This window comes from Tachyglossus aculeatus, chromosome 22, assembly GCF_015852505.1.
Source record: "Tachyglossus aculeatus isolate mTacAcu1 chromosome 22, mTacAcu1.pri, whole genome shotgun sequence".
Taxonomy (NCBI): Eukaryota; Metazoa; Chordata; class Mammalia; order Monotremata; family Tachyglossidae; genus Tachyglossus; species Tachyglossus aculeatus.
In genome coordinates this window covers 41,675,553-41,734,152 of record NC_052087.1, presented here as the reverse complement: position 1 = coordinate 41,734,152, position 58,600 = coordinate 41,675,553, and the positions used below count along the sequence as shown (strand labels likewise).

At 46.3% G+C, this 58,600-nt stretch overlaps 1 protein-coding gene across 1 annotated transcript; it reads right to left on the bottom strand.

The window, feature by feature from the left end:
- Window positions 1–24,846: 24,846 nt before the first annotated feature.
- Window positions 24,847–58,058, bottom strand: NRIP3 (nuclear receptor interacting protein 3). Its single transcript, XM_038764823.1, has 7 exons — window positions 57,783–58,058; window positions 34,292–34,468; window positions 33,809–33,891; window positions 28,014–28,153; window positions 26,375–26,427; window positions 26,164–26,261; window positions 24,847–24,886 (listed from the first exon to the last, which is right to left on the bottom strand). Exons 1-7 carry the CDS (start codon window positions 58,056–58,058, stop codon window positions 24,871–24,873), a joined length of 843 nt encoding a protein of 280 aa, XP_038620751.1. The 3' UTR covers window positions 24,847–24,870.
- Window positions 58,059–58,600: the final 542 nt, after the last annotated feature.

The following is a 58,600-nucleotide window of genomic DNA, read 5'->3' as shown; positions in this document are numbered from 1 at the left end:
TATTGAGCACTTACTGTGTGCAGAGCACTGTACTAAGCGCTTGGGAAGTTCAAGTTGGCAACATATAGAGACGGTCCCTACCCAACAGCGGGCTCACAGTCTAGAAGCTTGGTTGATTGATTGGTCAATAAACTTCATCCATAACCACTCCAATCACCTTCCCTAAAGCTGGACTACTGCATCAGCCTTCTCTCTGATCTCCCATCCTCGTGTCTCTCTCCACTACAATCCATACTTCATGCTGCTGCCCGGATTATCTTTGTCCAGAAATGCTCTGGGCATATTACTCCCCTCCTCAAAAACCTCCAATGGCTACCAATCAATCTGCGCATCAGGCAGAAACTCCTCACCCTGGGCTTCAAGGCTGTCCATCCCCTCGCCCCCTCCTACCTCACCTCCCTTCTCTCCTTCTACTGCCCAGCCCGCACCCTCCGCTCCTCCACCGCTAATCTCCTCACCGTACCTTGTTCTCGCCTGTCCCGCCATCGACCCCCGGCCCACATCATCCCTCGGGACTGGAATGCCCTCCCTCTACCCATCCGCCAAGCTAGCTCTCTTCCTCCCTTCAAGGTCCTACTGAGAGCTCACCTCCTCCAGGAGGCCTTCCCAGACTGAGCCCCTTCCTTCCTCTCCTCCTCGTTCCGCTCTCCATCCCCCCATCTTACCTCCTTCCCTTCCCCACAGCACCTGTATATATATATATATATATATATATATATATATATATATATATATATATATATATATATATATATGGTTGTACATATTTATTACTCTATTTATTTATTTATTTATTTATTTTGCTTGTACATTTCTATCCTATTTATTTCATTTTGTTGGTATGTTTGGTTTTGTTCTCTGTCTCCCCCTTTTAGACTGTGAGCCCACTGTTGGGTAGGGACTGTCTCTATGTGTTGCCAATTTGTACTTCCCAAGCGCTTAGTACAGTGCTCTGCACATAGTAAGCGCTCAATAAATACGATTGATTGATTGATTGATTGATTGACATATCCCCCCGCTCAGGGTCGCACCTGGAGAGTTTCTGGTACTCTACCAGTCTCGACCACAGGAGAGTCAAGCAGAGGCCTACCCATTCCATCCCTAGCTTGGTCACTGGCTAGGCAGTGGCAGGCAATCTGCAACAAGTCAAAACTCCCCTGTGCTGGGCAGCAGCAGCATGGGAGAGAGTCGAGGACAGAGGCTTGTTTTACGGCGTGGAAGGAGACAATGGTAAACCACTTCCAGATTTTTACCAAGAAAACTCTCTGGAACCACTACCAGAACGATTGCAGATGGAAGAGATGGAAGATGCTCTGGGAGAGATGTGTCTATGGCGTCACTCTGGATTGGACATGACTAGACAGCATGACAACAACAACAAAGGACACTTAGCTAATTGTGTCTTCGGGTCATTATCCTTGCCTTGGTGTATTTCATTCATTCATTCAATCGTATTTATTGAGCGCTTACTGTGTGTAGAGGACTGTACTAAGCACTTGGGAAGTACAAGTTGGCAACATATAGAGACGGTCCCTATACGTGACTATTAACCCCCAAATCAGAGTCACTTGGAGTTGCAGGGGGGCGGGGGCCCCCTTTGTGTCGCCCCAGCAGGAGCAGAACGAGAGAAGACTGAATATTTCTCAATGAAATAGTTTTCAAGGAGACTGAAGTCCAGGAACACAGTCACAAGACAAGTAGTGTGCCTTAGTGGATTCATTCATTCATTCAATTGTATTTATTGAGCGCTAACTGTGTGCAGAGCACTGTACTAAGCGCTTCGGAAGTACAAGTTGGCAACATATAGAGACAGTCCCTACCCAAAAGTGGGCTCACAGTCTAGAAGGGGGAGACAGAGAGCAAAACAAAACATATTAACAAAATAAAATAAATTGAATAAATATGTACAAATAAATAAATAAATAGAGTAATAAATACATACAAACATATATACATATATACAGGTGCTGTGGGGAGGGGAAGGAGGTAAGGTGGGGTGGGAGGGAAGAGGGAGAGAGGAAGGAGGGGGCCAGTCTAGAAGGGCCGGGCTGGGCGAGGCGCGGGGGTCGCCGCCCGGTTTCAGAGAAGTTAAGTGACTTGCCCAGAGTCACACAGCTGATAATTGGCAGAGCTGGGATAGAGCATGGGCCTGAGAATAATAATAATGATGGCGTTTATTAGGCACTTACTATGTGCAAAGCACTGCTCTAAGCGCGGGGGAGGTTACAAGGTGATCAGGTTGTCCCATGGGGGGCTCACAGTCTTAATCCCCATTTTACAGATGAGGTACCTGAGGCCCAGAGAAGTAAAGTGACTTGCCCAAAGTCACACAGCTGACAATTGGCAGAGCTGGGATTTGAACCCATGACCTCTGACTCCAAAGCCCAGGCTCTTTCCACTGAGCCATGCTGCTTGGACCTGGGTTTTAATCCCTACTCCCCCTCTTGTCTTCTGTGGGACCTTGAACAAGTCACTTCACTTGTCTTACCTTACAAGTCACTTACCTCATCAGTAAAATGGGGATTCCTCAGTGAAGTTGCTGACCCTTCTGTGTCCACAGCCACCCATTCTTACTGCCCCACTGAGAATGTCTCTCACTTTGGACTTGACCAATGTCCCTCTGGACACAAGACAAAAACCCCTGAGTTTGCAAAGTCCATTCACTTACCACTTGGGCATCAACTCACGAAAGAACAGCGTGATTTAGTGGACAAAGCACGGGCTTGGAAGTCAGGGGATCTGGGTTCTAATCCTGGCTCTGTCAAATGCTTGCTGTGTGACCTTGGGAAAGTCTTGTAACTTCTCCATGTCTCATTTTTTCTGTTCTCCCTCCTACTTGGACTGTGAGCCCCATGTGGGACAGGGACTCTGTCCAAGCTAATTCACTTGTACCTATCCCAGACCTTAGAACAGTGCTTGATGCATAGTAAGTTCTGAATAAATACCATTTTTTAAAAAAATCTACCTTCAAGCTGTGTTATTCTTTAGTAAAGAACTCTTAGATTTCCACCAGGTATTGGAGTCCTCACCTGACAGTGAAGAACTTGATTCTTTTTCAATCAACCAGGCTGCTGTGTGACCTTGGGCAAGTCACTCAACTTCTCTGTGCCTCACTTACCTAGCAAGCACTCACTAAATAAGTAAGCGCTCAATAAACACGATTGAATGAATAAATGAATAAATACCACTGATTGATTGATTGATCTGTAAAATGGGGATTAAGACTGTGAGCCCTATATGAGGCACAGATTATGTTCAATCTGATTAACTTGTATTAGTACAGTGCCTGGCACATAGTAAGCGCTTAACAAATACCATTGGAAAAAAACAACAACCAATAAATCAGTGGCGTGTATTGAGTGCTTATTGTGTGCAGAGCACTGTTTTTTAAGCGCTTGGGAAAGTACAAATTAACAAAAGTGGATGCATTCCCTGCTCACAGAAAGCTTGCAGCCGGGGATTGCAGGTTCTTCAGCAAGAGAGAGAAGAGCAGGGATAAATTTGCGTGTGTAAGTGATGTTTGTTGAGCTGAACTGTCTTGGCTGTTCTCTCCGTCACTCAGTAACTCCTTTCATGAACAAGGCTGCCCAGTAGAAGCCCCAGTGTTGAACTGCACACTTGGCCAATGTCCTTTGGTGGAAAGGGGTTCTTATTATTGTTACTATTATTATTATTATTATTATATTTGTTAAGCACTTACTAAGTACCAAGCACTGTTCTAAGCGCTGGGGTAGATACAAGTTAATCCAGTTAGAAATAGTTCTGTCCCACATAATAATAAACTAAATATGATATTTGTTAAGCACTTACTATGTGCCAGGCACTGTACTAAGTGCCGGGGTGGATACAAGCAAATCAGGTTAGAAGCAGTCCCTGTCCCACAAGAGGCTCATTGTCTGCATCTCCATTGTACAGATGTGGGAACTGAGGCACAGAGAAATTTAATGGCACAGCAGACAAGTGGCAATGCCGGCATTAGAACCCATGATCTTCTGATTCCCAGGCCCGTGCTCTATCCATTACGCCATGCTGCTGGGACTAACAGTCTAAGAAGGAGGGAGAATAGTACATAAATACTGCCGGGTGAGGGTGGGCTGAGTGTCAAGTGCTTAAAGGTTACAAATCCAAGTGCAAAGGCAACATGAAGTTGCAGCTTTTAGGGAGACCTTGCTTGCATCTGGAAGGCAAATGAATTTTAGTCCATGAACCCTCACAGAACTCTTTCTTTTCGGCATGGTACTTGCTAAGTTAAACTTACTACGTGCCAGGCATTTTACTAAGTTCTGAGGTAGATTCAAGCTAATCAGGTTGGACACAGTCCATATCCCACATGGGCTCACAGTCTTAATCCCCATTTTCCAGATGAGGTAACTGAGGCCCAGCGAAGTGAAGTGACTTGACCAAAGCCCCACAGCAGACAAGTGGCAGAGCCAGGATTAGAACACAGGTCATTCATTCATTCATCATTATCAATCGTATTTACTGAGCGCTTACTGTGTGCAGAGCACTGTACTAAGCGCTTGGGAAGTACAAGTTGGCAACATATAGAGACAGTCCCTACCCAACAGTGGGCTGCTATTCATTCTATATGAATGAATAAATGAATAAATGAATGAATAAATGCTATTCATTCAATAGCATTTATTGAGGACTTACTAAAAGCTTGGGAGAGTACAATATAACAATCAATAGACATATTCCCTGTCCACAACAAGCTTACGATCTACAGGGGGGAAACAGATATTAATATAAATAAGTGATTTGTATACAATATGTACAAATGTACATATATGTACAAATGACCATGATATATACATGATACAGATATGTACATACGTGCTGTGGGATAAGAGAAGGGGGGAAGAGCAAAGGGAGAAAGTCAGAGTGATGCAGAAGGGAGTGGGAGAAGAGGAAAGGGGGACTTAGTCAGGAAAGACCTCCTGGAGGAGATGGGCCATCATTAAGGCTTTGAAGCAGGGGGTGAGTAATTGTCTGTTGGACTTGAGGAGGGAAGGCATTCTAGGCCAGAGGCCGGAGGGGGGAGAGGGGTCAGCAGTGACAGAGACGAGATTGAGCACAGTGAGAAGGTTATCGGTAATAATAGTGATGGAGAAGAGCCAAGTGTGTGGGCTGGGTTGTAGTAGAAGAGTAGCAAGGTGAGGTAGGAGGGGGCAAGGTGATAGACTGCTTTAAAGCCAAAGGTGAGGAGTTTTTGTTGGATGTGGAGGTGGATGAGCAACAACTGGAGTTTTCTGAGGAGCAAGGAGACGCATTCATTTTTGTAGAAAAACTGGACTGGAGTGAGGAGAGACAGGAGGCTGGGAGGTCAGCAAGGAGGCTGATGCAGTAATCCAGGCGGGATAAGATGAGGGATTGATTAACATGGGAGCAGTTTGGATGGAGAGGACAGGGCAGATTTTAGCGATGTTGTGAAGGTAGGACTGTCGGCATTTAGTGATGGATTGACTATGTGGCTCTATCCACTAAGCCACACTGTTTCTCTCCATTGATCTTCTTCAGTATCCTGAGCTGCCAAGTCATAGGGCCTTGATTTGATGCCATGGAAATTCTGTAAATTGAGGTGAAGAGAAAAAAAAAAACTGTCTGAGGTGGGCCCATGGTATTTCAATCTCTTGATCTTTGACTGGATTTAAGGATCTATTTCTTAGTGACTTCACAGAGTTCCTTCAGATTCACCCCTCAGCCCTGTCTCTTTGACTCCACTTCCAGGCCTGTAGAACAATAGAACAATAGGCCTGGAAGGGCGTTAAACCGAAGGGGAGAAGAGGAAAGTGTGGTTTTGAGGGTAACTAATGTATTCAAGGGTGGAAACGTTCTTAAACAAAGTCAGAAAGTTCAAAAGTCATTAGCACCTTACCAGTCTCCCTTTCGTGTGTTCGAAAGCTAATTTTCACCCGAAAATGGGCAGCTGCTTAGTGTTAAGATTTACTCCCCAACTCTTGTTCTCTGGCAACCAAAATGAGAGCTTATTAGGAACAAATTAAATATGTGTGAGTGGCTCTTGTTAAAAAGATGGATTTTCAGTAGGGTTCTGAGGACGGAGCTGGCTCACCTCAAAAAGAAAGGGCAGTTGTGGATAAGGGCTTGCCATGTCCTGCCCTTCAATGGCTAATGGGAAGCAGAATGGTCTAGTGGAAATCGATCAGTCAATCGTACTTATTGAGCACTTACTATGTGCAAATCACTGTACTAAGCACTTGGGAAAATACAACAGAATTAGCAGACATATTCCCTGCTCATAATGAGCTTACGGTCTAGAGGAAAGGGCGTGGGGCTGAAAGTCAAAGGACCTTGATTCTAATTCTGGTTCTGCCACTTAGCTGCTATGTGCCCTGAGGCAAGTCACTTCACTTCTCCAGGCCTTGGTTTCCTTATCTGTAAAATGGGGAGTCAAAACCTGTTCTCCCTCCTTAGACTGTAAGTCACTTCACTTCTCCAGGCCTTGGTTTTCTTATCTGTAAAATGGGGATTCAAAACCTGTTCTCCCTCCTTAGACTTTGAGCCCCATGTGGGACAAAGACCTCTTTATCTACACCAGTGCTTGACACATAGTAAGTGTTTGACAAATAACAACATTACTGTTATTAGCCACACCCCCAGACAAGTTTCGGTCAGTCCTAGTATTGACTGAACACAAAATAGTGCATTCCAGGCCGACTGAGCATTTCACGGAAAAGAGAGGGTGCAACTCTTGTTCTCCAGGAGTTTATTTCCTAGACGTTTTGTGTGATATTTCAAAATTCTGTTTTTGTTATTTTTTTAAAAAATGAATACCACAGACAATGTGTGGAACAGTGTGTCATTGCTTGGGGTCAATACTTACTGACCAAAGCATTCAAAGGGTTATGGTTTCCTCAGCCTGGTTCCAGCTCTGTCAAAGGGCTCAGCAATCTCATCTTTCACAGCATTTGATCAGATATTACAGATTGGTTTATATTCTGAATTAGTTTGCCACTAAATGTTCAACCTCCAACCATGATGACTCTGTTGTTTGTGAGGGACCCTATGGAAATAAGCTGTGGCTATCAGGATCAATCAATCAAATTTATTGAGTGCTTACTGTGTGCAAGGCACTGTACAAAGTGGATGCAAATCACATGAATTGACCTATTTGAGCTGTTATTTACTCCATCAGCTAATATTAATAAAGGATTTTTAAAGTAATACAGAGTGCTTATATGGATAAGGACTGCCTTGACATGAGGCCTGATAAAACATTCAGGAGGATACCTTTAGTCCTGAGGACTTTTTGGGGTACAGGAGTTGAATGCTCCCAGATAATAGAGAAGCAGCTTGGCTTAGTGGAAAGAGCCCGACTTGGGAGTCATAAGATGTGGGTTCTAATCCTGGCTCTGCCACCTGTCTGCTGTATGACCTTGGCCAAGTCACTTTACTTTCCTGTGCCTCAGTTGCCTCATCTGGAAAATGGGGATTAAAAGTGTGAGCCCCACGAGGGACAACCTGATTACCCAGTATCTATCCCAGTGCTTAGAACGGTGTTCGGCACATAGTAAGCACTTAACAAATACCATAATTATTATTATGAAGAGGATGATGGTATTTTTAAGCGCTTACTATGTTATATATGTTTTATATATTATGTTAATATAATAATTTATTATTACAACTCCTTTACTTTACCAGTAACCTTAGCAACTCTATGGCAGAGATTGTTTATGTAATGATGAACCAATCAATCCATCCAATCAATCCATCGTATTTATTGAGTGCTTACTGTGTGCACAGCACTGCACTAAACACTTGGGAGAGTACAATATAGCAGAGTTGGCAGATATGTTCCCTGCCCACAGTGAACTCATAGTCTAGAGGGGGAGACAGACATTAAACTGTAAGCTTGTTGTGGGCAGAGAACATGTCTACCAACTCTGTCATATCATTATATTGTACTCTCTCAAGAGTTTAGTACAGGGCTTTGCACACAGTATGTTGCTCCGTAAATATGATTGATCGATAAATAAATGAAGGCTACATACATAAGTCCTGTGGGCCTGAAAGAGGGATGAATGAAGGGTGAAAATCCAAGTGCAAGGGTGATATAGAAGGGAGTGGGAGAAGAGGAAATAAGGACCTAGTGGGGGAAGACCTTTTGGAAAAGATGTAGCTTCATTATCATCATCATCAATCGTATTTATTGAGCGCTTACTATGTGCAGAGCACTGTACTAAGCGCTTGGGAAGTACAAATTGGCAACATATAGAGACAGTCCCTACCCAACAGTGGGCTCACAGTCTAAAGTCTGTCAGATATGAAGAGGGAGGGCATTTCAGGCCAGAGGCAGGACACGGGCAAGAGGTCGGTGGCGAGATAGATGAGATCAAAGTAAGGTGACCAACACAGGAATGCTTGGGGTGACCTAGATGTGCCCAGCAAGGATGGAGCAAAGGTACAGAACATTTGGAAAAGTAAGGCACTATTCAACGGCTGTTCTTTTATTAACAAACCAGAGTTTAAAGGTACATTTTGACATGAAACCCAGCAAATGAATGGGCTATCCAGGCATGGATTAAGAGGAAGTACACATCACTGATTTCCAGCTGGCTCCAGAGTTGGCTTATAGTAAATAGCATATTCAAGGTTTGATCAGATAGCATAGATTGGTTCCGAGTCCTTATTAGTTGGCTGCTAACTGTTCAAGAGATTCTGAGTTTGCACCTCCATTTCATATACATTCAGTTATGTAGTAGTGTGGGTTTTTTTGCCTGCTGTGAGACCTTGGGCAAGTCACTTAACTTCTCAGGGCCTCGGTTCCTACATTTGTAAAATAGGGATGAAAAACTAGCTCTCCCTCCTACTTAGACTATGAGCCACATGTTGCCAACTTGTACTTCCCAAGCGCTTAGTACAGTGCTCTGCACACAGTAAGCGCTCAATAAATACGAGTGATTGATTGATTGATTGATTGACAGGGACTGTGTCCAACCTAACTCACATCTACCCCAGTATTTAGAACAGTGCTTGACACATAGGAAGTACTTAATAAATGCCATAATGATATTAATAAGGGACAATTTGTGGTTAGATTTTATTAGTAAGAAATAAAATTGTGTTGGCCTGAGGACCCATCTGGATTAGTGGATGAGTAGGTTGTAAAACAGAAAAAACAATGGTTCCCACATTTAAGGGTCAGGACCCCAGCCCCAACACCCTCAAGGCCAGATGCTCCTCAAAATATTGTCCACCAGCAAGGCCATCTAGTCCTGCTTTCAACTCTCATCCCTTCCATTATTCCCTGCTCAGAGGTGTCCCCCTGGTGTGCCTGGGCAGTGGTCCATGGTGGATGCATATTTGCCAGCGAAGGGAGAAACCAACCTGCCAGTCTCATCTGGCCTTTCCCAGATTGAGGGGTGGCAGAGTTGTAAGGGGGCCACTGGGGCCAGACAAACCCCGCTCTTCCCAGCGAGGCCCTTAGAGTTCCAAGATTCATTCATTCATTCAATCATATTTACTGAGCACTTACTGCGTGCAAAGCTCTGTACTAAGCACTTGAGAAGTACAATTCGGCAACAGATAGAGACGGCCGAGCCTCTTCCGCCCAAGCCACCTCCTGAGATACAACGCATGCATGGACAACGCGTGGGCTGTGGATAAATTCAGATATTCAGTAGGATACTAAAGAATTCAATTCATTTCCCTTCAATGACAGGCAAAGTTTTGTTTACGGGTAACATTCCATAAATCGATATCAATGAATCATGTTTATCCTGCAGAAAGCCTGAATTTCAAACTCAGGTGCAGTATCCGAGATTAGAGCTATACAATCACACATCAAATAGATTCTTCTTCTTCTCAGTAGTAGTAGTAAAAAGTGCTTAGTACAGTGCTCTGCACACAGTAGGCTCTCAATAAATACGATTGAATGAATGAATGAATGAATAAGAAGAAAAATAGTATTTTTTAAGAGCTTACTATATGCCAAGCATTGTACTGGGCACTAGGGTAAATTCAAGATAATCATTTTCATTCATTCATTCAGTCAGTCATATTTTTTGAGTGCTTACTATATGCAGAGCACTGTACTAAGCGCTTGGGTAGTACAAATTGGCAACATATAGAGACAGTCCCTACCCAACAGTGGGCTCACAGTCTAGAAAAGGGAGAATCAGATCCCCCATGGGGCTAACAGAGTAAGTGGGAGGAAGAACAGGTATTGAACTCCCACTTTGCAGATGAGGAATCTGAGACATAGAAAAATTAAGTGACTTGCCCAAGATTACACTGCAGATAAGTGGCAGAGTCAGGATTAGAACTCAGGGCCTCTGACTCCCAAACCCAATCTCTCTCCACTACTCCAGAGATCAGTGAACACAGAAAGCAGGGAAACCAATACAACAGAATAAGAGAAGCAGCATAACCGAGAGGAGCGAGCACAGGCCCGGGAGTCAGAAGGACCTAGATTCTAAACCCACTCGCCCCTTGTCTGCTGCATGACCTTGGGCAAGTCATTTCACTTCTCTGGACCTCAGTCACCTCATCTATAAAATGGGGGTTAAGACTGTGAGCCCCGTAACAAAAAAAAAGTGCGCATTGGGAATGTCCTTTGGTTTCCCACCAAAACTGAGAAGTGATATTCCTGGAAGGGTCTTTTTTCCTTTTTTAATGGTATTTGTTAAGAGTTGACTTTGTGCTAGGCATTGTACTAAGCGCTGGAGACGTCGTTCCTCAGGTCATTCAGCAACATCAGCTCTGCCCACCTGGGGCCTGAGCGGTGACCCCGAGCCCTTCCTTCTGAAAGGACTCTGGCCTGCGCCGGATCTGAGGCAATGAGCATTTTGCTAGAATTCACAAAAGAGAAAATCAAAAGCTCAGCACTAGGTTAGCCTGTGATAACACCCTACCAAACCACAGCTTTTACGGTCACCTCCCGGGTTCCTCTGAACAGGCCGCCGCTTCCAAACCGTGGGATTCAGAGACCAGAGCTGAGAAGGAAGGAATCTGGGGGCTGAAAATATGTATCAGAGGTATCGGCGTCCAGTGATGAATTCATACTAGACCGGCGGGCCACCCGACTGCCCGAAATAAAACCGGATGATTGCTGCCTTCTCAGAGTCGTGACGACGAGTTATTTTCTTGAAGGAAAATTAGGAATTCGAAACCCTTCCCTGTAAAAAGTGAGGACCCTGTCAGAAATCCCCTCACAGTAAAGACTAGTCAGGGTTTGTTACCCAACCCTCCCGCCTCGATTGGATAAATAGCTTCCCCTACCCTGCTCCCGCCTCAGAGACGCTGCCTTTTCCCTACAGTTTCCTGGGTAGAAACTTCCTCCTCCTCAACAGCTGAAATGCCAGGGACCCCTTCGACCTCCTCTCCCTCCCTCTGGGGGGGCTCTGGTCTGTGCCTCTTGGCATCTGGGAGCCCCGTATGCCTCTCTTAGACGGGGAGGAAAGACTTTCATCATCTCTTCCCAGATAAATGCCACGATGGACTTTGAGGTCATTACAGACATTAATTGCAAGGTACCAAATTAGCCAGTCGAAGATGAGTCATGCCTGCGTTATCCCCGAGCAGCTCACAGTGGGCATTAGAGACAGAGCTCAGTGACTTCCTCGGGCCTGAAAACCCATCCCGGTGTGAGCCAAGGCACCCATGAAAGTGATTAGGCAAAGGCTAAATTAATTAGCCAGGAATTAGACAGGAAAACCTGTCGTTTGACCTATCCATTGATCAGGCCCGAGGGTGGAGAAAGGGACTTGCCTAAAGCTAACTGGAGGCCCAGGATCCTCTGGAAAAATGGGGACATCCCAAGCCTGAAGAGCCTGGATACTCAGACTCCTCTGTGACAGAAGTGTCAAACATCACGTGGTAAATGAATTGGTAACTGAGGTGACTGGCTCCTATTGCTATCCTTTTGGGGGATTTTTTTGCTTGTTCGTTTGAAATGGTATTTATTAAGTGCCTACTAGGTCTGGCCCAGTCTTGGGTTACGGCCAGGGGTTCCAGGCCCACCTGAAGAGAAACAGAAACTGGATCTGTTTTAGAAGTGACCTGGATTTCCAGGACATGGCAGGGACTGTCTTAAGGAAGGACCTAGAGCCAGTCTGAGTCCAATCTTTCCCCCTTATCCTGGAACAGAGCTGGACGTCAGGTCTGAGGAGGATGGATGAGAGAAGGGGTACAAAATGAGAGGATAAGGAGTCAAGTAATAATAATTGTGGCTCTTGTTAGGAGCTTACTCTATGCCAAGCACAAGGTGGGAACCCTAGTGGAAACAGCATAGGCCCTGTAGTCAGAGAACCTAAGTTCAAATTCTACTCTGCCACTTACCTGCTGTGTGACCTTGGGAAAGTCAATTTACTTTTCTGGACCCCAGTTCCCTCATCAGCAAAATGGGAATTCAATACCTGTTCTCCCTCCTACTTACTCTGTGAGCCCTGTAGGTGTCCTGATTATCCTGTATCTGCCCCAGCGCTAAGAACAGTGCTTAATAATAATAATGGTATTTGTTAAGTGCTGACAGGGCTGAGAGGGCCAAGGAAGCATCACAGTTTTAGCAGGTAAAATGCACCTGCGGTGGAGGTCAGAGGTAAGATAACCCATAAGACAAGACTTGGAGAACAAGAACAAAAGAGGCCAGAGACAAAGTGGAAGGAGAAATGAAACCTCCGTACTCTCAAGGTCACATCAACATTCTGCTCGCATCACTATTTGGTTAAGAAGTTAGAGGCTGTCCCCCTGAACTTTCCTACATCTTAGGCCTTATCTGCTATTTACTCCCCTATTTCTATTTAAATACCCGTCTCCCTCTTTAGACTGTCAGCTCCTCGTGGGCAGGAATCTAGTCTACCAAGTCTGAAGTATTGTACTCTCCCAAGCACTCAGAGTAAGAACTCAATCAATACCATGGATTGAGAGGGGTAAGTCTTACAAAAATGTATATTTCAGTTGGCTTGGAGACTGCCATTCTGCCCCATTGCCCAGGTAAGAGGAAAACTGCTTTCATGAGAGTCAAATGCACGATCCCAACATGAGAAGCCGCATATCCTGATGGATAGAGCACAGTCTTGGGAGTCAGAAGGACCTGGGTTCTAATCCCAGCTCTGACCCTTATCTGCTCTGTGACCTTGGGCAAATCACTTCGCTTCTCTGTGCCTCAGTTACTGCATCTGTAAAATGAGATAGAACATAGACTGTGTCTAACCTTATTCATTCATTCATTCAATCATATTTATTGAGTGCTTACTGTGTGCAGAGCACTGTACTAAGCACTTGGGAAGTACAAGTCGGCAACATATAGAGACAGTCCCTACCCAACAACGGGCTCACAGTCTAGAAGGGGGAGACAGACAACAAAACAAAACATGTAGACAGGTGTCAAAATCGTTAGAATAAATAGAATTATAGCTATATGCACATCATTAGTAAAACAAAAAGAGTAGTAAATATGTACAAGTAAAATAAATAGTGTAATAAATCTGTACAAATATATACAAGTGCTGTGGGGAGGGGAAGGAGGTAGGGTGGGGGTGCGATGGGGAGGAGGAGAGGAAAAAGGGGGCTCAGTCTGGGAAGACCTCCTGGAGGAGGTGAGCTCTCAGGAGGGCTTTGAAGGGAGGAAGAGAACTAGCTTGGCAGATGTGAGGAGGGAGGGCATTCCAGGCCAGGGGAAGGACGTGGGCCGGGGGTCGAAGGCAGGACAGGTGAAAATGAGGTACAGTGAGGAGGTTAGCAGCAGAGGAGTGGAGGGTGCGGGCCGGGCTGGAGAAGGAGAGAAGGGAGGTGAGGTAGGAGGGGGCGAGGGGATGGACAGCCTTGAAGCCGAGAGTGAGGAGATTTTACTTGATTCTTAGGCTGACAGGCAGCCACTGGAGATTTTAGATTTTAGGTATCCAGTCTCTTCATTGCTTAGCTTGTTAGACTTTCATCATCCCCACAGCACCTGCATATATGTATATATGTTTGTACATATTTATTACTCTATTTATTTATTTTTTTACTTGTACATATCTATTCTGTTTATTTTATTTTGTTAATATGTTTGGTTTTGTTCTCTGTCTCCCCCTTCTAGACTGTGAGCCCACTGTTGGGTAGGGACTGTCTCTATATGTTGCCAACTTGTACTTCCCAAGCACTTAGTACAGTGCTCTGCACACAGTAAGTACTCAATAAATACGATTGATTGATTGATTGATTGATTGATTGATCTCTTAGCTTGTGTCTACCTCAGTGCTTAGTAAAGTGCTTGGCACATAGTAAGCACTTAACAATACCCTTAAAAAAATAACAAAAACTTTAGCCCAAAGGGGCTAAGTTGAAAAACAAGATCTGGGGGAGGAGGGCAGAGAGGAAGGAGGCCAACTCGAAGCCGGCTGGTTCAAGAGCATGAGATTGGAGGTGACAATTTATGCATCTAGGGTAGCACAGCCAACTTCTCCTGCTCCCACTCAGCACCCCCTTCCGCCCAGACCTTGGGGGATCCTCACCTGAAAAAAAACACTGCTGCCTTGTAACATCGTTTGGAACAAGTTAGAGCCAGGAAGGAGGGGTGTTTAAGGACCCTTCAATCACCTTGAAAAAATGGCTCAGGGCAGAAGGTCTAAGTAGCTGCAGTAGAAATTCTCACATCCAGACCATTCATATCTGGAAACTCAGTTAATAATAATAATGATTCTATTTGTTAAGCTCTTACTTTGTGCCAAGCGATGTACTAAGTACTGGGGTAGATACAAGATAAGCAAGTTGGGCATTCTCCCTGTCCCACATGGGGCTCACAGTATAAGTGGGAGGGAAACAGGTTTTGAATCCCCATTTTACAGTATGAGGAAACTGAGGCAAAGAGGAATTACGTGATCTGCCCAAGGTCACACAGCAGGTGAGTAGCAGAGCTGGGATTAGAACCCAAGTCCTCTAACTTCCAGGCCTGTGCTGTTTCTGCTAGGCCACATTGCTTCCCAGTCAGTTGGATTCACTCAGCCCAGATTAGTGAAGCAACAAGCCCACACCCTACATAGAGTGGTCATTTCTCCTGTAAGGGGTCTGCAAGGGTCTGGAGAAATGCTGAAAAAAATGCTTAGGGTCAGCAGTGTGGCCTATTGGAAAATGCACAGTCCTGGGAGTTAGAGGTCCTGGGTTCTAATTCCGTCTCTGCTACTGGTCTGGCAGAGGACCAGAGGCAAGTTACTTAACTTCAAGGCCCTACTGAGAGCTCATCTCCTCCAGGAGGCCTTCCCAGACTGAGCCCCTTCCTTCCTCTCCCCCTCGTCCCCCTCTCCATCCCCCCATCTTACCTCCTTCCCTTCCCCACAGCACCTGTATATATGTATATATGTTTGTACATATTTATTACTCTATGTATTTATTTATTTATTTTACTTGTACCTATCTATTCTATTTATTTTATTTTGTTAGCATGTTTGGTTTTGTTCTCTGCCTCCCCCTTCTAGACTGTGAGCCCACTGTTGGGTAGGGACTGTCTCTATATGTTGCCAGCTTGTACTTCCCAAGCATTTAGTACAGTGCTCTGCACACAGTAAGTGCTCAATAAATACGATTGATTGATTGATTGATTCTCTATGCCTCACTTTCCTCATTCGTAAAATGGGTATTAAACCCAACTTCCTCGTTTGTAGACTGAGGACAGGGACTGTGTTCAGCCCGATTATCTTGACTCTACCTCAGTGCTCAGAACAGTATTTGACACATAGTAAGAACCTGTTAATATGTATATATGTTTGTACATATTTATTACTCTATTTATTTATTTTACTTGTACAAATCTATTCTATTTATTTTATTTTGTTAATATGTTTGGTTTTGTTCTCTGTCTCCCCCTTCTAGACTGTGAGCCCACTGTTGGGTAGGGACCGTCTCTGTGTGTCGCCAACTTGTGCTTTCCAAGCGCTTAGTACAGTGCTCTGCACACAGTAAGCGCTCAATAAATGCGATTGATTGATTGATTGACTTAACAAGAACCATAATAATGAGATCCATCAATCAATCAATTAACCAATAGTATTTATTGAATACTTTACCAAGTGCTTGGGGCAGTACAATATAACAGAGTTGGTAGACATGTTACTTGCCCACAGTGTGTTTACAGTCTAGAGGGAGAGACAGACAATTCATTCATTGATCATATTTACTGAGCGCTTACTGTATGCAGAGCACTGTACTAAGAGCTTGGAAAGTACAATACAGAAATATAGAGAGACAGTTGATATGAATAAATAAATTACAGACATGTATGTAAGTGCTACAGGATGAGGGGAAGATAACGGGGTGTAATTCCAAGTGCAAATGTGCACAGATGGGAATGGGAGAAGAGGAAATGAGGAATGAGTCAGGGAAGACCTCTTGGTGGAGACATGCCTTCAGTAAGTCCTTGAAAGTCTTGATTGTCTGATATGAAGAGGGCCAGAGAAGGCCAGAGGCGGGACGTGGGTGAGAGGTCAGTGGAGAGATAGATGAGACAGAGGTATAGCGAGCAGGTGACATTAGTCGAGTAGTACGGTGCTCTGCACACAGTAAGCGCTCAATAGATACGATTGAATGAATGAATGAGTGACTTCACCTCTTGGAAAATGTTCTAGGAGACCCATGACTTCTCTCAAGAGTTCAGTCTCTGATCCACGTTACCCCCAGGTCAATACAGAATTGATATTGGAGACTTTCAGTCTGTTTCCCATAATGCAACTCAATTATCTGCACAAGCCAAGTAACCGAATTAGTATCAGTCCCAGGCATTTAGGGCAAAAGAAGTTTTAGTAGAATACTCTGCTCCCAGTATATGCTCAGTAAGTATCACTGATGAATTACTGGACTGTTACAATGGCATAGTGGATAGAGGACAAGCCTGGAAATAAGAAGGTCATGGGTTCTAATCCTTGCTCTTCCACTTGTCTGTCGTGTGGCCTTGGACAAGTTGCTTCACTTCTCTGGGCCTCAGTTACCTTTTTTGTAAAATGGGGATTGAGACTGTGGGACAGGGACTGTGTCCAACCCGATCTGCTTGTATCCACCCCAGCGCTTAATACAGTGCCTGGCACATAGTTAAGCGTTTAACAAATATCAAAATTATTATGAGATGCAGTGTGGCTTAGTGGAAAGAGCATGGACTTGGGAGTCAGGGGTCCTGGGTTCTAATCCCTGCTCCACCACTTGTCAGCTGTGTGACTTTGGATAAGTCACTTAACTTCTCTCTGCCTCAGTTACCTCGTCTGTAAAATGGGGATTAAGACTCTGAGCCCCACGTGGGACAACCTGATGACCTTGTATCTACCCCAGCACCTAAAACAGTGCATGGCACATAGGAAACGCTTAACAGATACCATTATTATCATTATGTGAAGCTATCTTTTCATATTACCCAATTTTTGCAGTAATAATGAGTGTTCAGAATGGTAGCATGGCTTAATGGATGAAGAATGGGCTTGAGAGTCAGAAGGTCATGTGTTCTAATCCCAGCTCCGCCACTTGTCTGCTGGGTGGCCTGGGGCAAAGTGCTTCACTTCTCTGTGCCTCCGTTACCTCGTCTGTGACATGGGGATTAAGACTGTGAGCCCCATGTGGGACAGGGACTGTGTCCAACCCTATTTCCTTTTATCCCCCCCTGCATTAGTACAGTGCCTGGTACATGATAAGCGCCTAACAAATACCACAATTATTATTATTACCTTCTTGAGGGTGGGGCCGTGCCTTGCACAATGATGGCAACCCTTCGTTTAATTCAGCATTCAACATTCTCTGGGAGAGAAATGCAAGTGAAAATAGCCCCAAAGTGAACCCAACCCTGACGTAAAATTGTGTGGTACCTATGCCTGAACATCCACAATGAAACAGTGGAAGAGGAGAAGCAGCATGATTTACAGCTGCGTAGTGGGGCTGGGAGTCAAAAGGTCATGGGTTCTAATCTCAGCTCTGCCTCTTGTCTGTTGAGTGGCCTGGGGCAAGTCACTTCACTTTTCTGTGCTTCAGTTACCTCATCTATAAAATGGGGATTAAGACTGTGAGCCTCACGTGGGACAGGGGCTGTGTCCAACCCGATTTCCTTGTATCCACCCCAGCGCATAGTACAGTGCCTGGCATGGAGTAAGCCCTGAATAAATACCATAATGAGTACTGATAATAATAAGAGTGGCAGCCCAGAACCCATCATAAAGGAGCATAAGGCTGGAGGATTTGAGGAGAAAGTTCCAGCCTCTCTTCCCTTTGAAAGTGAATCACTGCCCGGAGAGGAGAACATTGTGTGCGGCCTTCTGACACTGCCTGATTTAGTGCATGGTAACCATGCGGCCACGGCGGGATAGCTAATATTAAGGTGACTCACCCACTACATTCTGTTTTCTTCGATCTTGCGGGGCTGAACTTCAGAGAGCAAAGTGAGCTCAAAGAGTAAGCCCTCCCCCAAACCCCCACCCCCAGAATAAGTTGCTCACCCAAGGGAGCAGAATTAAATCTTTTTTAGTGCTCTTAGCAACAACTCCAGCCCTGGAAGCAATTACCTATTAAGTGGTGCTCTGAAAGGACTGAGTAGTCCCCCATTGGGGTTGGTGGAGGAGGTGGTGGCCTAGCAGAATAAGCAGGGGCATGGGAGTCAAGAGGACCTGGGTTCTAATGCTAGCTCTTCCATTTTCCTGCTGTGTGATCTTAGGCAAGTCATTTCACTTCTCTGGACCTCAGTTTCCTCATCTCCCTCTAGACTGGAAATGCATGGGCAGGGAATGTGTCTACCAACTCTCTGTCTGTTGAGTGGCCTGGGGCAAGTCACTTCACTTTTCTGTGCTTCAGTTACCTCTTCTATAAAATGGGGATTAAGACTGTGAGACTCTTGTGGGACAGGGAATGCATCCAATGCGATTTCCTTGTAACCACCCCCACGCTAAGTACAGTGTCCGGCACAGAGTAAGCCCTGAATAAATACCATAATAAGTAATGATAATAATATGAGTGATAGCCCAGAACCCATCATAAAGGAGCATAAAGCAGGAGGATTTGGGGAGAGAGTTCCAGCCTCTCTTCCCTTTGGAAGTGAATCACTGCCCAGAGAGGAGAACATTAAGAATAATAATAATAATAATAATAATGGCATTTATTAAGCGCTTACTATGTACAAAGCACTGTTCTAAGCACTGGGGAGGTTACAAGATTATCAGGTTGTCCCTCATGGGGCTCACAGTCTAAATCCCCATTTTACAGATGAGGTAACTGAGGCACAGAGAAGTGAAGTGACTTGCCCAAAGTCACACAGCTGATTTGAACCCATGACCTCTCACTCCAAAGCCTGTGCTCTTTCCTACTTTCCACGCTGCTTCTCTATTTGTTAACATTGTTAACATTTGTTAACATTGCGTGCAGGGCACTTATTACGGTGCCCCGAATGCAGTAAGCACTCAATAAATACAACTGATTAATTGTAAAATGGGGATTCGTTGACTGTTGTCCCTCCTCCTTAGGTGGTGAGCCTAGAATGGGAAAAAGACTGTGTCTGACCTGATTGTCTTTTCTTTATCCCAGAGCATGGCACAGAGTAAGCACTCAACAAATGCCACCATTATCATTATTATGTACTCCCAACATGGGATAGTGGTTAGAGCATGGGTCTGGCAGTAAGAAGGTCATGGGTTCTAATCCGACTCGGCCACTTGTCCACTGTGCGACCTTGGAAAAATCATGTCACTCCTCTGGGCCTCAGTCACCTCATTTGTAAAATGGGGATTGAGACTGTGAGCCTTGTCTGGGGCAGCGACTTGTGTCCAACCCAATTTGCTTGTATCCATCCCAGTGCTTAGTAAAGTGCCTGGCACATAGTAAGTACTTAACAAATACTGCAATGATTAACATTATTATTATTCTCCCTTATGCTCCTTCCAGGAGATTGTGATGGGAATTAGGTCAGAAGCCCAAACTTAGAATGTGAGCCTCATGTGAGACAGGGATTGTGTCCAACCTCATTAACTTGTATCTACCCTAGCGCCTAGGTCAATGCTAGGCACATAGTAAGTGCTCAATAAATACTATTATTTTTATAAGTCCAGGTGTCTAAAGAACAGGCTACATGGTATCATATTGCCAAGTTGTTGAGTTCTTGAGTGTAAAGGTCCCTCCAGGCACAAGACATTAGATATATACTTCACTTCTGCACTCACAGTAACCCACTGTCATAGTAATAATAATAATAATAATAATGACATTTATTAAGTGCTTCCTTTGTGCAAAGCACTGTTCTAAGCCCTGGGGAGGTTACAAGGTGATCAGATTGTCCCACATGGGGCTCACAGTCTTAATCCCCATTTTACAGATGAGGTAACTGAAGCACAGAGAAGTTGTGACTTGCCCAAAGTCACACAGCTGACAACTGGTGGAGGTGGGATTTGAACCCCTGACCTCTGACTCCAAAGCCCGTGCTCTTTCCACTGAGCCACACAGTATTTATTAAGCACTTACTGTGTGCAGAGCACTGCACTAAGCACCAGAAGAGAACACAAAGATGGGAATTGAATGCAGTCCCTGTCCCTTGGGAAGCTCGCTACCTAAGAGCACTTCTGAACACACTGACTTATGTATGCTACTATTTATTATTAGTAGTAGTAATAATAATAATGTTATTTGTTGTGCTCACTATGTGCCAGACACTGTCCTGCATGCTGTCGTGGATACAAGCAAATTGGGATGGACACAGTCCTTGTTCCCCATAGGGCTCAAGTCTCAATTCCCATTTTACAGATGAGGTAACTGAAGCACAGAGGAGGTGAAGTGGCTTGCCCAAGGTCACACAGCAGGCAAGTGGCGGAACTGGGATTAGAACCCATGAACTTCGGACTCTCAGGCCCATTCTCTATCCACTCTGCCATGCACCTCATCTTTCCATTCTCTTCTGGGCACGGAATAAGTACTGTTAATTGATTGATTGTTAGACCAAAACCTGGAATCTTCTTCCACACAAGCAAGTCTTCTGTGACAGAGGGTTAACTTTATTTGAGCATTAGCCCGACAGATCCAACGCAGTCATACACACGGCAAGAAAAAAGTGCTGAAACACCGTTCCAAAGGCGGATAAATTTAACCCCACTGCCACCCAAGGAAACGGAACCACGTTACTAGGCTGACACTGAGACGCTGAGCGATCCAGGCTGAAGAGGCCGAGGAAGCCGAAGGCTACAGAAAAGGAAATCTAGACAGGGTAGGACAGGACCAGAGCGTGAGAATACAAAATATCAGAAAACATTTATTCCTTAAATTGGTCAGTCATAGAAATGCCAAGCACTAAAAACCAATACTGTTCCAATTCACTGACAGAGACCAGATTCCACGTAGTTAAAAGGCAGGCACCAGTTTTATAAGGCCAAGCTCGCTTTGAGCCCAGAGCATCGGCTGTCAGTAGGGCTGGATAAAATCCGAGTGGATTTTTGCAACATGTGAAAGAGGGAAGGTTTCCTGGGATGAGCTGTATGGACTTTCAAACTCCCTTCCCCCGAGACACACACTCTTCCCCTCCCAGATCACCAAAAATGAAATTGTCAGGTTAACTTTCCAGCGACCATCTTCCTGATCGTCTAGAAAATCAAGTCCCTTTCTTGTTTCTAACCCTTTCCATGGAGTCTACCCACAACTTCAGGCCTAAGAGTGACAGCTCTCCTACTAATAATAGGGGCAATTATGGTATTTGTTAAGCGCTTACTATGTGCCATGCCAGGCACTGTTCTAAGTGCTGGTGTGATTACAAGCAACTCGAGTTGGACAGAGTCCCTGTCCCACAGGGGGCCTACAGTCTTAATTCCCATTTTAAAGATGAGGTAACTGAGACACAGAAAAGTGAAGTGACTTGCTCAAGGTGACACAGTAGAAAAGTGGAGGAGTTGGGATTGGAATCCAGGTCCTTCTGACTCCCAGGGCTGTGCTTTATCCACTTGGCCACGCTGCTTCTCTTTACTATAATGACTTTGATAGGGAATCCAACTCTGTCATATTCATCATCATCAATCGTATTTATTGAGCGCAATATTGTACCCTCCCAAGTGCTTAGTACAGTGCTCTGCATAATAACAATAATAATAATGGCATTTATTAAGCACTTACTATGTGCAAAGCACTGTTCTAAGTGCTGGGGAGGTTACAAGGTGATCAGGTTGTCCCACGGGGGGCTCACAGTCTTAATCCCCATTTTACAGATGAGGTAACTGAAGCACAGAGAAGTTAAGTGACTTTCCCAAAGTCACACAGCTGACAATTGGCAGAGCCAGGGTTTGAACTCATGACCTCTGACTCCAAAGCCCGTGCTCTTTCCACTGAGCCACGCTGCTTCTCTGTAGCCATGCTGCTTCTCTGTAGACATACAGTGGACATTAAATAAATACAATTGATTGATTGATTGAATTCCATTTAGGCTTGACATTTAGCCCCCGAATGTGAAGCCGTGAGTTTGTGGCTAAAGCCAACCAATCATTTCCATTTCGAAACAGGAGATGCCTGAAGAGGTCATTTAGTCCATCCCCCTGTAGCTCAGCAGGCTTTAATTAGACAGTTGGGTTTCCATCGTGTTTTCCAAGATTTCCAAGGAAGGAGTTTTTTTGCTTTCTGATCTCTCCCACAGACCCAAGGTGGCAATCATTATGACTCTAGAGTGGTTTAATTCTAGAGGATGACTAGATATTGGAAAGTGCCATACATCAATGCCCTGAAGGCTACCTGAAGATATAGGCCCTGAAGAATATCTGAAGAGATATTAACATTTGCAAGCTTCTTGAGGACAGGGATCAGGCCTTAGGCTGTAAGCTCACTGTGGGCAGAGAATGTGCCTACCAACTATGTTAAGCAGCATGGTATAGTCAGAAGGTCATGGGTTCTGATCCCGGCTCTGCCACTTGTCTGCTGTGTGACCTTGGGCAAGTCACTTTACTTCTCTGGGCCTCAGTTACCTGATATGTAAAATGAGGATTGGGACCGTAAGCCCTACGTAAGACGGGGACTGTGTCTAACTCGATTTACTGGTATCCACCCCAGCGCTTGGTACCATGCCAGCCATATAGTAAGTGCTTAACAAATACCATAATTATTATTCCAAGCACTTAGTACAGTGCTCTGCACACAGTAAGGGCTCAATAAATATGATTGATTGACTTTACTTCTATCGTCGTCTAGCACTCATCCGATACAGTGCTTGGCACAGAGTAAGTCCTCAAGCTACTAATGTTTGATTGCTTAGTTGATCGATTGACAGAGGCATAAAGTAGCTGAGAAAGAGCAGCTCAGGTGAAGGAAATGGTAGCTATTTCAGAACTTGTACTTCCCAAGCGCTTAGTACAGTGCTCTGCACACAGCACTCAATAAATGATTGATTGATTGATTGATTGATTGATTGATTGATATGAGGGGAGGGGACACTGTGAAGAAGCATTCAGCTTAAGTCTGGGCTGAGCAAGTTGTGGGATTTCTAGGCTGGGTAGATAACAATAGTAAGAATGATAACAATAGTGCTATTTGTTAAGTCCTTCAGCCAAGCACTAAACGCTGGAGTAAATAGAAGATAATATAAGATAAGATAAATAAGATATATATAAACAAATTTATTTAATAATAAATTTATATTTATATAAATATAAGATAATATAAGATAAATATAAGATAAGATTGATTGATTGATTGATAATCAAGTTGGACACAGTCCCTGTCCCTCATGGGGCTCACAGTCTAAGTGAGCTGATTGGATCTGATAAGCATTAAGTTGAGAAGCGCGTGGCCTAGTGGATAGAGCAGGGGCCTGGAGTCAGAAGGACCTGGGTTCTAATCCCTCCTTGGCCATTTGTTGTGTGACCTTGGGGAAGTCACTTCACTTCTCTGTGCCTCAGTTGCCTCGTCTGTAAAATGGGGACTGAGACTGTGAACACCATGTGGGATAGGGACTGTCAGACCTGATTTTCTTGTATCTACCCCAGTGCTTCAAAAAGTGTTTGACACCCAGAAAGTGCTTAACAGCTATCATAATTATCATTCTTATTATTATAACTGGGTGCTAGAGAGAGAGCAGTTAGGCATGTCAATGAGAGAGACACCAAGAGCTCTGGTGCTCCTTGTGAGCAGGGAACGTTTCTGCCAACTCTCTTATATTATTCTCCCCCAAGCACTTAGTACAGTGCTCTGCACCCAGTAAGCATTCAGTAAATATGATTGATTTATTGGTGCTCCCACTTTTTTATAGTATTTGCTAAGCACTTAGTACAGCCCATTATACTCAGTGGGTGCCCAATATATGACCGTTACTACTACTAACCTCATAGTCCTCCGAAAACAGCAAGCCTGTTCTCCCTCTTTCCTTTGTTGTCTCACCAACGCTTCTTCTCCCCATGCGTGACCCTTTCCAGAAGGAGGTGAAGGTGTTAGTCTATTTTGGGTTCTTTCTATGGAATGAGATCAATCGACTGCTTTTTAATACTTAAGCCACCGGAAAATTAAGCACACCACACCTAGTGTAAAAAGTCTAATCCTGGAAGCTTCCACTCACGGCTAAATAAAACTCGGCCTAGAGAAAATAGCTATTCAAGGGCATCGCCCTGACTCTTTCCACAGGAGAAAAGAGTCAGAACAGGGCAGTGTGAACAATTCGGAAATCAAGCACGCGATTAAATATCAAAACTGGAGGTGAGACGATACGAGATCTCTAATGCAGTGGCTCCGGCTCCCCGAAGCTAGTTACTGACTGCGGGCTCACACGGAAAGACGTCATCGATACGGCACGCGGCTGCCGCTCTCTGCCGCATCTGGACTGAGCTCGGTGGTTTTCTGAGCTGCCAGGCTGGTGTGGGTGTTGAGAGAGACAGAGAGAAAGAGAGAGAGTGTATGTGTGTGTAGAGATGTGTGGTGTGCTTGTGTGTGTGTGTGTGTGTGTGTCGCACATTGTCATTACGCCTCAGAAGTGCTGAAATGAGAAGAAAATAGGGGTAATTAATGTTAAGCTTGAATCCCCTTTCAAAAGCAGAACCATCCTCTCCTGTTTTGGGTCCCATGGCAACGGTTCACCCTCCTATCTCGGGCAATGCGGGGCACAGAGGAAGCCACCCTGGGCCCAACCCCCTTTGAGAGCCACCATAAGCTGAATGATTTCCTACTGCAATTTAGGCCACACACCTCACTTCTCTAATGCCGAGCTACTATGAGCTAGACTAGATCTCGATTAGCTCACCGCTGTCTTCTCGCCCACGTCCTGCCTCTGGCATGGAAAGCCCTCCCTCTTCATTCATTCATTCATTCAATCGTATTTATTGAGCGCTTATTGTATGCAGAGCACTGTACTAAGTGCTTGGGAAGTACAAGTCGGCGACATATAGAGACGGTCCCTACCCAACAACAGGCTCACAGTCTAGAAGGGGGAGACAGACAACAAAACAAAACATGTGGACAGGTGTCAAGTCGGCCAATGACTCTCTCCATCTTCAAAACCTTACTGAAGGCACAACCCCTCCTAAAGACCTTGACCGACTCATTTCCTCATTTCCTTTTCTCCCACTCCCTTCTGCATCATCCTTGCAAATGGATTTGCACCCTTTATCTAACCTCACAGCACTTATGCGCATACCCATAATTTATTTATTTTAATGTCTGCCTCCCCTCTATCAATCAATCAATCGTATTTATTGAGCACTTACTGTGTGCAGAGCACTGTACTAAGCGCTTGGGAAGTACAAGTTGGCAACACATAAAGACAGTCCCTACCTAACAGTGGGCTCACAGTCTAAAAGACCCTCTAGACTGTAAAGTCATTGTGGGCAGGGAATATGTCTACCAATGGGCTAGACTGTAAGCCCATTGTTGGGTAGGGACTGTCTCTATATGTTGCCAACTTGTACTTACCAAGCGCTAAGTACAGTGCTCTGCACACAGTTAGCGCTCAATAAATATGATTGAATGAATGAATGTTGTATTGTCCTCTCCCAAGCACTCAGTACACTGCTCTGCACACAGTAAGTGCTCAATAAGTACAATTGATTGATTGATTGATTGATTGATTGAATCGTCACCAAGGGTGCTGGAGAGGATTGTCAGGCTGAGAGGATGCCTTCACCAGATTGGCCCACCACCCTGGGCCCTCCCGGGAGCAGAAAGTCTGGCGGGTGCCTTACCCTGAGCTTGACGCTGTGGTGGGATGGCTGCAGGGGCTGCTCTGACCACAGTGGGCAAGGTCACTGGGGTACTTACTTGTCTTCATTCGAGGAGACCTTGCTCTCCACGAATGGGATTTCCTCCCTGTCTGTCTTCCCCACCACGAGGCGCCGCTTCTCCATATTTATGATGCACTGAGAAAACAAGCAGGACCACACAACCGTCCAGTCCAGGGGTCGCCCCGGGACAGGACGCATGACCCTCCCCGGGAAGCACTGGTGATGGAGGAGGGCAGAGCGGCTCCTACCTTCAGGGATCGGAGCGTCTGTAATCCCAGAGACAGGGTTTTCTCATTATCGTCTGGAGAGAAAAGGGATAGAAGACCATTACAATGTATATTTGAACGCTTCCCCAAGGGCTGATCGGCACATATGATCCCTTGAGGATTCCTCATATCTTCTGAGGGAGGGGGCCCCTCTGGCCTTTTCAGGTCTTCCACTTGCCTGCTGGGTGACCTTGGGCAAATCGCTCAGCTTCTCTGTGCCTCAGTTTTATCTTGCCTATGAAATGGAGATTAAACACCTGTTCTCCTTCCCCCTTAGACTGTCAGCCCCGGATGGAACCACCTGATTATCTTCTATCTACCCCAGCACTTAGTACATAAGTGCTTGGCACATAGAAAGCGCACCTCCACTTACCGACAGGGGAACGGCTGCCCTGACACAGGAATTGATTAGTCCCCTTGGTCCCAAGCTGGCCCGCGATCAGCTGGGCAACAGAAACTCTCACCATTGGCTTCAAAGCCCTCAGTCATCTTGCCCCCTCCCACCTCACCACACTATTCTTCTACTACAACCCAGCCCGGACACTTCACTCTTCCAATGCTAACCTTCTCACTGTACCTCAATTTCGTCTATCTCACAGCGGACTCCTTGCCCACATTCATTCATTCAATAGTATTTATTGAGCACTTACTGTATGCAGAGCACTGTACTAAGGGCTTGGGAAGTACAAGTTTGCAACATATCCTGCCCACATCCTGCCTCAGGTCTGGAACGCCCTCCCTGCTCAAATAATAATAATAATAATAATAATAATAATAATAATAATAATAATAATAATAATCATGGTATTTGTTAAGCGCTTACTATGTGCAAAGCAGTGTTCTAAGCGCTGGGGAGGTTACAAGGTGATCAGGTTGTCCCACAGGGGACTCACAGTTTTAATCCCCATTTTACAGGTGAGGTAACTGAGGCACAGAGAAGTGAAGTGACTTGCCCAAAGTCACACAGCTGACAGCTGGCGGAGCCGGGATTTGAACCCATGACCTCTGACTCCAAAGCCCAGGCTCTTTCCACTGAGCCACGCAATGACTCTCCCCCTCTTCAAAGCCTTAGTGAAGGCATAACTCCTCCGAGAGGGCTTCCCTAAGCCCCTCTTTCCTCTTTTCTCACTCCCTTAAGCATCACCCTGACTTGCTCCCTTTATTCACCCCCCCCCTCCAAGCCCCACAGCATTTATGTACATATCTTACATGTTTTGTTTTGTTGTCTGTCTCCCCCTTCTAGACTGCGAGCCCGTTGTTGGGTAGAGACCGTCTCTATATGTTACCGACTTGTACCTCCCAAGCGCTTAGTACAGTGCTCTGCACACAGTAAGTGCTCAATAAATACGATTGAATGAATGAATATCTGTACTTAATTTATTTATAATAAAGTCTATCTCCCCCCTAAACCATAGGCTTGTTGTGGGCAGGGAATCTGTCTGTTTTTTGTTATTTTGTAGTCTCCCAAGCACTTTGTACAGTGTCCTGTGCACAGTAAGCACTCATTAAATTGGATTGAATGAATGATTGACTGAAAGAGGTCTTGGGGGCCTGGCTGGTCAGGGAGTGAGTGAGCGTGAGCAGGGCCGGACCTAGCTGGACTCGGGGCTCTGTCACTCACCGATGACAGCGGCTGAGCAGTCGAGGCGGAGCGAGCCCAGGGTGAGGGCCAGATGCTCGATTTGGCCAGTAACTCTGAGATGCCGGGGCAGGGAGGCCTTCTCCCCCTCGGGTTTGTAGGACTTGACGTGCTCCTTCAACCTGCAGCAGAGAAGGAAACCCAAAACCCGGAGAGCCTGCCTGACCTGATGACCTCATTAGCTGTTTTCCTAATCAGATATTCAGTCGATCGTATTTACTGAATGCTTACTATACCTCGATCTCGACTATCTCCCTGCCAACTTCTCGCCCACATCCTGCCTCTAGCCCGGAATGCCTTCCCTCCTCATATCCAACAGACAATTACACTCCCCACCTTCAAAGCCTTATTGAAGACATATATCCTCCAAGAATAATAATAATAATAATGGCATTTATGAAGCGCTTACTATATGCAAAGCACTGTTCTAAGCACTGCGGAGGTTACAAGGTGATCAGGTTGTCCCACAGGGGGCTCACAGTCTTCATTCCCATTTTACAGAGAAGGTAACTGAGGCCCAGAGAAGTGAAGCGACTTGCCCAAAGTCACACTACTGACAAGTGGTGGAGCCGGGATTTGAACCCATGAACTCTGACTCCAAAGCCCAGGCTCTTTCCACTGAGCCACGCTGCTTCAAGAAGCCTTCCCCAACTAAGCCCTCCTTTCCTCTTCTCCCAATCCCTTCTGGGGTGGATACAAGCTAATCAGGTTGTCCCATGTGGGGCTCACAGTCTTAATCCCCATTTTACAGATGAGGTAACTGAGGCACAGAGCAGTTAAATGGCTTGCCCAAGGTCACACAGCAGACAAGTGGCGAAACCGGGATCAGAACCCACGTCCTCTGACTTCCAAGCCCAAGTTCTTTCCACTAAGCCATTCTGCAGCCTAGTACAATCTAGTACAGTGCTCTGCACATAGTAAGAGCTCTGCAGTGGTACTTGCCCTCAGGAAAAACTTTGTTGACAGATTGATTTATGCCAAGTGAACTTCCATGCCAGGTCCCGGGAAGCTGCCCATGGCCACAGCTCTTTCCGTAGCCCCCTTACCCACTGCCAGTTCAAATTAAACACTTGACAAAGGCAAGATGCTCAGCTTTCCCCATTGGGCCCCTCCCAATGGCTAATTTTTTTTTAATGATGTTTGTTAAGCCCTTACTATGTGCCATGCACTATACTAAACACTGGGATAGATACAAGCTAATCCTGCTGGACACAGTCCATGTCCCTCATGGGGCTCACAGTCTTAATCCCCATTATACAGATGAGGTAACTGAGGCAGAGAAGTTAAGTAATAATAATAATGGCATTTGTTAAGTGCTTACTATGTGCTAAGCACTGGGGCAGATACAAGGTAATCAGGTTGTCCCAAGTGGGGCTCACAGTTTTAATCCCCATTTTCCAGATGAGGTAACTGAGGCACAGAGAAGTTAAATGATTTTCCCAAAGTCACACAGCTGACAAGTGGCAGAGGCGGGATTAGAACCCACGACCTCTGACTCCCAAGCCTGTGTTCTTTCCACTAAGCCACGCTGCTTCTCCAGTGACACAGCAGACTAGTGGAGGAGCCGGGATTAGAACCCAGGTCCTTCTGACCTCCGTGCCGGCGCCGTAGCCATTAGGCCATGCTGTTTCTCCATCAGGGGTTGCTCTCTCACTCTGCTTCCATGGGCTCTCACCACCTCACTGAATATCATCATCATCATCATCATCAATCGTATTTATTGAGCGCTTACTATATGCAGAGCACTGTACTAAGCGCTTGGGAAGTACCAGTTGGCAACATATAGAGACAGTCCCTACCCAACAGTGGGCTCACAGTCTAAAAGGGGGAGACAGAGAACAAAACCAAACATACTAACAAAATAAAATAAATAGAATAGATATGTACAAGTAAAATAAATAGAGTAACAAATATGTACAAACATATATACATATATGCAGGTGCTGTGGGGAAGGGAAGGAGGTAAGATGGGAGGATGGAGAGGGGCATGAGGGGGAGAGGAAGGAAGGGGCCCAGTCTGGGAAGGCCTCCTGGAGGAGGTGAGCTCTCAGTAGGGCCTTGAAGGGAGGAAGAGAGCTAGCTTGGTGGATGGGGCCTGGGCAAAGACTTGAAGCTCCTTTAGGTGAGGAAATGGGTGTTTTGATTCTTTTCTGTGGTATTTGTCAAGTACTTACTATGTGCCAGACACTGTATCAACTACAGGGGTACAAGCTAATCAGGTTGGACCCATTCCACATCCCACATGGGGCTCACAGTCTTCACCCCCAGTTTATAGATGCAAAGAGAAATGAAGTGATTTGCCCAAGGTCACACAGCAGACAAGTGGCAGAGCCAGAATTAGAACTCAGGTCCTTCCATTTCCCAGGCCCGTGCACTATCCACTAGCCCACGCTGCTTCTCTATTATTAGGAAATGCGGACCGGGCCTGTCTGGCTGTCTAGAGATGGGATCAGTACGATAAGTAGAGAGTGAAACAGATTTCTGAGTAATTGCAGGAGGCAGGGGGAGGCCAGAGGGAGGAGGGGAGAGGAGACTTGAAAACAATGAATACAAAATCTCGTCAGTTATGTAAGCTGATGGAAATAGATACCATTGCAGCTATTATGAGCTGATGTGTAAATACATAATTATAGACATTTTAGTGCCAACACTTCTGATTTACCCAGCAGTTTCTAGTGAGCACTGCACTTTCTCTGCCATTAGAGCCCATCTAACAGAAAAGTAATTACGGAGTTTCAGAAGCGGTTATTAATTACTCTGGGGCGGAGTGGTTCCTTGGAGACATTGCAATCTATGGCCTAATTATGTTCATAATTTGGGGGTTTTTTTGCTTCATAATATGTCATGTGTCTCAGAAAACCTCAGCCCCCATGACATGGGCTACAGCTTCTGTTTCTGGGGCCCAAAAGAGAAAAAACAATCCAAAGGGAAGGAGCACTGTCTAGTGGCTAGAGCGTGGGCCTGGGAGCCCAAGGGACCTGGGTTCTAATCCCGGCTCTGCCACTTGCACACTGTGTGTTCTTGGACAAGTCCCTTCGCTTCTCTGTGCCTCAGTTACCTCATCTGTAAAATGGGGATTAAGACTGTGATGCGACCCTCCGAGCGCAAAAATTCCTCACTCTCGGCTTCAAGGCTCTCCATCACCTCGCCCCCTCCTACCTCACCTTCCTTCTCTCCTTCTACAGCCCAGCCCGCACCCTCCGCTCCTCTACCGCTAACCTCCTCACTGGTTCTCGCCTGTCCCGCCGTCGACCCCCAGCCCACATCCTCCCTCTGGCCTGGAATGCCCTCCCTCCACACATCCGCCAAGCTCACTCTCTTCCTCCCTTCAAAGCCCTACTGAGAGCTCACCTCCTCCAGGAGGCCTTCCCACACTGAGCCCCCTTTTTCCTCTCCTCCTCTCCATCCCCCCAACCCTACCTCCTTCCCCTCCCCACAGCACCTATATATATATATATATATATATATATGTTTGTACAGATTTATTACTCTATTTATTTTACTTGTACGCATTTACTATTCTATTGATTTTGTTAATGATGTGCATTTAGCTTTAATTCTATTTGTTCTGACAACTTGACACCTGTCCACATGTTTTGTTTTGTTGTCTGTCTCCCCCCTACTAAACTGTGAGCCCATTATTGGGTAGGGACCGTCTCTATATTTGCCGACTTGTACTTCCCAAGCGCTTAGTACAGTGCTCTGCACACAGTAAGCACTCAATTAATATGATTGAATGAATGAATATGGAACACGGACTGGGTCCAACCTGATTAGTTTCTGTCTACCCCTGTGCTTAGTACAGTGCCTGGCACATAGTAAGTGCTTAACAAATATCATTTAAAAAAAAACAAGCCAGAGAGGGGCCTATCTTTACCAGATCCCCTTGAATTGGGACCTAGAGAAGAAGGGCAGCCTGGGAGCGGCCTAAGGGAAGAATCCTAATAACATTCCTTGGAGCTCCAGATAGCACAGGCTATGCCCCATGTTGGGAGGGGAAATATTCATTCATTCATTCTATCGTATTTATTGAGCGCTTATTGTGTGCAAAGCTCTGTACTAAGTGCTTAGGAAGTACAAGTCAGCAACATGTAGAGACAATCCTTACCCAACAACGGGCTCACAGTCTAGAAGGGGGAGACAGACAACAAAACAAAACACGTGGACAGGTGTCAAAGTCGTCAGAACAAATAGAATTAAAGCTAGATGCACATCCTTAACAAAATAAATAGAATAGTAAATATGCACAAGTAAAATAGAGTAATAAATCTGTACAAACATATATACAGGTGCTGTGTGGAGGGGAAGGAGGTAAGACGGGGGGGGATGGAGAGGGGGAGAGGAAGGAAGGGGCTCATTCTGATGCTTAAATAGTTAAACATTCTGCTGACTGGTAAATTATTTATCTGCCAGGCTGCATTAATCCACCCAAATTCAACCAATTTAGCAGTTATGAGGTAGCTCCTTAAGTCTTTGCTGTTGGTCTCTCCCAAGTTACCCACACCTATTAGGGCCCCAGATTCCACACTCATTCAGTCAGTCAATCATATTTACTGAGTACTTACTGTGAGCAGAGCACTATATTCATTCATTCAATCAATCATATTGAGCACTTACTACTACTACTACTACTACTACTACTACTACTACTACTACTACGAATAATAATAATAATAATGGTATTTGTTAAGCACTTACTATGTGCCAAACACTGTTCTAAGTGCTTGGGTAGATACAAGGTAATCAGGTTGTCCCACGTGGCGCTCACAGTCTAAATCCCCATTTTATAGATGAGGTAACTGAGGCACAGAGAAGTTAAGTGACTTGCCCAAAGTCACACAGCTGATAAGAGGCAGAGCCGGGATTAGAACCCATGACCTCTGGCTCCCAAGCCCATACTCTTTCCACTAAACATGCTGCTTCTCACTCACTGTGTGCAGAGCACTGTAATAATAGTAACAATAATCATAATCATGATTATTACTGACTGAGCCCCCTTTTTCCCAGACTGAGTCCTCTTTTTCCTCCCCTCCTCCCCATACCCCCCGCCCTACCTCCTTCCCCTCCCCACAACACCTGTATATGTGTTTGTACAGATTTATTGCTCAATTGATTTTACTTGTACATATTTACTATTCTATTGATTTTGTTAATGATGTGCATTTAGCTTTAATTCTATTTGTTCTGACGACTGGACACCTGTCCACATGTTTTGTTTTGGTGTTTGTCTCCCCCTTCTAGACTGTGAGCCCATTGTTGGGTAGGGACCGTCTCTATATGTTGCCAACTTGTACTTCCCAAGTGCTTAATTCAGTGCTCTGCACACAGTAAGTGCTCAATAAATACGACTGAATGAATAAATAATAATTATGGTGTTTGTTAAGCGCTTACTCCGTGCCAAGCACTGTTCTAAGCACTGGGTTAGATACAACGTAATCAGTTTGTCCCACGTGGGGTTCACTGTACTAAGCATTTGGGAGGGTACACTATAACAATAAACAGACACATTCCCTGTCCACAACGAGCTTACGGTCTAGAGGCCCCCTCAGGAGTATGAACCCCGTTGGCAGGAATTCAGAAGTTGCCCAGACAGGGCACTGACTGGAATTCTCCACTCCTCCCACACTGGCAAAGCCTTAAGTTTTGACTCCCCTCTCCTACACCCCAACAAGCCCCACTGTCCCCCAGGATAGGGTTTCCATAGAGAGATAGAGCCCAGAAGTGAGTTGGAGTCCCTACTTAATACGACACATTAATCCGTGACTTGGGTTACTTACCCTAGTCTGTCTAAACAGGCAGAGGAGATGAGGTTATACTGACAGCCAGTGTCCACCACGGCTTTCAAATCCTTCCCAAAGCACTATGGGGAAAAAACAGGCTATTATTTGACAGAAAGAGCAGCAAGCAAAGCCGAGAGAGGAAGAGAGAGGGAAGGTAGCGGCACGGCAATCATCTGTATCATTTGATCATCCTGTTTCTACCCCACTGCTTAAAGCTTGGGACATAGTAAGCACTTAAATACCACAGTTATTATTATTAGCGAGGGAGAGAGCACGCTCTCTGGACCCTGACTTCTAAAGCGACATGACTCTGACACACCCTGGACCTTTTCCCTATTGCTGAGGGAACCAGAGGGAGAATACTTAGGCGAGAATCAGGTCCTCCTTGCTTGAGGATCCCTCAACCTGCAGAGAGGGTCTGCACAGAATCCACTGCCTTTGTCCCCAAGACACCAACCGGGAAAGCCGCTGGGACATTACCTGGCAGGACACCAGAATCATGTCCTCTTCCTCCACCTTCTTCAGCCCCTCAGGCTTGCCCTGGTGGCCCCTGGATGCCTTGTTGGCCGCTTCGCCCTTCGGGGCCCAAGGGGCCCGGTTCCGGAGCTTCGACAGGTTGGTCTCCATGAGGCGCCGCTGCAGAATGTTGTGCGGTTGCTTGAAGGGTAGGAAAAGCAGAGGAGCTTGATAAACCACCTTCCCCTTTGCACAGCCCCACCTTCCTTCAATCAGAAATCAAGCCCTGGCTCACCCACCCAGGGCCTAAAAGAAAGCAGGACCAAACTCAAGAAAGACGGGCAACGAACCGAGGAGAACTTGAATGTCGATAGCCTCCCCTTTCTATCCTCCAGGTGTTTGGCTTCCGGGGGAATCTCTCTCCAGGGTGTTTTCTGTGGAGAAGCTGCCTGCCTGTGGCTACTACTACCACCCCTCTTCCCTGCTGTCAGAGGACCTGATCTAAGCCCCCCTGGCCTCAGCAGGGATAGGCCAGTCACTGCAACATATCTATTGTACATATCTATTCTATTTATTTTATTTTGTTAGTATGTTTGGTTTTGTTCTCTGTCTCCCCCTTTCAGACTGTGAGCCCACTGTTGGGTAGGGACTGTCTCTATATGTTGCCAATTTGTACTTCCCAAGCGCTTAGTACAGTGCTCTGCACATAGTAAGCGCTCAATAAATACGATTGAGGATGATGATGATGCAACTGCAGTGAGAGATGTGTGTTGGGGGAGCTTGGGGATTGTCTCTGTTGTTGAACTGTACTCTCCAAGAGCTTAGTATAGTGCTCTGCACACAGTAAGCACTCAATAATGAATGAATGATTGAATGATTGAATGTGAAGGGGAGGGACCTTGAGATATGGGGGCCGATACAGACTACAGCAGTAGAAACCAAATCCTCCTTCCTGTGCTGTGTGACCTTGGGCAAGACACGTCACTTCTCTGGGCCTCGGTTGCCTTATCTGTAAAATGGGGATTAAGACTGTGAGCCCCATGTGGGACAACCTCATTACCTTGTATCTATGCCAGTGCTCAGAACAGTGCCTGGCACGTAATAAGTGCCTAACAAATAACAAATGATAAAAGAAATAGCCTTGGGCAATGAGGGCAGCCCAGGCATGGCTTTGAACATTTACCTAAGTCAATCAGTCGATCAGTGGTACGTATTGAGTACTTACTGTGTGCAGAGTACTGTTCTAAAAATTGGGAGAGTACAATACAGTGGAGTTGGTAGACACGTTCCCTGCCCACATTGAGCTTACAGTCTAGACAACCCAGGAAAGTCCAGGCAAATCCAGGAGCTGCCCTTTAAAGACATTGCTAGAATAAAAGGGATCAGCTACCCCAGAAGGGAACAGCTGGCCAGTTACCCTCTTCCTGCTCCCAGGATCCCCAAGGAAAGACCAGCCTAGCACAATTTGTTATTAAAATTAATGTCTGTCTCCCCTTTTAGACAGTAAGCTCGTTTTGGGCAGGGAATGTGTCTGTTACAATATTTTATTGTACTCTCCGGAAGCACTTAGTACCATGCTCTGAACACAGTAAGTGCTCAATAAATACAATTAACTGACTGACAATCACGTGATGGAACCTGATGGAACAGAGGTTGACGAGGAGGAAATCTTCCTGCCCCTCCACAGAAGCATGGGGCTGCACAGGTGAATCAGTCAATTACTCAATCAGTCAATCAATCAATCCATGGTATTTATTGAACGGTTACTGTGGACAGAGCACACTAGTGAGTATTTGGGAGGCTACAATACAAAGAGTTCTTAGACATATAGCATGTATGTTCATATTTCTAATTTATTTTTATTAATGTCTGTCTCCCCCTCTAGACTGTGAGCTTCCTGTGTGCAGGGAATGTAACTGTTTATTGTTGCAGTCTACTCTCCCAAGTGCTTAGTACAATGCTCTGCACACAGTAAGCATCCAATAAACACGATTAGATGATTGAACAAACACGTTCCCTGTCCATAGTGAGCTTCCAGTCTAGAGTAATCATTGTTTTCTATTTTTATTTATATTCTAACATGTTCATTTCATTATTTTTTTTAGGACCCCTGCTAATTTCTTTCAAGCCCCGGCCAGGAAGCCCATGTTGATTTGCCCAGCGGGGCTAACTGGCTTGCTTAGGGACATGGGACTCAAACCAGGGCCAAAATGGATTCTGGAAATGGTAGAATTTTCCACTCCCTCAGCCTGTGCCCCTGAGCAAGTGTTACTTAATGAGAAGAGCATGCCAGAGCCCGGGAGGTGCATATCAGACAGTCAGCCAATTGTATTTATTGAGCGCTTACTGTGTGAAGAGCACTGTACCAAGCACTTGGGAGAATACAAAATAACAATATAACTGACACTTTCCCAGTTCACAATGAGTTTATAGTCTAGAGGTGGGGACAGACATTAATAAAAATAAATAATGACAGATATGTACATAAGTGCTGTGGGATTGGGACGAGGGATGAATAAAGAGAGCAAGTCAGGACGACACAGAAGGGAGTGGGAGAAGAGGAAAGGAGAGCTTAGTCGGGGAAGGCCTCTGCATGTATGTCCCTTGAGCTGGGACATCCACAGCCTCAGCACCCCTGCTTTTGGCAACCCACCTCCACCAGGAAATGGCGGATGGACCTCTTGGCATAAGATTCCCAGGATGCAGAAAGATGTTACGTTTGGGGCTATGGAATCCCTAACTGGACAGACCTCCCCGAGAGGTCAGTCAATCAATCATATTTATTGAGCGCTTCTTCTAGACTGTGAGCCCACAGTCATCTCTTCCATCCTATAGCCTGCAAACAGAGGGGCATCTTCCTCATCCCAGACGGTGGAGGATGTGTCTTCCTCTTCCTTGACAAAAGGACAGTCCCCCTTCCCCAGTCACCCTTGGTGGGAATGGCTGGGGCTGAGGGAAAGAGGGTTGGGAGGACCTCAAAGATGGGGACAGACTGACCCACGATCCCAGGAAGGTACCAGGGCTAAGTGGACCGGTGGAGGGTGGGAAATCAGAACTCGACTTTGGAACAGGAGCCATGACTGTCTGTAACCTACATGGCAGTGAGATGATTGAGCATAATAATCATAGCAATAATTATATTTGCGGCATTTGATACGCTCTTTCTATAATAATAATAATTGTATCTGTTAAGTACTTACTATAGGCCAAGCACTGTTCTAAGCAATGGTGTAGATACAAGGTAATTAGGTTGGACACAATCCCTGCCCACATAGGGCTCACAGCCTTGATCCCCAGTTTACAGATGAGGTAACTGAGGTGCAAGCACTGTGCTAAGCACTGGGGTAGATACAATACAATAAAATGGGAGACAGTCTGTCTCAAAAGGGGCTCCCAGTTTAAAGGGGAGGAGCCATAGGCATTTAAACCCAATTTTACAGATGAGGGAACTGAGGCACTGAGAAGTTCATTCATTCTTTCATTCAATTGTATTTAGTGAGCACTTACTGTGTGCAAAGCACTGTACTAAGCGCTTGGGAGAGTACATTATTTTATTTGTACATATTTATTCTATTTATTTTATTTTGTTTATATGTTTTGTTTTGTTGTCTGTCTTCCCCTTCTAGACTGTGAGCCCACTGTTGGGTAGGGACCGTCTCTATATGTTGCCAGCTTGTGCTTCCCAAGCGCTTAGTACAGTGCTCTGCACACAGTAAGTGCTCAATAAATATGATTGAATGAATGAATGAATGAATACATTAAAACAACAGACAGACATATTCCTGTCCATAAGGAGCTTACAGTATAGAGGGGGAGACAGACATTAATATAAGTAAATACACAGCTAAATAAATACATTACAGATAGATACAGATATGTACATATGTGCTATGGGGATGAGAGGGAGAATGAATAAGGAGCAAGTAAGAGTGGCCCAGAAGGGAGTGGGAGAAAAGGAGAGGAGGGCTTAGTCAGGAAAGGCTTCTTGGAGGAGATGCACCTTCAATAACGTTTTGAAGTAGGAGAGAGCAACTATCTGTCTGATATGAGGATGGAGGGTGTTTCAGGCCAGAGATAGGAGGTGATCGAGAGGTTGGTAGCGAACTGTCACCGAGGTAAGTGATGGGGCCAGGCCACACAACCAAGCAAGTAGTGGAGCTTGGATTAGAACCCAGGTCTTTTGACTCAACCAACCATGCTCTTTCCAGGAGGTAACATTGCTTCTCAGCACATTTGAAAATAAACTGGATGCGGCCAAAGCTGATTCTAAATGTGCATTTTCTCTGGATGAAAGGGATAGGACACTTTGGTGAAACAGCTTTGGTGGGCAAAGGGACAGGTAGAGACTAACCTCTCCCTCTTGTCTGTGAAGCAGTATGGCTTAGTGGGTAGGGCACAGGCCTCGGAGTCAGAGGACCTGGCTTCTAATTTTGACTCTGCCGCTTGTCTGCTGTGTGACCTTGGGCAAGTCACTTCACTTCTCTGGGCCTCAGTTACCTCATCTGTAAAATGGGGATTAAGACGGTGAGCCCCATGTGGGACAGGGACTGTGTCCCCCCTGTTGAACCTGTAGCTACCCCAGTGCTTAGAAAAGTAAGCACATAGTGAGTGCTTAACAAGTACCGTAATAATAATAATAATAAGCATGTAAACTCCTAGGAACCCTAGGGCTCCTAAGACTTTTATTTCTCTTGATTGTTAATTTTGGGTAAATTTCTACCTGGAAGAAAGAAAAGGTCCCCTAATTATAATCCCAGGCAGATGTGGGCAGGGAATGTGTCTGTTTATTGTTGTACTGTATTCTCCCAAGTGCTCAGTACAGTGCTGTGCACACAGTAAACACCCAATAAATACAACTGAATGAAGGAAGGAAGGAATATTAGGTCCCACTGGGCTCCTCTGGCCAACCTTGACATGCCCGAGGGAGGGGGTAAATCAAGGTCCCTTTCCTGGGTTCCACTGGGGACCAGACAGAGGTGCCCCATCTTGACCTCCCACATGTTTTCTAAAACTCTGAAACCCTGCAGTGGTCCCCTTTGAATACCAACTGAGTACAAAAACTCTGTATAAGCTCATGCTTATATCTGTTCACCCTCCTACTTAAGCTGTGAGCCCTGCGTGGGACATTACAGGGCTGGACACATAGTAAGCACTTAACAAATACTATTATTGTTATTATTATTATTATTATAGTTATTTTATTATAATCCTCCAGACTGAAAGCTCATTGTGGGCAGGGAACATGCTGTTTTATTGTATTCCCCCAAGCACTTAGAACAATGCTCTGCGCACAGTAAAAGCTTAAATAAATGCCGTTCGTATCATTGATGATATGTTCCGCTTGATTAGCATCCACAAGGCTGAGCCAGGATGACTCAGGCCTGTCAGCCCCGGGTCCTGGTGGAGCTGCCCTGTGTATTTCGGAGGCGTTGAGAGCTTCCAGGAAAAGATGCAAGGGACACGAATAATCTCCCCCAAATAGCTCTGCAGCCCCCAAGATGCCAGCTTGGCACTCACTGAATCTGCCCTGCCAGAGCTTTTTTAAAGGAAGCTGAAATTGGGGGGGCGGGGGGGGGTGTATGTGTGTGTGTGCATATATATTCGCATTTTGAAGGAGGTGTGAATGAGTGAGTGTGTGTATGTGTGGGCAGAAAGAAGAAAACAGGCCAGGGAGAGGATATCAACTGGAAGGAGTGAGAAAACACTGCCCAGTTTCCAACTCCTTTGATGAGCCTCCTCCCGGCTCTGCCACCCATTTTCACCCATCACTTTAATTCTGGCTATTTAAGTTTGCCGGCCTTCTCAGGGCTGGCTGGTTGGGAACGCCGCTTCCAGCTTAGCTGGAGGGCAGAACCTTCCCCAGGGAAGCAGGATGGGGGCAGAGGGGAAAAGGGGAAGATATGTAGATATCTGTATATATCTGTGATTTATTTATCTATTTATTTATATTAATGTCTGTCTTCCCCTCCAAACTGGGAGCTCGTTGTTAGGAATGTGTAAGTTTGTTGTTATATTGTACTCTCCCAAGTGCTTAGTACTGTGCTTTGCACACAATAAAAGCTCAATAAATCTGATTGAATGAATGGACGTGAAGCAGATCTGGCTGTCTTCCTCCCCAATAACAGCGAGCCTGATCCCATCTGCTGACATCAGCAGAAGTCCAGAGATGGATCTGAGGAGGCCTGGCTGTCCAGAGCGGGCCTGTCGGCCGACACCCATCCCACTGGCTGGCTGACTTTCCTTGCCCAAAGTCACAAAGCCGGCCGAGCCAGGATTAGAACCCACGACCTCTGACTCCCAAGCCCGTGTTCTTTCCACTGAGCCGTGCTGCTTCTTGAATCTGATTTTCCGTGTCTTGTCTCTGGTTTGGCTCAGCCTTGTCTGATGACTGCCGTCTCCACATTTAGCAGACAAGGAACTCGAAAGCCACTGGGGTGAATGAATGATGGGGTTGAGAGAGAAGCTGCAGAAAGCCATTCTTTCTTCCCAATTCGGGGTTAATTCGGACTGGTTTGTCTTAAGAACCTACCCCCGTGTGGGTTCTGCCCCTCCCTGAGTGGTTTGGAGGTCAGTTAGTAGCCATTAAGGGCATTCCTTAAAACGGATGTCCCTGAGTAGAACTATTACCACAGCAAAGAAGCACCTTAGCCCAGTGGTTAAAATAAAAAATAAATAATGGCATTTATTAAGTGCTTACTATGTGCAAAGCACTGTTCCAAGGGCTGGGGAGGTTACAAGGTGATCAGGTTGTCCCACGGGGGGCTCACAGTCTTCCTGCATGGTGTAGTGGATAGAGCATGGGTTTAGGAGTCAGAAAGTCATGGGTTCTAATCCTAGCTCTGCCACTAGTCTGCTGTGTTACCTTGGGCAAGTTGCTTCACTTTTCTGGGCCTCAGTTACCTCATCTGTAAAATGGAGATTGAGACTGTGAGTCCCACCCAGGACAGGGACTGTGTCCAGACTAATTTGCTTGTTTTCACCCCAGTCCTTAATACAGTGCCTGGAACATAGTAAGTGCTTAACAAATACCATAATTATTTTTAATGTTATTTTTATCATTTCCACCAAGTGAATCCCACCCATCCCAGATCTACCTTTGGCTACCAGCTGGGGCTGCTTTGTGGGGAGCAGGTCTTCCTCTGGTAGCCCCTTTCTCGGTTCCCTCTTTGGGCCAGGCTGAGAAGTAGCGTGGTTTAGTGGACTGAGCACAGGCCTGAGAGTCAGAAGGACCTAGATGGCCGGGACTCCGTTCCCGTATGTACATATTTATGTATGTACATCTCCGTATGTACATATTTATTACTCTATTTATTTATTTTACTTGTACATAGCTATTCTATTTATTTTATTTTGTTAGTATGTTTGGTTTTGTTCTCTGTCTCCCCCTTTTAGACTGTGAGCCCTCTGTTAGGTAGGGACTGTCTCTATATGTTGCCAATTTGTACTTCCCAAGCTCTTAGTACAGTGCTCTGCACATAGTAAGCGCTCAATAAATATGATTGATGATGATGATGACCTAGGCTCTAATCCCGGCTCTACCACATGTCTGCTGGGTGACCTTGAGTAAATCACTTAACTTCTCCATGCCTCAGTTCCCTCATCTGTAAAATGGGGATTAAGAGTGTGAGCCCCACATGGGACAGGGTCTATGCCCAACATGATCACTTAGAACAGTGCCTGGCACATAGTAAGCGCTTAACAAGTACCATGTTGTTATTATTCTTCTTATTATTATTGAATAGCAGCATTTACTGAGCACACACTGGGCACGATGCAGTCTACTAAGTACTTGGGAAGTTCAAAACAAAGCCGTGATACGTTCCCTGCCCACAAGATCTCAAAAGTCCAGCCCACCAAAACATCTACATCTGCCTTCCTCCCTTATGGCTTAGTGGAAAGAATTTGGGAGTGGGGGCCAGGCCCCATTTTCAATTCTGCTACTGGCCTGGTGGTTGACCCTGGGCAAGTCTCTTAACCACTCTGGGACTCAGTTTCCTCATCTGTAAAATGGGGATGAACCTGCTGTCCCTCCTGCTGGGGACAGAAACTGTGCCTGATCTAATGATCTTGTATCTAGCCCAGTGATTTCAGATAACCGCGCTGTGTTACACTCGCCTGAGATGAGTGAAAGAGTGACTTGTTTTTCAACTAAGACTGGGCATTTGGAGGCTGTCAAGAGAGCACACGCCTCTAACGTCCCCAATCCCACTGGGAAAGGCATTCCTCCAAGCAAACCCTTTTCACCCCAGACCTACTTTTTTTTTAAAAAAATGGCATTTATTAAGCACTTACTATGTGCAAAGCACTGTTCTGGGGAAGTTACAAGGTTGTCCCATGGGGGACTCACAGTCTTAATCCCCATTTTACAGATTTACTTGTTCATACAAGGCAGGCAGAGAAGGAATCAAAGGCCAATCGCCGCAAAAATCCTGTCCTTCAGAAGCAGGATCCAATCAGAAAAGCAGCATGGCCTAATGAAAAGAGCCCAGGCCTGGGAATCAGGAGACATGAGTTCCAAACCCAGCTGTACCGTTTGCTTGCTGTGTGACCTTGGACAAGTCACTGAACTTCTCTGGACTTCAGTTTCCTTCTCTGTAAAATGGGAATTCAATACCTCTTTTCCCTCCTATTTGGACCATGAGCTCCTTGAGGGACAAGGTATCTGACCTGATTGTCTTTTTCCCACCCCCAGCGTTTAATACAGTACTTGGCCCATAGTAAGTGCTTATTATTATTATCAGCCAACCCAGGGTTTAAACACAAGGTTGGCGTGGTGGTTTACTGCTGACTTCCTTCCAAACACCCTCCAAGGGAATTTGCAGTAAATGGACAGGACCAAATCCCTGCCCAAAATTTCCTCTGTGGCCATCGCCTGTTTTTGAATCCAAGGGTTCTGTGAGAAGCATTCATTCATTCATTCAATTGTATTTATTGAGCGCTTACTGTGTTCACAGCACTGTACTAAGCGCTTGGGAAGTACAAGTTGGCAACATATAGAGACGGTCCCTACCCAACAGTGGGCTCACAGTCTAGAAGAAGCAGCATGGCTCAGTGGAAAGAGCAGGGGCTTGGGAGTCAGAGGTCATGGGTTCTAATCCCAGCTCCTCCACATGTCTGCTGTGTGACCTTGAGCAAGTCACTTAACTTCTCTGAGCCTGTTACCTCATCTGTAAAACAGGGATGAGGACTGTGAGCCCAGCATGGGACAACATGATCACCTTGTACACCCCACCAGCGCTTAGAACAGTGCCTTGCACATAGTAAGCGCTTAACAAATGCCATCATTATTATTATTACCCCAGTGCTTACAGCAGTGCTTGGCACATAGTAAGGGCTGAAATACCATAATTTTTTTCCCTCTTCCTCACCCTATGGCTCCTGACCTAGAATCCTCACCTCCTATCACCACGCAACCCAAGGTCTTATTTTCAGTTCTGACCATGGACTTTCAATTCTGCCTAACTTCTTGCAGTCCAGGTCCCATATCCAAGATAGAGAAGCACTGTGGCCTAGTGGAAAGAGTCCAGGCCTGGGAATCAGAGGACCTGAGTTCTAATCCCAGCTCCACCACTTGTCTGCTATGTGATCCTGGGCAAGTCACTTCGCTTCTCTGGGCCTCAGTTCCCTCATCTGCAAAATGGAGATTCAATCAATCAATCAATCAATCAATCGTATTTATTGAGCGCTTACTATGTGCAGAGCACTGTACTAAGCGCTTGGGAAGTACAAATTGGCATCACATAGAGACAGTCCCTACCCAACAGTGGGCTCACAGTCTAAAAGGGGGAGAGATTCAATACCCATTGTCCCTCCTACTGGGACTCTGAGCCCCATGAGGGATCTGATTATCCAGCATCTTCTCCAGCACTTAGTACAGTGCTTAAACCTAGAAAGCGCTTAACAGATACTATGATTTGCTATTATTACTGGATCTAGTCTGCTTGATCTCATGTTCTAGGCATTCCTGGTACTCCAGGGCTCCCCTGATCAATCAATCAATCAATCAATCATATTTATTGAGCGCTTACTGTGTGCAGAGCACTGTACTAAGCGCTTGGGAAGTACAAGTTGGCAACATATAGAGATGGTCCTTACCCAGCAGTGGGCTCACAGTCTAGAAGGGGGAGACAGAGAACAAAACCAAACATATTAACAAAATAAAATAAATAGAATAGATATGTACAAGTAAAATAGAGTAATAAATATGTACAAATATATATATATATATATAATGAAACTAAGCTAGCCATATTGGCTCATGCTTCCCCTTCTAACCTGGAGGTGGCCTGTCCCTTTCTTCTTCCCTCCACTCCTGACCCTGAGGAATGTATTCCTGAGCCTAGTTGAAGGCCAGAAGGAGCTGGGAATTACTTGAGGACATAGTTCCAACCCAGAGTTGGCAGACTGGAAATCTGGCAATGTGGGTGGCTGCAGTCACGTCGGGTGGGGGTGGCTTCAGGCTTCTCAATCTGGCACTTTGCCCAGCTATGCCCTTCTCTACCAGGCTGTACGGGATGTGGCAGTTGCGGGGAAGGTGGGGGCACACACCTGGACCCCATTTCACCATCAGAGAGCTGTAGAACAACAGAATCCCTGGGGGAAGGGCAGCTCTATTACTATTACTATTAACCGTATTTATTGAGCGCTTACTGTGTGCAGAGCACTGTACTAAGTGCTTGGGAAGTACAAGTTGGCAACATAGAGAGATGGTCCCTACCCAACAGCGGGCTCACATTCTAGATGGGGGAGACAAACAACAAAAGACATATCAACAAAATAAAATAAATAGAATAAATATGTACAAATAAAATAGAGTAATAAATATGTACAAACATGTATTCATCTTTAATAATAATAATGATGGTATTTGTTAAGCCCTTACTATGTGCCAAGCTCTGTTCTAAGCGCTTTACTATGCGCAGATCACTGCCCTAAGTGTTTGGGAGAATACAACAGAATTAGCAGACGTTCCCTGTCTATAACGAGCGTACAGTCTAGAGGGAGAGATGGACAATAATATGAATAAATCATTTATAATATTTAATTTAAAAATGTGTACTTAAGGGTTGTGGGTTTATGGGTGGGGCAAATATCAAATGTCCAAAGGTCACAGATCCTGAAGGGAAAGCGAGTCGGGAAAAAGACGGCTTAATCGGGGGAGCGCTACTGAGGATTTCATTCAATCATATTTATTGAGCGCTTACTGTGTGCAGAGCACTGTACTAATACTGAGGATGAAGTCTTCTGCCAAGAATAACAGAGGAGCCTCAGTCCAAGGACCAAGAACCCACTTGAAGGAATTGACTGTAGTATGTTCCAAATTAAAATCACCTTCTTCATAGTCTTTCCGAATGGGGGTTCTGGGGTCTCTCCCTTGATGATGATGATGGCATTTGTTAAGCGCTTACTATGTGCCAAGGTCTGTTCAAAGCACTGGGGGGATACAAGGTAATCAGGTTGTTCCACCTGGGGCTCACAGTCTTAATCCCCTGAGTAAGATCTGATTTACTTCTCTTCCTTCCCCCTTGCCTTCAGGCAGCCCTGATCCTAAGCCAGCCTTGGCAGGAGAAGTCTTCCCCATACTGAAGGATCTCTAAGAAAAATCACTCCCATTTCCATCCCACAGCCCCACAATTCTTGCAGCCGAGTCGGTCCGATTCAGGGGTCTCCTCCATCACTCCTGCAAAACCACCTAAGTAAGCACAAAGTTTTCAACCACGAGCAGGCAGAGGCCTCCGCTGTGAACCCCACAAAGACACCATGAGCTCAGTCACCTAGAACTGTGGTCCACGCTCAGACCAGAGCTCTGACCTCCTTTCTGTAAGACCGGTCAATCGGTCAGTCAATCACCTTTATTGAGCACTTACTATGTGCAGAGCATTCACTCATTCAATCGCATTTATTGAGCACTTACTGTGCCCAAAGCACTGTCCTAAACACTTGGGAGAGTACAATACAATAATAAAAAGACACATTCCCTGTCCACAGTGAGTTTACAGTCTAGAAGGGGAGACAGATGTTAATATAAATAAATAAATTACAGATATAGACATATCCGTGGAGGGCGGTTCTGTGGAGCGTGGGAATCGCTCCTACCCAGGACGTTCACAGCCGCCGTTAAGTGCCATGGAAGCCACAGACTGGACCAAGGAATTGACTTGTGCTTCCCAAGTGCTTAGTACAGTGCTCTGCACACAGTAAATGCTCAATAAATATGATTGAATGAATGAATGAATGACAGTGGAGCAAAAGACTCTGCTAAGATTTTTTTTCCTGGTATTTGTTAAGCTCTTACTTTATGCCAGGCACTGTACTAAGCACTGGGTAGATGCAAGCTAATCACAGTCCCTGTCCCACAAAGGTCTCACAGTCTTAATCCCGTTTTACAGATGAGGTAACTGAGGCACAGAGAAGTGAAGTGCCCAAGGTCACACAGCAGACAAGTGGCAGAGCCGGGATTAGAACCCAGGTCCTCCTGATTACCAGGCTTGAGCTTAAGCAAATCATGTTGGTTATAGTCCTTGTCCTATGTAGTCTCCACAGTCTCCATCACCATTTTACTGATGAGGTAACTGAGGCCCAGAGAAGTTAGGTGACTTGTCCAAGGTCACACAGCAGACAAGTGGGAAAGAGCCCGGCTTTGGAATCAGAGGTCATGGGTTCAAATCCCAGCTCCGCCACTTGTCAGCTGTGTGACTTTGGGAAAGTCACTTCACTTCTCTGTGCCTCAGTTGTCTCGTCTGTGGAGTGGGGATGAAGACTGTGAGCCCCACATGGGACAACCTGATCACCTTGTAACCTCCCCAGCACTTATATAAGTGCTTAATAAATGCCATTATTTATTTTTTATTTTAACCACTAGGCTAAGGTGCTTCTTTGCTGTGGTAATAGTTCTACTCAGGGACATCCATTTTAAGGAATGCCCTTAATGGCTACTAGCTGAACTCCAAACCACTCAGGGAGGGGCAGAACCCACAGGGGTGCAGGTTCATAAGACAAACCAGTCTGAATTAACCCCAAATTGGGAAAAAAGGAGGGCTTTCTGCAGCTTCTCTCTCACCCCATCATTCATTCACCCTAGTGGCTTTTGAGTTCCTCGTCTGCTAAATATGCAGACAGCAGTCATCAGAAATGGCTGAGCCAAACCAGAGACAAGACACGGAAAATCAGATTCAGGAAGCAGCACGGCTCAGTGGAAAGAACACGGGCTTGGGAGTCAGAGGTCGTGGGTTCTAATCCTGGCTCGGCCGGCTGTGTGACTTTGGGCAAGTTACTTAACTTCTCTGTGCCTCAGTTCCCTCATCTGGAAAATGGGGATTAAGGCTGTGAGCCCCAGGTGGGACAACCTGATGACCTTGTATCTCCCCCAGTGCTTAGAACAGTGCTTGGCACGTAGTAAGTGCTTAACAAATAACAGATACCTTCCACGCAGCTTCGCACAAACCCTGGTGACACGGAGCTGCCAGCTCCATCTAGAATATTCCAGGGGAATGGGGAAATGGCCTGCCGGGCTCCCAGGGATTTCTCCCAGCCGGGCCAGGCCACGGTGAATGTGAACGGGCCGGGTAGGGGACAATGGGGAAACATCTTGGCCTAGTGGACAGACTACAGGCCTGGGAATCAGAAGAACCTAGTTCTAATAGCTCCAATTCTTGTCTGTTGTGTGGCCTTGGGCAAGCCACATCACCTCTCTGGGTCTCAGTTCCCTCACTGTAAAATGGGGATTAAGACTTGGAGCCCCACGTGGGACAGGGACTGAGTCTGACGCAATTTGCTTGTATCTATCCCGGCGCTTAGTACAGTGCCTGGCACATAGCAAATGCTTATTATTATTATTATTATTATTGTTCATTCATTCGTTCAATCGTATTTATTGAGCGCTTACTGTGTGCAGAGCATTGTACTAAGTGCTTATTACTATTATTATCATTATTCAGTTGGGCAGGAGGCCGACTGGAATGAGGACCTAGCAGTGGGCTCCAAAGGGACCTGCATTCGAATCACCACTGAAGAGTAACCTGAATCTCTGAGGAATGTCCCATTATTTTTATTGATTTATTTCATTTTTTCTAAAAGGAAAGGGGAATCTCCAGACTCTCCATAATTTTAGTTTCAGGCTAAAATAGAAATGTTTTTTATTCATTAATTCAATTGTATTTATTGAGCGCTTACTGTGTACGGAGCACTGTACTAAGCACTAAGGAAGGAGAATCTGACAGTCAAATTGAGGAATTGGAGCCTGGTCTTCCTGGCCCTTCTCCAAGAGACCATTCAGAAAACAAAACAATTTCTCAAGCGATCAGACCACATTTTTCCCCTTCATCTCTAGAGGGTCTAAGTTCGAAATCACTTTCACACAGTACAGAGAAGCAGCGTGGCTTACTGGAAAGAACCTGGGCTTGGAAGTCAGAGGTCATGGGTTCTAATTCTGGCTCCGTCACTTGTCAGCTGGGTGACTTTGGGCAAGTCACTTCACTTCTCTGTGCCTTAGTTACCTCATTCTGTAAAATGGGGATTAAGACTGTGAGCCCCATGTGACACAACCTGATTACCTTGTATCACCCCCAGTGCTTAGCACAGTGCTTGGCAACTAGTAAGTGCTTAACAAATGCCATCATTATTATTATAGAGAAGCAGCGTGGCTTAGTGGAAAGAGCCGGGCTTGGGAGTCAGAGGTTGTGGGTTCTAATTCCGGCTCTGCCGCTTGTCAGCTGTGTGATCTTGGGTAAGTCACTGAACTTTTCTGGGCCTCAGTTACCCCATCTGTAAAATGGGGATGAAGACTGTGAGCCCTACATGGGACAACCTGATTACCTTGTGTCTACCCCAGCTCTTAGAACAGTGCTTGGCACATAGCAAGTGCTTAACAAATTTAACAAACTCTTCATTCTTGGCTTCAAGGCTGTCCATCCCCTCGCCCCCTCCTACTTTACCTCCCTTCTCTCCTTCTCCAGCCCAGCCCGCACCCTCCGCTCCTCTGCCACCGCTCATCTCCTCATTGGGCCTTGTTCTCACCTGTCCCGCCGTCGAATCCTGGCCCACGTCCTTCCACTGGCCTGAAATGCCCTCCCTCCACACATCCACCAAGCTAGCTCTCGCTTCCTCCCTTCAAAGCCCTACTGAGAGCTCACCTCCTCCAGCAGGCCTTCCCAGATTGAGCCCCCTTTTTTCCTCTCCTCCTCCCCATCTCCCCCACCCTACCTCCTTCCCCTCCCCACAGCACTTGTATATGTTTGTACAGATTTATTACTCTATTTATTTTACTTGTACATATTTACTATTCTATTTAGCTTTAATTCAATTTGTTCTGACAATTTTGACTCCTGACTACATGTTTTGTTTTGTTGTCTGTCTCCCCCTTCTAGACTGTGAGCTCATTGTTGGGTAGGGACAGTCTCTATATGTTGCTGACTTGTACTTCACAAGCACTTAATACAGTGCTCTGCACACAGTAAGCACTTAGTAAATATGACTGAATGAACGAATGAACAAATACCAACATTACTATTACAGGGGCAGCCACATCGACCCACAAATAGCTGCTGAGACCCACTTGAACCCTGGGGTGGCTGTTTTAGCCTTATCTGCTCTGGGGGAGGACGGTGGACTAGACCAGCCCCAGAAAGGCCAAGAAGAGGAAGCATTTTCTCCCCTTCACAGGCCCAGGGATCCCAGAAATCCGGGACCCAGAGAAGAAAAATGAAACGATGCCACTTGTTCAGAAACAGCCCAAGAAAGGCAATGTCTTAGACATTGCCCATCCCGGGATATTAATTATGGTGTTTGTTATGTGCTTACTATTTGTCAAGTGCTGTTCTTAGACCTGGGGTAAATACAAAGGAATCAGATCGGACACAGTCCCAGTCCTACATGGGGTTCACAGTCCAATTTGGAACGAGTGAATTGAATCCCCGTTTTACAGATGAGGGAATTGAGGCCCAAGGAAGTGACTTACCCAAGTTCAAACGGCAAGGCAGAGCACAGAGTAGAGCCCATGTAAACGACTCCCAGGCCGGAGCTCTTTCCGCCAGGCCATGCCACTAGTTTCAGCTCTGAAGCAAAGAAGGATAGTGGCCAGTAGCAGTGGATTGAGAGTCAGGAGTGCTAGGTTCTAGGCCTAGCTTGGCCATTGCCCTCCTATGAGATCTTGGCCAATTGCATATCAATCAATCAATCAATCAATTGTATTTATTGAGCGTTTTCTGTGTGTACAGCACTGTACTAAGTGCTTGGGAAGTACAAGTTGGCAACATATAGAGACAGTCCCTACCCAACAGTGGGCTCACAGTCTAAAAGGGGGAGACAGAGAACAAAACCAAACATACTAACAAAATAAAATAAATAGAATAGATATGAACAAGTAAAATAAATAAATAAATAGAGTAATGAATATGTACAAACATAAATACGTATATACAGGTGCTGTGGGGAAGGGAAGGAGGTAAGGAGGCATATCCTCTCTGAGCTTCCATTTCCCCATCTAAACTGCCAGGAAGGTCGGTAGGGCATGAAATAATTAATGTGAAAGGAGTTGAGAACATAAAAATGCCAAGTAATCCCAGGTGTAATTACTGACGTCAGAGCCCCTCTTGTAGGTTTCCAGAAGGCCTGGCAACCTCTTCTTAGGAATCAGGGAAAGGAAAATTATTTTCCTTTAGTTTGTGCCCTCACAGGTCTGTGAGGTAATATCCTCATGCAGTGGGTAGGGAACCCCACTATGCTCATAAAATTTCATCTGGTAATTCTTTTATCAACATGGGAGAGGTAAACAGTATCATTTGTCTACCTATGTCCTGACTTCCTCACTCACCCTTAAGGCTTCCAGGAATTAGGGTAATTTTCCCTGCAAATCGGAAGGCTGGAGTCTGAGCCTAAGAAAGTGCTTAACCACCACCAAGACTGGACAGGAATAATAATAATAATTATGGTATTTGTTAAGTGCTTACTATGTGCCAGGTACTGTACTAAGTGCTGGGGTGGATACAAGCAAATTGGGTTGGACACAGTCCCTGTCCCATGTGGGACTCATAGTCTCAATCATCATCATCATCATCAATCATATTTATTGAGCGCTTACTGTGTGCAGAGCACCGTACTAAGTGATTGGGAAGTACAAGTTGGTAACATATAGAGACAGTCCCTACCCAGCATTTTACAGACAACAATAATAGTAATAATAATAATGGCATTTATTAATCACTTAATATGTGCAAAGCACTGTTCTAAGCACTGGGGAGGTTACAAGTGATCAGGTTGTCCCATGGGGGACTCACAGTCTTCATCCCCATTTTACAGATGAGGGAACTGAGGCACAGAGAAGTTAAGTGACTTGCCCAAAGTCACACAGCCTACAAGTGGCAGAGCCGGGATTCGAACCCATGACCCCTGACTCCCAAGCCCGTGCTCTTTCCACTGAGCCACGCTGCTTCTCTAATCAAGAAGAAACAAGCCTCCACTGCAGCAGGCAGGTTAGACAAACCGAAGAAGCAGATGAACAAACTAGAGAAACAGCGTAGTTTAGTGGAAAGAGCACAGGCCTAGGAGTCAGAGGACCTGGGTTCTAATCCCGGCTCTGCCACTTCTCTGCTGTGTAATCTTGAGCAAGTCACTTAACTTATCTGCATCTCAGTTTCCTCTACTTTATCTTATCTGCAACTCAGTTTCTACTTCTTTAAAATGGGGATCCAATACCTGTTCTCCCTCCTACTTAGACTGTGAACCCACTGTATGATATAGACTGCATCTGATCTGATTAACTTGCATATACCCCAGCATCTAGAACAGTGTTGGACACATAGTAAGCACTTAACAAATGCCATTATTATTATTATTATTATTTTGAACGGAAGATTTTCTGGGCTAAGCGTTCTGAGAGCCTAGGGTAGGCTTCCATCTCCTCCTGGAAATCTTCTTTGATTAATTTTCTGCATCCCAATCTCATCAACCCAATGCTACCCTTAGCATTAAAATATTTCATTCAAGCCCTTGTATACTTCTGCATATTTTTATCAGTATATATTGGCATGTTTTTATTCCATGCAATCATTCATTCAGCTATTTCGTCCTGATGCATTTGTATTCCTTTCCATGATATTCTTGGTCTCTCTCCTGATAAATAATTTTTGTCTGTCCATCAGGAAGTAAGATCCTAAAGGGCAGTGATCATGTGTCTTGTTTCTGTTCTACTCTCTCAAACAGGGCAGTGTTTTTGGTGGCTGTGGGACCTCCTTCCCAGAAACCCTAATCCAGCCCATACACTTCGCTGCTCTAATGCTAACCTCACTGAGCCTCCATCTCATCTAGCTCACCGCCAACCCCTGGCCCACGTCCTGCATCTATCCTGGAACATCCTCCCTCCTCAGATCCAACAGACAATTATTCTACCCTCCTTCAAAGCCATATTGAAGGCACATCTCCTCCAAGAGGCCTTCCCAGACTACGCCCCCCTTTTCTTTTCTCTCACTCCCTTCTGCATTGCCCTGACTTGCTCCCTTTGATCATCCCTGCCCCACAGCACTTATGTACATTTATTTTGTTAATGATCAATCAATCAATTGTATTTATTGAATTTATTTAATGATGTGCATTTGGCTTTAATTCTATTTGTTCTGATGACTTGACACCTGTCCACATGTTTTGTTTTGTTGTCTGTCTCCCCCTTCTAGACTGTGAGCCCATTGTTGGGTAGGGACCGTCCCTATATGTTGCCGACTTGTACTTCCCAAGCGCTTAGTACAGTGCTCTGCACACAGTAAGCGCTCAATAAATATGATTGAATGAATGAATATCTGTCATTTATTGATTTATATTAATGTTTGTCTCTCCCCAGACCCTAGACTTTAAGCTTGTTGTGGGTAAGGACTGTGTCTATTTATTGTTGTGTTGTACCCTCCCAAGCAGTTAGTACAGTGTTTTGCACACAATAAGCACTCAACAAATACGATTGAATGAAAGAATGAATGAATGAGAGGGTAGGGGCCCTCAACTGCTTGGGATGAAATCTCCCTGGAAACAGTGGGAGGACTTGGATCTTGAAGCGGTTAAAGTGGCCACACTGTTTCAGTGGGCACTAGGTTTAAATGTCCTACGGAGGGTCTGCATGGGTTGAGATGCTCTTTCCATTACACCACTCTGCTTCTACACATCCCCCCTTCTAGACTGTAAGCTCATTGTGGGCAGGGGATGTGTCTGTTTATTGTTGTATTGTACTCCCCCAAGTACAGTGCTCTGCACACGGTAAGCACTCAATAAATGTGATTGAATGAATGAGATGATCTGGGGCCAGTCCAGTGCCAGAGGAACAGGGTCAGTATATAAGAGCACTCAGAAACAGGAAAGGGCAACCTCAAGTCATAATGAAAAACAAACAAAACAAAAAAAACCCTACTGTATAAGGAAACTACTAACGCAGCCCCCAACTCTCTGTGGCTAGTTGGGGTCTCCAGCTGCCACGCTACTGACCCAGTGAATGCTGTCCCCCAGTAATGGGAGATGTCAGATGGGAACCCCCAACTTCCCAAGGTCTGCATGGATCGAGGAGGGGGAGGTGGTGACTTTTCCCCACAAAATGAATGCCCTGCTGACTCCCTTCCTCTGGCTGTCCATTTCACTCTGAGCCACAGCCCACAGCCCGGGAAGCCGGGGCCTGTATGGGGATGGCTTTCTGTAGATCCTGAACAACTCCCTGTCATGGACCAGAAACCAAGCATTAAACTGGAACTCGTCCTCAGGAGCTCTGGGCGAGCTTGCGGTTTGTAATTCATTCACCGTTCAGGAGGACTGGACTAAACATTTAGTTCAAGTACGATTAGGGCAAGGTGGGCAGTGGTTGGGAGCACCACGGTTTGTTCCAGAGCACCAATGTTCGTTCCATTGCCAATCTTCTTGGTAAAATCATATTCATTTGGTCCGGGTACCGCCCTGCCGGTTAGAACCCAGGACCAGGAACTGAGGCCTAAACGGTCGGCTCCCTCATGGCCCGGCCAAAGGGGAGGCAGACAGAAGGAGACCTACCCACCATCCGTTCTCCTCCACACTGAGACTGTTAAATTCATGACCCGTATGGCTGGAGAAGCCATTTCAAGTCAGATTTGAAGACCAGGAGGAGCCTGCTTGCAAAGATTACCTCATCCTGCCAAAATCCGGCAGGTGTTTATGTGTTAAAGAAAGCCAGACTGCTTTAACGGGGTGGAGATAGGCACCTATGCTTTCTAGGGGTCTGTGAGGCTGGGGAAAGATGAAGCGTGTGGAGGTGGCAGAGCTCTGAAAGTGGCATAAACATAAATGACTCAGGAAGGCCCGAGAGACCACTAAACCCAAAGCAATGTTCTGGCCACCACATGGCCCCGGACCGTTAAAGTCTGAGAGGGTCAGGTCCTACTCTTTCTTCGGTCAGTGCCCTTTTCCAGAAGCTGGGGCTCAAGACCTTTCGTAGGAGGACAAAGCTTTAGCCTCATATTAAGGAGTCAGTGGCCAACTGTGAATGAGACCCAACACCCTATCCTCTTCCTTCTGTATTGCCAATACCCTTGATATTGATCCCACCCTCAGCCTCACAGCACTTAGTACTAATCCATAATTTATTTTAATGTCCATCTCCCCCTCCAGACTGTAAGCTCCTCCTGGGCAGGGAACATGTCTACCAACTCTATGTGTTCACCGACTCTGATGTACTGCACTCTCCCAAGTGCTCAGTATAGTGTTCTGCATGCAGTAAGTGCTCAAAACATGCCTTGGATTAATTGATTAATTGAGCACCTGATCTGCCATTTGAAAGGTCTGGATCTGAACTTTAGTTTAAACACAACTCTACATTGTACTTCCCAAGCGCTTAGTACAGTGCTCTGCACACAGTAAGCACTTAATAAATACGATTGAATGAATGAATGAATGAATTTAGGGTGGGTTTTTTTGGGCATGTTGCCCTCTCAGAGCTCCCCCCTTTCACCTTAATAACCACCAGCAGCCAAAGTAAAAGTGACAACTCCTCCACTGTTTTTAATGGTATTTGTTAAGTGCTCAATATGCAGCAGACATTGTACTGAACGTTGGTGAGGATACAAGCAAATCGAGTTGGACAGAGACCCTGTCCCACATGAGGCTCACAGTCTTAGTTCCCATTTTACAGGTGAGGTAACTGAGGCACAGAAAAGTGAAGGAGGGGAAATATCATCCGTCAGGCCGGATGGGACCAGGCCAGTGTGGGGAGGGTTTGGATGGCTCCAGTGGGGTGGTCTTGGTTAAGGCAGCCCAACTCCCATTCCCTCCTTCTTTTTCCCAGAAGCAGCATGGCTTAATGGAAAGAGCCTGGGCTTGGGAGTCAGAGGTCATGGGTTCTAATCCTGGCTCCCCCATTTGTCAGCTGTGTGACCTTGGGCACGTCACTTCACTTCTCTGGGCATCAGTTACCTTATCTGTAAAATGGGGATTAAGACTGTGAGCCCCACATGGGACAACCTGATTACCTTGTGTCTACCATCATCATCATCATCATCAATCGTATTTATTGAGTGCTTACTGTGTGCAGAGCACTGTACTAAGCGCTTGGGAAATACAAGTTGGCAACATATAGAAACAGTCCCTACCCACCAGTGGGCTACCCTAGCGCTTAGAACAGTGCTTGGCACATAGTAGGCATTTAACAAATACCACTATCTTCTAGACTGCGAGCCTGTTGTTGGGTAGGGACTGTCTCTATCTGTTGCCTAATTGTAGTTTCCAAGCACTTAGTACGGTGCTCTGCAAAAAAGACGACCTCAATAAATACGATTGAATGAATGATTAATAATTCACCAGAGGAGCAATGGAGTTCATTATTCCCTCGACACAGAAGTACGTTATAGCCGAGGAAGCCATGGAGTGGGAGAGCAGGAGTGTGTATGTGTGAGTGTGTGTGTGTGTGTGTGTGTGTGTGTGTGTGGGAGGGAGGATTCCCAGCTTTCTGGCAGGGAGAGATGAGGACACAAAGCCAGCCAGAGCCAGCTCCCTGTAGACAGGAAACCTTTCTGCCTGTTTGTACTGTATTCCCCAAGCACTTACTACAGTGCTCTGCACTTGGCAAGTGCTCAATAAATACCACTGAAGATGATGGTGATGATGATGACAGTGGGAGACCCCTGAGGAGGTAGAGACACAGCACCTGTATATATATTTGTACAAATTTATTACTCTATTTATTTTACTATATATATATTGACTATTTATTGTGTTAATGTGCATATAGCTTTAATTCCATTCGTTCTGACGATTTTGACACCTGTCTACATGTTTTGTTTTGTTGCCTGTCACCCCTTTCTAGCCTGTGAGCCTGTTGTTGGGTAGGGACAGTCGCTATATGTTGCCGACTTGTACTTCCCAGCGCTTAGTACAGTGCTCTGCACACAGTAAGTGGTCAATAAATACGAATGAATGAATGAATGAATGCATGAGAGACCCCGGGCTGTGGGGAGACCCCAGGGAGGTAGAGACCCCGGGGAGGGAGAGGCCCCTGGGAGGGAGAGACCCCATGGAGGGGAGAGACCCTAAGCTGGGGGAAGACCCCGGGGAGGGAGAGACCCTGAGCTGGGGAAAGACCCCCGGGGAGGGAGAGACCCCGAGGAGGGGAGATACCCCCATGGAGGGTAGAGACCTCGCCTCGGGAAAGGAAGAGACCACATGGTGGGGAGAGACCCTTGGGAGGGAGAAACCCCATGCTGGGGAGAGATCCCAAGGAGGGAGAGACCCCATGGAGGGGAGAGACCCCATGCTGGGGATAGACCCCGAGGAGGGAGAGACCCCCATGGAGGGGAGAGACCCCGAGGAAGAAGAGATCCGGGGAGGGAGAGACCCCATGGTGGGGAGAGACCACGGGGAGGGGAAAGACCCCGTGGAGGGGAGAGACACCATGGACGGGAGAGACCTCGGGGAAGGGAGAGACCTCGGGGAAGGGAGAGACCCAGGGGAGGGAGAGACCCCATCGTGGGGAGAGACCCCGGGGAGGGAAAGACCCCAAGGGGGGAGAGACCCCTAAGGAGGGGAGAGACCCTCATTGTGGGGAGAGACCCCATGCTGGGGAAAGACCCTGGGGAGGGGAGAGATCTCGGGGAAGGGAGAGACCCCGGGGAGGGAGAGACCCCGGGGAGGGAACGACCCCAAAGTGGGAGAGACCCCTATGGAGGGGAGAGACCCTCATTGTGGGGAGAGACGCCATGCTGGGGAAAGACTCTGGGGAGGGGAGAGACCTCGGGGAGGGAGAGACCTCAAGGAGGGAGAGACCCCATGGTGGGGAGAGACCCCGGGCTGGGGAGAGACCCCTGGGAGGGAGAGACCCTTATGGAGGGGAGAGACCCGTACAGAGGGGAGAGACCTCGGGGAAGGAGAGACTCCATGAAGAGGAGAGCCCCCCCCGCCCCGCATGGGGAGGATAGAGCTCCGGCTGGAGAGGGGGTCGGGGGGTGCCGGGGGTCCTGTCCCGGGGGATGTAAATCTCTCTCTATATATATATATATCTATAATGTATACATATATATGTGTGTACCGTATCCTTGGAGCTGCCCAGCTTCTTCAGCCCGTCCAGCGGGAGCAGGTCCGCAGAGTCCTTGTGCAGGAACTGCACCGCCTGCTTCAGCCGACGCTGCTGCAACTGCTGCTGCTGCTGCTGCACCTGCTGCTGCTGCTGCTGCACCTGCTGCCGCTGCTGCAACTGCTGCAACTGCTGCAACTGCTGCTGGCGCTGGCGCTGGCGCAGGGAGGCCGCCTCCCGGGCCTCCACCTCCGCCCGCCCGCCCTCCGACAGCAGGCCCGAGTACAGCATCCCGCTCTCACCCTGGGGCCCCCGCTGACCTCTGACCCCGTCACCCGCTCACCCTCGGCCCTCTGGCCCCGTCACCCTCTGGCCCTGCCCCTCTGCGCCCCTCTGCCTCTGTGCCCCTCTTCCTCTGTGCCCCTCTGCCCTCTGTGCCCCTCTGCCCTCTGTTCCTCTGACCCTGTGCCCCTCTGCTCCTCTGCCCTTGTGCCCCTGTGCCCCTCTGCTCCTGTGCCCCTGTGCCCCTCTGCTCCTCTGCCCCTCTGCCCTTGTGCCCCTGTGCCCCTCTGCTCCTCTGCCCTTGTGCCCCTGTGCCCCACCTCCTCCAGGCCCCGTGTTCCGCTGGCAGCGTCTCTCCTGGGTCTGCAGGCTTTTATAACCGGGATCCCTGGTGACGTGGGCAGCGCGGGCGGGGCAGCAGCCAGGGCCCTCGGAGGGACGGACCGACGGGCGGACGGGCAGGGGGCCCCAGCTTCCCCCCTCCCCGCTGCCCAGCGGAGGCAGCGGAGGGGGTTGGAGAGGGGGCGACCTCTCAAACAGAATCGATCCCC

Excerpts from the sequence above, each read along its gene's own strand:
- NRIP3 (XM_038764823.1), bottom strand. The coding sequence starts at position 58,058 with ATGCTGTACTCGGGCCTGCTGTCGGAGGGCGGGCGGGCGGAGGTGGAG. Across the intron at positions 33,892-34,291 it reads TGATTCTGGTGTCCTGCCAG|TGCTTTGGGAAGGATTTGAA; the intron begins GTAATGTCCCAG and ends TTTTCCCCATAG. Across the intron at positions 26,428-28,013 it reads CTGCTCAGCCGCTGTCATCG|ACGATAATGAGAAAACCCTG; the intron begins GTGAGTGACAGA and ends TTTTCTCTCCAG.